Genomic DNA, 72089 nt, shown 5'->3' on the forward strand with positions numbered 1-72089 from the left:
CAAATTGGTTGAAAGAAGCTTATTTGCCATAACTGATGTGTTACAAGGAGCGAAATCTGTCCTTTTCTACATTATATGGCGTGTGGGGGGATGATTTTCATAAAAAATTTCAATTTTTAGAAAAAAGAAATTTCATTTTATTATATTACATTTAATTTTTTAGTGTTATTACTGCTCCATAAAACCTTAAAAGGCAGTCGGAACATTAAGGGCTTCGTCCTGATACGAGCAGTCTTGTTATCGTTTATGTTGTTTAGAAAAATAGCTTTCCTCGGTTTACTTGATGAATTAAAAATGCATCAACTGAGTAAACTTATAACTATTCGAGTGTCAAAGCACATGGTATCAATAAAAAGGTGCAACTAAATATCAAAGGTGCAACAAAATATCAAAATACCTTATTGCCAATTCGATGCAGCAAATTCGCCGCAGCAAAAATTGTTGCTTTCAGTAGCAACAATGATTGCATCTTAGTCGCAACAAAAGTCGCAACAATATTTGCGACTTAAATTGGAAAAAAAAAACAGAAAGTTCGTACTTAACACATTGCTTCGCAAGTGTAATAAAATGTAACTAGCGTGTAACGCACCTCTGGTGCTTCGAAATTTTAACAACTCATTAAAGCCGCATGTATCGAAAAAAAAGATCTGCATCATTTGAGTGTACTCTGACAGCACCAAATTACAGGGTTCAAAACAGCAAATTTTGCAATGTTTTATATTCAAGTTTTCAAATACAAATTTTGAAAAACCATAAAATTTTGTGAAGTTTTATATAAGTTCTTTGAAAAAAACTCAAAATGAACCAAGAAACTCCGCATCATAGAAAGTAAAAGCACTTGAGCAGTCGCATTTGGACGCAAGATTTGCAACTCCTGCGAGTAATCCTATAGTACCCCACTACAACGCTGGGAAATTCAAATTTTGAGAAACTTCAAACTTAGGTTTTCTAAAAAAAGATGTTTTTTGAAAACCAGAAAAAAGTCACACCTCAAAAACTACCACGATTTGAGCAGTCTTATTTGAAGGCAATATACGCAATCCTTGACAGTACTCTGACAGCACACAACTACAGGGTTGGTAATTTGAATTTTGAGAATTGTTTTGCAATTTGAGTTTTCTGAAAATTTCTGAAAAATCACAAAAATCGTCGTATCTCGTAAGCTGAAAAAACTTGGGCATTCGTAAATGGAAGCCAGATTTGCCACCCCTGAGATTACTCTGACAGTCCCCAACTACAGGCTAGGATAGGAATTTCAAAATTTGAATGAAGAGGTTTGATTTAATTTTCGGAATTTTTTTTGAAAAAATCACAAAACGTCATATCTGAAAACTAAGAGGTTTTGAGCTATCATATTTGGAGGCGAAACTCGCAACTCCTGAGAACCTGAAACTACTCTGATAGACCCTACTACAGACTTGGGAACAAAAAAATTTTCAGAGAAAATTAAATTTAAGTTTCCTGAAATTTTTTTGAAAAAATCACAAACCGTCATATCTGGAAAACTAAAAGATTTTGAGCTGTCATATTTGGACGCGAAAATCACAACTCCTGAGATCCTGAGACAGACTATTCTGACAGACCCTACTACAGGCTTACAATTTTCAGAAAAAATTAAATTCAAGTTTTCTGAAATGTTTTTAAAAAATCACAAATTGTCATATCTGGAAAACTATAAGGTTTTTAGCTGTCATAGTTGGAGGTAAAATTCGCAACTCCTTAAAGTACCCTGAGATAACCTCACTGTAGAGATGAGAACTTCAAATTTTGTGAAATTTTCAAATCTAAGTTCTCGAAAAATTTTTCTATTTCTATATCTAAGTTCTCGGAAAAAATCCTAAAAATGTCATATCTCGAAAACTACAAAGATCTGAGCAGTCATAATCATAGGCAAGATTCGCAACCCCTAAGAGTACCTCACAGCTTCCAACAACAGGGTTAAGATTTTAACAAAATTTTTGAATTTTCTAAAATCGAAGTTTTTTTGAAAATTTATGAAAAAATCATAAAAAACGTCATATCTCAAAAACTACAAGGAGAAGTGAGATTTGGAGGCAAGATTCGCAATCCCTCACGGTGCCCTGACAGCACCCAACTACAGGGTGAGAGTTTCAAAAATGTAGTATTTTTTAAATTAAATCTTCTAGAAAATTGCCATATCTCATTAACTAAAAGGATTTATTTATTCATATATGGAGGCCAGAATCGCAAAACCTGGGAAAACCCTGACAATATCCCACTATTGGTTTGCTAACTTCAAACTTGATGAAATAAACACTGAAAATAAACTGGAAAATTGAAAAAACCTTAACCATTGCAATATACGATAAAGCTTAAACGTGCAAAAATTCTTTTGTTAAACATGCAAAAAGAATACGTTGAAAACGCTTAAGCATGGCGAGATAGTGAAGCCCGCATTCAAATATATAATAGATAGATATTCAATTTTATCATGTATCAACTTAAATAACCATTTTGTTATTAGACCTCGATGCACCTTTATAATTGAACCACAGATCTATCTGACCCGTCATGTCATAGCTTATATATATAACGAAGTTATAAGTCTCTACCGTAGTTTCGCTTCCTGGACGAGAAATTGACGATAACTGGGCTGACTTGTTGAGTGCAGTAGCAAGAAATAGTGCTTTTTGGGGGAAGAAGTCGAGAATGTGTTGGAAGAGAGAATGGAGAGAGTTGGTGTCCACGTGGCCTGCAGACATCACTAGTTTGTCCTTCAGATAGGGATGCACAAACTTACTCCTGTATACCTACAACAACAGATATGCATATAACACACCGAAATTCAATGCCCATCAGTATAAACGAGTTGAATAGTCTAGCTTTGGTAGTTTCTTCTGTTTTATACATTCTGCTTGGGTGACTAAAGTGTGCAATATAAATCACTGGAAAAAAATGCATTCAGAGACGAGTATGCTACGTAAAATACAAGTTGGCATTTCATTTGCGTTTGAGTTATGATTTCTATTTAAGCAGCCGAATTCCTTATTCGGTGTTTATTATATCAGCTCAACTACGGGCACTGACTCCTGTAGAACCTATGCCTAGTAAGCATGTCAGTACCTGGTATGCACAGTTCATGCGCTCGATGGTGCAATAGATCTGGAGAAGGGAGAGCAGTGCTTGGTGGTCCTGTGAGGCCACACTCATCTGCAGACAGGATCCCAGCTGGCTGAGCAGGTGCTGCTCCACTTGTCGCACTCTCTCCTCCACAGTCTCGCTCAGAGTCTCAGGGTCACATGCCGCCACCTGGCAACCAAATTATACAGTCAATCACAAGTTCTGATTCTCGTTTTCGTATATCGGTATAGTTGGTTGCTGGCCAGCCTTGACATCAGCTTCGGATACAATTTTACGACGATTTAAAAGAGGCCGAGGGTTGGTTTGAGAAACCGGTATTGAAAAGGTGTCCAAAAAACATTAAAACGTTGTGCGCAAACCTTAAGTTTTCGAGAACTCAATTCAAGCGATGAAAAACTGAAACTTTTCAAGTTGATTGTGAAATTATTCGAAAATGGTTTTTTAGCATGACCGATAAAACTCTAAAACAATTCAGTTTTAGGTCAAATCTTGTACCCATTCGGTAAATATTCATTGGGCAAGCAATTCAAATGATGGAATATTTTAGGCAGATTTTTAGGGCTCGCATTGATTCACAAAAATTAAGCACTCAATTGAAACGATGAAACTTCCAAGGTTTTAGCTTCATTGCTTGAAAAACATGTTTCGAAACTTTAAATTTTCAAGCGAGCAGCTCAGACGATAGACCAAAAACCAAGATTTAGTTGTTTCGTTCCGATCATTGACAATGGTGAGGAACTTTGTATTCGGGTGTTTTAGTTTTTTTCTTTTTTCTTTGCTTTCCACATAAAGTCAGGTACCACAAATAATCATCGGAAAGAGTCGAGTGATATATCATAGTATAGCCCTGCCCTTTCAGGCGTGAATCAAACGACATTTTAATAAATTCAAAAAATGTCCCAGTATCGGGAAAACAGGTTTAGAAGTTTTGATTTTTAAGTCTAAGCTCGACAAAAATTAGGACGAAAACCACAAATCAGAAAAAAAATCAACATTTTTCACTCATTATATTAGAAATATTAATTACAACCCCATATAAACTTAGGGTAATTTTATTAGAATTTTTAAGAAATTGCGGATGTCAGCTTTGAGCATGTAGGCAAAAAGTGTAAGCACAGTTGTTAACGGGAAAAGAAGTTTTGTTCCCGATTTCAAGTCACTTGCTCTCGTAAGTTGAACCATTATTATACACAGAGGCGAGGCTGCGCTTCGCAAACACTAGCGAGAACACGACAAAAAAGCAGCTCTAAACACGAAATAAGAAAAAGTAGAAATAAACTTCAGTTAGTAAAAATTCGCGCAAGTCTCGTATTCGATCCTGCGACCTAGCACTTATGAGTCTCACATCCTTCCCACTCGGCCTGGAAGCTTATCCATCGACAAAACTAACCACACATAACGCAGAAAATAGATGCTATGAAATTTCCAATGCTACAGATCGTGATTATAGCAAACAAGCCACAAATTGAGCACTTTTCTTTGCTCGTTAGATTGAAAAAAAGTAGGTTCATATTAATACACTAAGCTCGCAAGTTTTATAATCAAAAGCTGACAGATATTAATGTAAAACAGAAACAAAATTGAAACGCCTTTGCCTTTGTAAAAATGTTGACTGAACAACCTGTGGGAGTATAAGTGGGAGTATAGTAACTAGAATAAAAATCACTGAATTAAATTTCTGGTAACATTTTTCATTCAATTATAGAGTTTCTGAATGGTTCAAAATTACCTTCGAGTGAAGACTGCTGAGCTGGAGTGACAGCCGCTTTAGGGTTCCCATGTCCTCGAGGGAAAGAGATCGACCCTGACCAGACTCCCGATCGAACAGACTGTGTTCTAGGAATGCGAGGATTGTGTAGACTGCCTTGAGTGCCATCAGTTGTTCCTTGCGACTACTCAAACGCCTCTTCTCTTCTATCACTCTCTCTGCTTTGTCTCCCAACTAAAGTTTTTATAATTGATTAAAAGCTACTCAAGCTTTTTGAGTGAAATTTCGACTTACTGGGATTATAAATTTCTTTCACACAAGCGTTATAAATCATCAGAATTACTAACGTCGGATCTCCTTGGTCAAACCCAAGTATGCGTTATAGATCTTCAGAATTAGAAAATTCGGGTCTTGATCAAAACCCCGTAAGCGATAATATCTTTAGGCAAAGAAGGCAACAAAATTATGCGGACAATGATAACGCTTTGAATCACAACTTCATTTTCCATTTTTGCAAAAATATACAAGCTGCCCTCGATCAGATTATTCAATTATTATTATTCCATCTCAATTCCATTAATATAATAAATAAATCTTTTGAGAAACTTCTTGTTCAACTACAGTAAAAGCTTAAAAAACTGTACGCAAATTTAATCCAACGTTGAGATCCAGTCACTTGGGGAGTAACACAAACCTGGGCAACTTCAGCCCTCACTTTCTGCAGCTTTGAGTGCCACTGACCAATGGAGAATCCACTCTCTCAATCACTGGTTGCAGTCCACTTAATGTCTTGGACAGACCCACAAAGTGTTCATAGTCACAATTGATGACCTCAATCAGACTCTGTTTGATCTTGTTGTGGTAGCTCCTGAGGTCTCCCAGTAGAGAGTCCAGGTCCATCAGTCGGCCATGGTTGGACACGAAGGAGTCGGCATCAAAGCCCTCCCGCTCGAAATCGACTGAATTGAAACAGAGAGAGCTCTCTCGCTCGAACATACGAGTTGACATGCTGGCTCTGAAAGCAATGCCCCTGTCCTATATCATACTATTGTGTTACCTGAAAAAAAACCAAACCATGGAACGTTATGTCCAATTTATTTGCATTATAACATTTAAAACAATCGAAGCGATACAACAAAAGTATAGCATGGCCACCACTGATTGAGAAAATTGAGAAAAGATGTCAACTACACACGTTTCTTCAAGCGATTTTCAAACTTTTGTAGTTCAATTTGAAAAATAGGTCGTGAAACACAATCTAATTACTAGCGTTGAAGGCGCATTGAGACTAAGTTTACCAAGAGGTCACTAAGCCGAAAATACTTGGGTAGACCCCCGATGCGCCGAACAAGTAAAATAACAAATTTTGACCCGTAAAGTTTTAAAAGAGAACTAACATAAGCCCCAACCAATTTGTTCAAAGAAATTTTTTAAGCTTTACAATCATGAATGGATAAAAACTTGCAAGACAGAAAACACCAAATGAAAAAATACCACATAAATTACTTTGTTTAGTCAATTTCATAGAAAACTGAATTCAAAATTTTGTTCAATACTATAAGCCCCTAGCGAAATGAATTTCGACCAACACACAAAAAATATATATTATGTAAGGACAAGAAAAAAAAACGATTAATTTATAACATTTCAATTTGATATTCAAGCTTGAAATGATTCGCAAAAATGCATATTTACCCCTACACTAATGGGGCAAACGCACAAAAATGATTGATCTTCCATAACAAAGCCAGCTCAATTTCTGATAGACTTGCATGAAAAGTTGTTTAATGAAAAAAAAACAGTTTCCGATTAAGACACTTGCTTTCGCAAAAGTAAACAGAAGTTACAGAAACCAGGCTACAATCGAAATCTACAATCAAACGAAAAACAATTAAGAGTAGAATCAGTATGAAAACGCAAAAATGCTCAAAATATGTCGTTTTCAAGTTCTTTGAATTCCAAGATCAATTTATTATTGAAACTTTTTAATAAAATTCACCTAATTTGAGAAAATTGGATCAATAGTTAAAGCTTTTATTCCGCTGGGAAAAATGAAAATTGAAATCAATTGTCGAAATTAGAAGTTAGTCAGGTTTTTAAGACCTTTACACATTTGCAGTTAAATAGTAGAGTTTGATCACGACCTGAACTTTAGAAAATGAATTAAGCTTCAAAAAAATCGAAACTGAAACAGCGAAAAATCAATCTTTGAGCGTGAACAAATTTTAAGACTTTTTCCAGAAAAAAAATCATCATTGACTAATTAAAACTTACATAGAGGCAAAACAACAAAGCCTGTCGATCTCAACCAATCGCTTTACCCCTGCACTTATGAGCTTCTGCAAGAATGTAAAAGAAAATTTATATAATAAAATAGCTCAATGTCTTTCAGATGGTAGAAAAGTTGTTTATGGAAAAAGACTAGTTCCCGTTTACAAGACATGCTAACGGTAAAAAAAAAACAATACAAAACGGAGCAGGCAAATTTACAGCGGATATTCAACAAACCATATCTTAAAGCCGAAATTACGTCAGAATAACAAATTAGATCAGAATTATGTAACAACTAGCATGTACCGCACCTTCGGTGCTTCAAACAGATATAAGAGCATAAAAGTTGCTTCAGCATAAAAAATATCTGCAAACTTTTAGTGTACTCGACTGCACCCAATTACAGGGTTGGTAATTTCAAACTTTTTTCAAATTCCTATTTTGAAAAACCATAAAAGCGGTCTCTCGAAAATGGGCCTCTGGAGAAATTTGCAGGCCAGATTTGCAGCGACTGAGAGTCCCTGAGAGCACCCTATTATAGGGTTAAAAATTTTAAATTTCGTGATTTTTTTAAACCTGTTTCCCGAAAAAATTTTAAAAATCATAAAATCTCTATCTCGGAAACTAAAAGTATTTAAGCATTTATAATTAGAGGCAAGATTTGAGACGCCTGGGTGTACGCTGACAATAAGGTTGTGTCTTCATCAAGTTGGTAGTTTCAAATTTTGTGAATTTCTTTGTAGATAAGTTCTTTGAGAAATTTGAAAAAAACGTCACATCTCGGAAATTATAAGCAATTGAGCAGTCGGATGTAGCAAGATTTGTAACTCTTGAGAATACCCTGACAGCACAAATTTTGAAAAAAAAAAATTATTTCAAGTTTTCTGAAAACTTTTTTGAAAAAATCACAAAAAACGTCAATTCTCGATAACTACAAGGATTTGAGCACTAGTATTTGGAGGCGAGATTCGCAATCCTTGAGAGTACTCTAAAAGGACCCAGCTACTTGGTTGGGAATTTCAGATTTTGAAGAAAAAAATTTAATTTAAGTTTTCTGAAAACATTTTGAAAAATTAACAAAAAACGTCATTTCTCGAAAACTAAAAGGATTTCAGCACTAATATTTGGAGGCAAGATTCGCAATCCTTGAGAGTACTCTGACAGGAACCAATTACAGGAATGGGAATTTCAGATTTTGAAGAAAAAAATTTAATTCAAGTTTTCTGAAAACTTTTTGAAAAAATCACAAAAAGCGTCATTTCTCTAAAACTACAAGGATTTCAGCCCTAATATTTGGAGGCAAGATTCGCAATCCTTGAGAGTACTCTGACATGACCCAATTACAGGAATGGGAATTTCAGATTTTGAAGAAAAACATTAATATAAGTTTTCTGAAATTATTTTTGAAAAAATCAAAAAAAAAAACGTCATATCTCGAAAACTACAAGGATTTGAACAGTCATATTTGGAGGTAAGCTTTGGAGCTCCTTAGAGAACCCTAACAGCACCCAACTACAGAGTTGAGAATTTCAAATTTCGAGAACAATATATTTGATTTTTATAAAAAAAGAATTTATAAAATCACAAAAAACGTCATATCTCGAAAACTACAAGGTTTTGAGCAATCATATTTGAAAGCAAGATTCGTAATCGATGAGAGTACGCTGACAGTACCCAACTACAGGGTTGGTAACTTCAAGTTTTGTTGATTATTTTGTAATTTGAGCTTTCTGAAAACTTTTGAAAAAATCACAAAAATCGTTTTATCTCGTTAACTATAAGGATTTGGGCATTCAAAATAGGAGGCCGAATTCGCAACCCATTGGGAAATCCGGACAACATCCCGTTATTGGGCTGCTTATTTTAAACTCTGTGAAATAACCACTTAAATCAAACTGCAAAATCGAAAAGAAAATTCGTAATCATTGCAATATATGATATAGCTTAAACATGCAAAAATAATACGTTGAAAAAGCTTGAACATGGCAAGACAGTGAAGCCCGCATTTAAATATATAATAGATAGAGAGATCTTAACCATTGCAATATATGATATAGCTTAAACATGCAAAAACAATACGTTGAAAAGCTTGAACATGGCAAGATAGTGAAGCCCGCATTTAAATATATAATAGATAATAGATTTAAATATATAATAGATAGATAGATAGATAATAGTCTAAACTCTGTGAAATAACTACTAAAATCAAACTGCAAAATCGTAAAGAAAATTCTTAATCATTGCAATATATGATATAGCTTAAACATGCAAAAATAATACGTTGAAAAAGCTTAAATATGGCAAGATAGTGAAGCCCGCATTTAAATATATAATAGATTTCACGTCACAGTGACAATCTGTTGTTATGTTGCATAACAATATCCAATTTTCGGCTTGCTGGAATGGTAATCCTATTTTTTGCTTGTTGGCCCTTCGCCAAATTTACAATCCAAATGAAAATACAAACCTGATTAGCAACTCTGAACCACTAACGCGTGGGAGGATATAGCTCAATAGGTGTGCTAGGGATTTAAGCTGACCAGTTTTTAAGCAGACCAATCTTTTAGCAGACCCAGAACAATTGTCAAGTCAGAAAGCTAACTTGAAACGCGGCATGGGGATTAGCGACCGCTTGCTCCGCTGCGCTTCCACTCAAAATGAGTGTTTTTGTGCGCGTAGATCTTTGTTTTGCCGCTACTTTAGACTGTTGTGTTTTTGAAGTTGATACTTTTGTTGACAAACCGTGAGTTAATTGTCTTAATTGGGGAAGTTTGACCTAAGACTGAGCGTCTTTTTGAGCCGGTCAATCAACCATGCATCAGTTGATTGCGTTGGTCTGCTAAAAGACTCATTTTTCACTTTTTATGCTAAAAGATTGGTCTGCTAAACGATCGGTCCTCCTCAAAAGGTACTTGAAGCATGTTTATAGCCCATTGGAATTAATTTTAAATTATAAAATCGTGGACCAAATTGCCCCACGAATGTGACACAACAAAACTCAAACGATCAAAACTCGAAATTTCAGAGTGAAAAAAATGACTGACCAAATTAGTTGGCTATTCTGTCGTCTTTTAAATATCCTGATTGAAAATATGGGCTATTACCTTATTGATTTGCTAACGGGAGAAAATTTGGTAGATACAAGGTTAGAGTACAAACCCTCCTTAGTAGCTTGCTTTCTCTATGCAACGATCACTCAATCGAAAAGTTTTTTAAAATATAACTTTTTTCTCGACACTCATTTTTGCTCATTTGCTTTTTTTTTCATGAAAAACTAATCAGACGTTTTTAAAAATCTTTAAGTATGAAGAGACCGAAAAGCTGTAAGCGGAAACTACTCTGACAAAACTCCATCAAAATACCATAAGATCAAAGATAAAATTGATTAATATTTCACAACGATGAACGCTCGCTTCAAGCTGACTTTACTTGGAACTCACATGATGAAAGACCAATTATAGCTTTAGGATCGTACAAAACTTGAGGTTTGGTCGACCAAGAACAGAAAAACAAGAACAAAAATTCATATTAAAAGGTAGGTCCGACCAAAATGGACTTCATTGCACAGCAACCCCCTTCCACTCGCCACGCTACTGCATCTGAATTGAGCGATCTTCAACTTTGGCCTCTTTTAAAGCACGCCATTCGCGAGCACTAACATTCAGAGAAACCTAACGCTTTAGACGATAGGTAATTAACAATTCGAAATATAGAAAAACCTGATTTTCATTGTATTTTTTGCAGCAGAAGCAAGTAGAAATATGTCTTCAGACCGTGTAAGGAACTTAAACACACGCGAAATACAATTGATCACAGTCCAGGCGCGGACTAGAAAAATTGTCTCTGCTATCAGGGAAGAAAATAAAATTTTAACACAGACGCGAAGCCGAGCTTCGCACCACTTGCAATACAATACAAACATAAAAAACCAAGTCGAAAAAACTAGCTGAATCAAAATTTTTGTATGACTCGATAAGAAACAACTAGAGGACCAGCTAAAACTGGAGGTACGTGTTTGATATTAAATGAATTTGCTATACTGATGCGGCACGAAAAATTTCATTTCGAAAATTGGTCTTTGCCCAAAACCTTAGTTGTTTTTTTTAACTAAAAATAAGTGAAAAGAGTAAGAAAATTTGAAATAAACAATTTTCAGATAACACTTCTCTTACAAAAAAAACAAAGAGTCGCCGCTTCTACAGGAACAATTATCGCAGCCTGTTCTTTCAATTGAACTTTTCATCTCAGATTTGATTGAGTAAATTTAAAGAAAATTCAAAGAAAACTGGGTTTCTCGACTGAACACAACCTGATAATTGGCACGGTAGTTTTCATAAGAAGTCGAAATGTTTCCAAAAAAAACAGTCCGTTTCAAAACTTTGGCTTGCTTGAAAACAGGTCATAGCCAATTATAAAGAACGGCTTTCAAAAACCTAATAGTTCGATCAAATTTATGATATCAGATATGTCAGGATAGTTAGCGAGAAAAGTCCGACAAACATTTCCTTGAATCATAGCTTTTTATGTGAAAAACAGGGTGTGGCCAAAAAAGATTCACGCAACCCTCAATTTCAAATGAACCCAAAATCTCAGATTTGGGAGGGTAGTTACTTAAAAAAAACGATCAAAAATCAAAAGTTTTGATTTTTCCGAGGGCCATAACTTTTGTTGTCAGAAAAATTTGGGCGTAGTGGCACATACTAAAGCGTTTCATACAATCCGCCCTTAGAATTGAACAAAATCTCAGATATGGCACGGAAGCTTACGAGAATATTCAAAAAGTTTAAAAGACTGTCAAAAAATTAAAAATTTGACTATTCCGAGAGCCATAATTTTACGTAAAAAAGGGCTTAGCTGCACATGCAGAGATCTTTTCATTGAAACCGTTCTTTTCATTAAAACTAATAACTCAAATTTGAGAGGTTGTTTTCGCGAAAACTAAAAAAAATAATCAAATATTACCCCACAGACTTTTACGAAGGCTGTAGATAGAGGGGTCAAGTAACAAGATACTCTAGGGGAGTATACAGGCACACATGGGATTAGCCGGTTTTTTTAAGACAGAGGCGAAGTTGCACTTCGCATACACAAGCAAAAATATGACCGATAACGCTACTCGGAAAAACTGAAGGAGTGAAACTTTGAGTGAACAAAATTTCTTAAAAGACCTACTCCAATTATGACGCATTAGCAGTACCAGTCAATTTTTCTTGTGTAATTAATACCCCGTATTTGAAATTTAGTAGAAGTTTCTGAGAAAAGCCTAAATTTTTCCATTAAATCTGGAAACAATTTTCTATAACAAAAAAGAAATTTCAACCAACAGATTGGTAACCATACAATCTAGTTGAAACTTCCGGAGAGGAATGTCAAGGTTGTGTTTCCCTTGGAACGATCCAAAATTAGATTATTAAGCCGATAAAAAAATAGGCCGAGATAATTTCGACCGAGGAATTTTTTTGAACCAAACCGAAAAACAAGGAAATACGAAGTCAAGGTAAATAAATTTACAAAATGTACGAAAAAATCAAACACTTGAAGCAACATTAAAAAGCGCGCTGCAAAAAAATTATGTCAAGATGTGACAGCTAGGACAACAGAATACAGACAAATAATTGGCCAACAAAATTATTTGAAACAGATTATTTCGCGTTTGAAAAAAAAACAGGCCCTGCTTGGTGAGAATCGAACCCACGGCCTTTGCCATCCCAGACTTACTGGTTAGCTCCAGGCTATGTTGGCCGGGAACGCATAGAAAATTGAATTCATTATGAACCAAGACAATTGATGCTGTTAAACAAGTTGTTAACCCGCAAGCGTAAAAAAAATAGGCTTCATATTTTAGATATCAACTTGAAGCTCCATCACTCTCAAAGATTTTTTAAACAAAGCTTACAATTGTTCGAAAAACCAACCCAGTGCCAAAAACTGGAATATTTCATTGGGGAGAGTAAATCACCTTGTATTTCACCGATGAATTTTAAAGGCATGCAATTTCTAATACCAAATTTTTAAGATTTGTTTCAGAAAAACGAACAAAATCATAACAACCTATGAATGAGTCTTTATTTTGCTGTTTGAAAGTTGGCCCGGAAAACACCGAATCCTTGAAAAGCCAAAAAAAATCTGGATCTCCGAAACGCCAGATGAAGATTCAATTGCCTCAACAACTGCGCCATCAGTCCTTATATTAAATTTCAATCAGCATTGAAAGATCTTTAACTATTCAACACAGAGGCGAAGCGGAACTTCGGACGATTTGTGCTACAACTTAAAATTAGCATGACAAAAGAACAGACAGAAACTGAAACGAGAACAGCTGACAAAAAATCAGATTTTCTTCCGAAACTTTCATTTTATTGCGTCCTGATTTTGTCATAGAAGTCCTTCCAAAAAGCATGCCACTTAAGACATTTAAAATATTGAGCACCGAAAAAAAACTTACAAAGCAGGATTATAGCCGACAAAATCTGAGCGAACAAAAACTGAGCCGATTTTTTTTTAATAAAAATTGTTTTTCAAAACTATTTCTATCTGAAAACATTTAGATAACCTTCTTTTGCTCAAAATGAGGCTGCTAAGTCAATATTATGTAAGCTGAAAAATTTTAAGCATTGGTAAAACTAATCGAGTGGGTAAAAATACAACCAACATAAAACTGTTGGAAAAGAGTAATGAATGCACGGAAACAGAAAAAAAAATTACTTGATTTCTTTAAACCATCCCAATTTTCGAAATTGCAAGATGGCCTTAGAGCCCTTTGATTTTCAAGAGCAATTTATGATTGTTGCTTTTTTGATTAAAAAATGCATCAATATGCAAACTTTTAATTCCGCTGAGATATTGATAATTGAATTTCATTTTCGAAATTAGAAGTCAATCACGTTTCTCGTGACATTTACACTTTCGCTGTTCGATAGTGGAGTTGACCTTAAGGAAAAGAACTGACCTTAAAAAGAAATCAAAAGACAAACCGCGAAAAATGAAAACTAAGCGTGAACAAATTTCAAGACTTTTCCTGAAGAAAAACACAAAAAAAAACAATCACGAAGACCTAAATGAGAGTACTCACTACGTTCTTACTCTAATACACAACCTTCGAACGGAATAGACATTTGAAATGCAAACATGCTTAAAATTTGTCTGCTAGTTGACGAAAATTCTTATTTGTCGATGACGACCAAATTGAACTATCCTGCGCCCAAAGTTATTTACGGGAGAAAAGCTAGAACCCGATTGTAACACTCTTGCAGATCACATCGTTAAACACAGATAATCCATTTCCAAATTAAACGGGAACTAATTTGAGCACAAAGTTTGATTGCCGAAATACAACACAAATTATGCGACTGATATTGGAAAAACATAGCCAACAGAAAACTAAAAGTGTACACGAGCTCAAAGATACTGACAAAAATTGACTGAAAATTTTTGTACTTTGGATAAACAAAATATATCAGATTAAAACTCTTCGTTTTTTAAAAACCGTTCATGATTTACACTTTTTTGATCACTTTTACACTTTTTTGAAAACAAAATAACTCAATTTAAGAAAACTGGGTCAATTTTCATTCCGCTCGGAAATCTATAAAATAAAATCCAAACTAAAAAATCGATCATGTTTTTTTGCCCCATCTCCAATTTGGTAATTGGAAAGCGGCATTTTTCTACCTTGTAGCAAATGAACTTGAATTTAACGCAAACAGCCAACAGACGGTTGGAAAAAGGTAAAACATGGAACCCGAAAACTTTCAAAGAATTTCAATACATTTATCACGTTGACGCTTTTTTCGCAAAGAGTCACTTACTATTTTTCATTGGCACATTTAGACAAAACTAAATCAATAGGTTATTTTTTACTATGCTGGGAAATCAGAACATAGCCAACTAACAGTTTAAAATGAGTAATGAACGCAAGAGAACAGAAAAAAAACCGACTTGTCTTAGAAAAATCTTCAACTTTTGAAGTTTAAATGAAAAATAAAAGCGTTAAGACTTTTTGAATTTCCCGAAAAAACTATGATTTGTGCTTGTTATTGTTCAAATTAACCCAATTTTAGAAAACTATATCAATAGTTAAAACTTTTATTTCGCTGGAAATTCTAATTTATAAATTTCATTTTCGAAATTAGAAGTTTTTCGTGACTTTTAATTTTTGTTTGTTGTTTGATAGTGCAGTTTGGTTTTTTAACAAAAAAAATAAATCGAACTTCAAGACTTTTTCCTAAAAAAACAACAAAAACATAGCCAACTAAGTTGGAAAAGAGCAATGAACGCAAGGAAACTGAAAAAAACTGACCCTTTTTTCAAAAGTATTCAACCTTTGAATTTCGATGAAAAAATAGATGTCCTTAAAGCTCTTTGAATTTGTAGAACAAATTATGATGGATACTTTTGAGCGTGAACAAACTTTAAGACTTTCCTGAAAAAAAAATTGAGACTTTTTCCTGATCGACTTTTAAAACTAGGAGTCGATCACGTTTTTGGTGGCCTTTTCACTTTTGCTGTTCAGTAATGGAGTTGCCTTTATGAACAAAGGAAATGAACTCAACTTTAGAAAAAATATCTTAAGTCAAACCGCGAAAAATCAAGAGCGTGAAAAAAGAAATCATCATCAAGACTTAATGTTGTTCTTTTACACTTAGAAAAGCATATATAAATAAATGTTTTCATAAAGGCACACATGAGTATGCCGCACTTCAATCGTGATTAGAGCATTTTCGGATTTTTTCCTCAAAAAAAGCAAGACGATAAACCATCAAGACCTAAAATCAGTTGGTTCGTTTACACTTAAGAAATCGGACTAATGATAGAACAAAAGCAAGCGTTTCTGGTGCTAACAATTTTGAAAAATTCTGTTTTATCTCTTATTTGGCAGACAAATAAAATTCAAGCCGAAAAAATATTCTCAATATATTTGAATTTTTTCTCTAATTTGCCTTAAAAACCGAAGTCATTTGAAAGAACACTTCCCAAATTCGAAAACGAGGTGAACACGATGCTAAAAACAGAATGAGCTGTGGAAATTTGAATTGCTATTCTATGAAATAAATACAAAATTATTTAATAATTAAGTCTATGAAAATGCTTTGCTGCATGCGATTCGTTGAAGAGGATTAAAATGCAAATTCACTCACTGCGCAAACATACCGATACAAAAGAAAATAGGGTTGATTTGCGACGATGGGAATAGAGAGGAGCAGGGTAAGAAAGAAAAAAACTTGTGCCCCTAAAAATTCTCCGCGTCACGCAGACTGTTTCAGGACGAATTACACACAGAGCAGGTAATTTAATTCTAGGACTTGCGACATCATTAGATTCGTCGTCACCAGGCGCTAAAACAAATTCAACCGAGGTCAAATTAAAGGTCATAGAGTGAGGCAATGTGCACGAGAAAAGGTTAAGAAAGAGCGGGATGAGTTAGTTGCTACAAAATAGAGGAAGATAATAGATTAGATTAGAATATAATTGTATAAAGATACCCTGCATTGGTCAATTGAGCAGTCAAACAGACAATGACAGAAAAATTGGGAGAGGTTAATTCATCACTGGCTGGGGACTGAGGGAGTACAGTAACGTCTTAGCAAGAGAAGTTAAATTTACCATAAGTCACTCTTTAGTATTTCATCTGGAGTAGATAAGCACTGCACTGCATGTAAACAATATTAAAAAACATGGCGGAACTATTTTTTAAATAACTATGCATAATGTGCTGTTGATAATCACTTTTTGATCCGAGTATTCAGTCTTTTGGTTTTTTTAGCAGAAGGGGGGGGGGTAGAATAGAAGGGGAGGGGGTGCAACTGAAAGAACAGGAGGGAAGAGGACAGATCACGCTGATGACAGAAGATGGGCACAAATACACACCACACCACACAAAAAGAAGGGAGTTCGGGAGCAACATGGTTCGATTGCACATCAGACCGTTAGGTTCAGGCAGATTAAAATTAACAATTAAATTGCATAAAGTGGCTTTTATATCTTCGAGTTTGGTCTTGTGATGTTCGCAGCTGCTTTTTTGGTAGAGATGGTTTAGTATCTGATAGGAGTTCGATGCTGATGGAAACGGAGGTATAGGTTTTGACTGTGCGATCAGAGTTCTTCGAATAGTATGCAACTATTGTTCCTGGTCAGAAATCACTAAGCGTAAAAGGTAGAAATAACCTTCACTTTCTGCCAATTTAGAGCACAATTTAAAACTAGATGATGATAACTTTGTTCCCATTCGTTCACATGGGGTCCACAAAATATTCTGAACTATTGGAGTGTGTTGGACCCATGCGTTGGGAGGCACTACAGTCCAGGTCACTTAACGAGTCCGAGAGACCCCCTCCTCCACCGCATAGGGGTATTTTGTTGCTGCTGCCTGTGCCGCCTGAAGCTGCTCTGTTTCCGTTGTGCGAGTGAGAGTGATTCTGTCCCACGCCACTTCTGTTGGAAGAGTTACTACTACCTGAAAGAAAAGAGAATCATTAAGCAAAAAAGAAGCAGTTCAATTAGGGTACAACCATTTGGTTAGATGGATTTGGTGAATATTTAAACAGACTGCAGATTTAGCTGACCAGTATCAATTAATATCATATGTTGCGACAGTTAGGGAGTCTTGTTAGAGAGCAGCTGAAATAGGCCATTAGGTCACAGTCTGTTCAAAGCACAGCACCAAACAGGGAATCAATCTTCAGGGGTAACAGCAGTTTCAATTTAAGGATGTTTAGCTTCTACACAAATTACGATCTTTGTAATAATACATTTTGACAGTTTTGATTCAATGATTAAGGCCAGGCATATAGAACACGCATTTTAAGTACGTGGTTATTCTAATGGTCAGTTTAAGTGACGAAAGCGGGTGAGATCAGAAGCCTGGCCAGACCAATGTCGCGAGGGAAAAAGTCAAATTAGTACCAAATAGAAATCCAATTTATATCTGTTTTCTGTTTATGAATGCGACTCATTTTTTCAAGATTATGCAACACTCCAATCCAAACAACTGTAGCCGTCAATAGTCTGCTTTTAGGCCTACCTTCTTCTCTCTCATCTGATGTAAGTTAATATCCATTTAGCATCGCCGGGTCAATTAACGGAGATGACGCTTGCAAATTGTATATTTCTTTAATTGATTTATTTCTGTGGTACTGCGAGGGTATTGGGGTCTTCATATTAGTGTAGTGAGGGACATGTTTAAAGAGATCCCTATAGGAACTCGGGAGCGAGAGGACTAGCTCTGCTGACTGCTGGAGTAGCCCCAGACGAGGCTTCTTTTTCACTGCGATCACTGCTGCTGCCTACACACAGACATACACACTACTCAATCTAACAGTTACTACTATCCATGACAACCTCAACCAATAGTTGATTGATACTATCCCGCACATATCACGTCACTTCACTCAATTTAATAACAAAAACTAATACATCATTTCTGCAACCTCAAAATAACAAAATGGATAAAATCTTAGGACCTATTAAATTATTTTCCATAAAACATTTCCATTTAAACAGATTTTTTGTACATGTTTACAGTTTCATTGTACGTATTTTGGGGTTTTCTGATATTTGTGCTGATGCGTGCAAATGGGAAATCACAGAACAGAAAGAGTGACAGTGAGACAGACATAGGAAAATATAGCAATTAATCGGTTTAATAACTGCACCGTCACGTCAAGAAACTCAGACCGTTTCTGCGTAGAAGCCAATTTCGTTCTTAGCCCCTAATAAATTTCAAAAAAAACTATGGCAAAAAGACAGTAAAAAGTGTAGACACACTATAGGAAAATAAGAATAGTCAACAGACAGATGGAAAAGCGTCAATACACTCAAGGAAATTAAAAAAAAACACTAAGAATGGTTTTCAAATTTCAACATTCGGAGAAAATTGAAAAAGAAACGCAAGGAAACTTCAAATTCAATTTTGAAAGAAAAAAACTCAAGAAGAATTATTGACTACCACTGTTTTCATAAAATTAACCCATTTAGAGAAAAATCGATCAATAAGTAATTTTGTATTCCGCTGGAAATTTTGAAAACTAAAAATATCTTTCGAAACTAAAGTTCTCTTACGTTTTTTGCCCCAGTTCCGTTTTGTGAATGAAGAACGTAATTCACATGAAATTCATCGAATGAATTAAATTGGAATTAAACGTAGCCAAAAGTTGGAAAGGTGTCAGTGAACAAAGAAACTGAAAATATTAATATTACTCACTTACTATAAAACATTTTTCAAATGACAAATTTCGGAGAAAAAAATATCTCTTGAAATTGTTACTTTTTTCATGAGTGGATCAATGGGTATTATTTTCCGCTGAGAAAAAATAAGAAAAACTAAAAAATTTTTGCTCTATTTTTCATTAAATATATTGGAGACCCTTAATTGCCTTCCTGTCAACAAATGAACTTTAATTAAACTTGAAAAAGAAGTCAAAAAAATTCAGCAGATGAATTTCGATTGAACTCAAAAAATGCATATATGCCTAAGTGCATTCATAAAGGCATTATTATGTATGAATGCACATCTGTAGTTATTTGAGCATTTTAGGACTTTTTCCTGAAAAAAAATCAGCGAGTTCTATATTGGAGTACTCCCCACGTTTATTACTCTTAACCAGGGAAATAAACAAGAGAAAACTTAACCACTTTCTAAAAAACCACCTGACCTTAATGAGTAAATTGAAATTTAGAAAGCCAAATGCATCCAAAAATATTTGAAATATACTTTTTTTTCAAAACAAATTTCAGTTTTATTTACCAAAAAAACTCAGCACATACACTAAAGCTCTTGAACCTTTTATGCTGCTTTAACAATAGTTGAACATCATTTTGTACGGCCTCTTCGAAGAAGCATGGAACTACTTTCTTTTCAGTAACATCTCAACTCAAAATCAGTGACTACCAAGACAAGTCGCATTCGGCCGCTGGATATTTTAAAAACTAAAAATCTCTTTCGGAGCTTACGTTTTTTGCACCAGTTCCCTTTTGTAAAGGAAGCATGTAATTGGAATTAAACGTATCCATAAGTTGGAAAGGTGTTAATGAACAAGGAAACTGAAAATATCATTCACTTAGTCTTGAAACACTTTTTAACTGACAAAATTCGGAAAAAATACCTCTTGAAATTGTTAACTGGGCATTATTTTCCTCTAAGAAAAAAATAAGAAAGACTACAATTTTTTGCCTTTCTGAACTTTAATTAAACTTGAAAAAGAAGTCAAAGAAATTGTAAAATAAAAAAACTTGGGCAAGAACAACTTTTAGGTTGTTTTCCTGGAACGAAAAAAGTTAAAGCAATTTCTTCACTGCGCTCAATGACGCTTACAAAGCAATCAAAACTATAGCCATGATTAAAAAATGAGTGATCAAAATTTAGACTTTTTCAAGAAAAAAAAACACGACCATGAACAAGGAAAATAACACGACCATGAAAAAAGTGTTGCAAAAAAAACTTCGGCGAGAACAATTTTTAGGATGTTTTCCTGGAACAAAAAAAATCAAAGGAACGTCTTCACCTCGCTCAATGACGCTTACAAAGCAATCAAAACTATAGCCATGATTAAAAAATGAGAAAGAACTTGAAAAGAAAAAATTGAAAAAGAAAGTCAAAGTAATTGCAAAAAATACAACTTCGGCAAGAACAACTTTTAGGAATAGTTGAACAAAATGAGTTTTTTAAAACACTTTTCCCTGTTAAAAAAAGTGTATGATATCACTTTGTTCATTAGCACTTGATACATTCAGCTCATTGGTTTAAGAGTTTCTTCAGCTTTCATTTTTTAGAACTAACTGCATTGAAACTTTAAAAGTAAGCCCACTTATTCCCTTTCAATTTTAAGTATTTATGTTAATACTTTTTTCGTTAAGTTAAAAAAAAAGAAAAATACCATGATGACCTATATAAAAACTATGTTCGTCGACTCATAAAAATTTGAAACCAATAAAATGACATTTAATTAAACATAGCCAACTGACAGTTGGAAAAGAGTAATGAACGCAAGGAAACTGAAAAAAAACGATGTTTTTTCAAAAATCTTCAACATTTGAATTACGAAAAAAATAGATGGCCTTAAAGCTCTTTGAAATTGCTGAGCAATTTATATGATGAACAATTTTGTGTTAAAATTAACCCGATTTAAGAATACTGGATTAATAGGTAAAACTTTTATTTAGCTGGGAAATCTGATAATTAATTTATAAGAAGTCGACTGGGAAATAAGAATTCGACCACGTTTTTCGTGACCTTTACAATTTTCCAGTTCGATAGTTGAGTCTTCCTTCCTTTTAACAATAGAATTGCACTGAAGTTCAAAAAATCACACTGAATTTCAGAATTGCACTGAAGTTCAAAAAAAATTCAAACCGCGATAAAACGAAATTGAGCATGAACAAACTTTTTTTTCAGGACAAACGACTTAACCCTGAAAAAAAACGATAAAAAATAATTTCCACTTTCGAAACTACAAATTGTTCACGACGTTTGCGCCATTTCCACGTTTGTATTTGGAGAGTGCTAATTACATTACTTTCAGCGGATGAACTTCGATTGAAATCAAAAAGTGCATAATAACCTAAGTGCATTCATAAATGCATTAATATGTATGAATGCACATCTGTAGTTATTTGAGCGTTTTAGGGCTTTTTCTTGACAAAAACATCAGCAAGACCTATATTAGAGCACTCACGTTCATTACTCTTAAGCAAGAACATAAACAAATAGAAAACTCAACCACTTTCTTAAAAACCACATGACCTAAATGAGTAAATTAACATTGACCTAAATGAGTAAAAATGTATCAAAATATTTGAAATATACTTATTTTTTAAAACAAATTTTAGCTTAATCTATCAAAAAACTCAGCACATACTATTAAGCACTTGAACCTTTTCTGCTGCTTTAACAATAGTTGAACATCATTTTGTCCGGCCTCTTCGAAGAAGCATTGAACTAATTTCTTTTCAGTATTATCTCAATTCAAAATCAGTGACCACCAAGACAAGTCGCATTCAGCCGAGAAACCTAACAAATAATAGACTTGTCATACAGGATCTGCAGTTTCCGCATTGTCAGTTTTTTATTCTGGGTAAATACATCGTCAACTTATCTGTTTTGAGAAACTCACAAACTGTCGGCCAAAAAACTACTTGCACACGATTTGTAAAAAAAAACAATTTATTTTTGTAATTTTGACTTAAAAACCTAATATCTATATTGGGTTGATATTCTGTGTGCTTCGTGTACAGCAAATAGCCACTTTTTGTTCAGACCCCTCTCGAAGAGTTGGAGGGAATATGGCGTATGGTCTATTTTTATCCGGCCAACTTTGACTGCCTCAAGGAAAGCTCGTGGGGCTTAAAGAATGGTATCATAAAACCCTATTTGTTTTGACTCGCATTATAAAAAAACTCTCTAGTGTCGAGAAAAACTGTTCTTACTTTTCTCTTCGTTTTTCTCATGAAAAAAATTGTTTGAAAGAATATTGCCTACAGTATATATAATAATTTTAAAACAAGTCTCAAAATTTGACTATCAATTAAGGACAATCAACGGGCCTAAAAATCCTTACATTAAATTCACATTACAGTAATTGTATTCAAAATGTACAATGCACTTAACACTTTGGTTCTGATTTTATTCACAGGCGATTCAAAAAATAACACGGCAGCTAGCCGAAAAAGAATGCACGAAATGCAAATAGACAAAATTTGCAGGTAATAGTTTAGAATATAGCAAACTGAAGGCATCCACACCAATTTTGCATGTAATAAATTGGAAAGCATAGAGCGACATTGTATAAATTATGCATTTCAAAAAATTGCAAGACAAATTGAACTCGAAAACTTTTGAAATCGAATTCTTATTATTGTTATGTTTGAAACAAATAGCTTTTTTCGGTTCACTTGATTAATTTACACAGAGCAAAGATTCATTTGATGAATTTACACAAACAATAGCCAGAACGCGACAAAAAGCACCTCTTAAAATTTTAAAAAGTCCAGTAAGAAAGAGTAAAAATAAGCCTCGAACTAGTAAAAATTAGGCGACGTCTTGTATTCGAACCTACTGCGACCTAGAAATTATCAGTCTCACGCATCAACTACTCAGCTACGAACGCTTACACCATTACAAACACTAGCCACAAATAAAGCAGCTATAAAATTTCTAATACTACAGATCGTGATTATAGCAAAAAGGCACACAAATGAACACTTTTATTTGCGAGTTAGGTTAGAAAAAAAGCAGGTTGGTACTGGAACCCTAGCTGCTGACTAGTGTAATAATGCATCAACTGAGTTAACTGATTTCTATTCGAATGTCGAAGCACATGCTAATAAAGGCCGTGAAGGTGCCAACTGAGCAGTCATAACTTGGGTGAAAAGCAGTCATAACGTTGAGTAAAAAAATTTTGGGCTTTATAAATTTTGTCAGACTCCGCCCAGACCATGAGCACATGAACATTAAAAAAAATTTCGCCCTTCATACGATGCAACATGAATACCTGCTTCATTTAAAATTTTAGATATGGTATTGATATGGTAAAATAGCTGAACCTTCAAAAAAGTGCATGCTGTTGAAATGAAGTCGAAAATTAGTAGACACAAGTGTAATTTTTATTATATAGAAAATCTCAAGTGCACAAATAATTTCATTTGAGTTTTTTACACAGGGTTCAAGCGGAGCTTCGCATCACCTGCGATACATCAAAAATTATAAGACGAAAAAACTAGGTCTACAAAAGTTTAAATTACGTATGCCTCGATAGAAGTTCATCACAGGCAAGCGGGCCAGGCATTTGAATATTAAATTAGCAAGAGAGCAAAACTTATGAAGAGGCAGCAAAGCCGACCACCTTTGAGCAGACACAAGTTGCGCCGAAAAAAATACGAGTTTATAAATAAATCTATAAAGTTTTAAGTCCCTCCTGAAATAACAAAAAAAAACTTGCACTTGCAATTAAATCAAAAGTTGCTTAAATCGCAAGAAAAATCCGCGGTGTTGCAACTAAGTCGACAAAACTTGAGCAGACAAGAAAGTCCGACAATTCTATTTTTACCGGAAACAAATTCAATTGCATACATATTGAAAAAAAAAAGATCTGGTCGGGACTCCATCCCCAGACTTAGGGTACAAAGGCGACGGCGATACCTTTAGGCGAACTGTGAAGGAACCTGGAAGTTGTTAAGTTTCAATCATAAAGCAAGTTGAAGACTTGCTGCGAGAAAAAATCTAGTACCCAATTACATTATACTTGCTCGCGCAAGTGTAATATTAGAGATACAGAAACTCAGAGAACAACAGGGCGACATCTGGTGTGGCTGTTTTGATATGTGCAAGTGCGGAGTGCTTAACTTCACTGCTCTTACCATTAGTGGCCATTGGCTTGCCGGCTAAATAGCGAATTGAATATTAACTTTTAAATGTGGACTAATTAGGCCATGACAAACATATTTGGTCTTCATTCTTAAACTTGTTAAAATTTCTTCTTACACCATAAAGTTGATGCTTACGTGAGGTTGGTGGTGGGAGCCGACTATTTATTCAAGCTATGTAAAACTCAAATAATAAATAGCATCATAAGCGCACTAATTGACACTATAGTCTGTTCTTACCCGGACTAGAGTGACCTCCGTTGCTCATCAATTGTTGCTGCTGTGCCGAGGACACCATAGGCATCTGTTGATGACTCATTCCGCCCATCCCCATTGGGCCAAACGAGTCTAGTTCATTGACGGTGAATGCTCCTTGTGGTCCTGCGCCCGGGTGTCCCATAGGTGGTGGAGGCAAGGGCTGGTTGCCTTGGTAGCCGGCTGTCCTAGGCTGGTAGCCCATGTACTGCGGTGCTCCCCATGGACTTGCATAGGGCAGGGGTGCTAGCACGTCGTTTTCCTCGTCAACCTCCAGGGGATCTCTCTCACGCTGCTTCAGATTTGCGCCTGCATTACTGTTGTCTCCAGGGTAGGACAAATTGTTCATATCTGTACGAAAAAAGACTAAACATAGCCAACAGACAGTTGAAAAAGTGTCAATCAATTCAAGGAGACCTCGAATAAATTGACTTCTTTTGAAAAAACTCAACTTGTCGAATTACACAAAACATATTTCAAGTTACAGCTCATTGAATTTCCAGAATCTTTTATAATTGACAATTTTTGATCAATCCCAATGAAATATAGTTTTAAGGCTCTTTTTCCTTCCCCCCCCCCCCCACCTGCAATTTTTTACAAGTAAGTTTGTTGACCACATTGACGACTGTTATGAAAAGTGACATATAGACTAATTAGGCCATGTCAAACATATTTGATCTTCATAATCAACCTCGTAAAACCACTCGTTACACTCAAAAATTGAAGCTCGTCTGAGGTGGGGGGGGGGGGGGGAAGAGCCAGTTTTATACTCCGCTCGGAATTTTGAAAATTAAAATCCAGTTTTTGAAACTAGAAGTCATTCAAGTTTGCTTGCGTCATTTGACCTTTTTTTTAATTTGAGAAGTTAATGTGACTTCCATTTAGCAAATGAATTTAAATTGAACTTGAAACGAAGTCAAAAGACAAATAGCGAAACCATTTTTTCCATTAACACTTAATAAAGTAATCCCCAAGGAAGGGTGATATCAGAATTTAGAGCTATAAACTGACTGGTGATAGCGTGTTCGCTGTTGAAAATGTAGTAGCACTGTTCGGAGAATGAGGCCTTTCCCGTGGTGTGTTTGATGAAGCCATCTTTGAGTAGTCTGCTTGCATACTTGTGTGCATCTCTCCTCACAGAGAAGCCATCCAGGTGCTCGAACAGCCAGTCCACAAGGCTGTGGCCTACAGAAGCAGAGCACGCGAATTAGACTAACACCAATCACCATCTTTCAATTTCGACGTCACTGAATAGAAAAGCATCAACTTTTAACGAACAACTAAGAGTACATCACAGGTTCTGACCTAGGAAGGCGTTAGGAATGGTGATCTTGAGCCACATCCTGTCCTTGATCTCCAGACCAGAGTTGGGCATTTGGACCGCACGCAATACAGTGAGCACGTCTGTCTTGGTTGATAAATGATGTCCACCTATCATTCCCATCCCCATTGCCCCTCCCATATTTTCCTGCTGCTGCTGTTGCTGGTGGTAATCTGCACTGCTCATCCCAAAAATCGGAGTCCCGTTTGGTCCAACCATCTGACCAGGTCCTCCGCTTCCAGGAGTGCCAACTGATCCTCCCCCACTGCCTCCGCCGGATATCATGTTTCCCATTTGACCTCCGGGACCTCCACCAGAGAACGTGGGGGCTCCTGATGCACTGGGTGGGGGCGCACCTGTGATTGCAGCCAGTAGGTAATTCGTGCTGTCTGCTCGACCGGGATAGATTATGCTGCCTGTTAATAAGCAACGCAAGCTGGTTAGCTCAACACTAGCTCAAACGGTTAGTACAAACAATTGAATCCAAAACCCCAGAGCCAAGTTTTTTATTTAAAGAAACTTGGCAGTTATTATTGGTTGATTTAGTAGCGTTTGGCGGCTATTGAAATACCGTTGACTTTTGTATCAGAATGTTAGGATAGATCGCATTTCAAACCGAAGCGCATATCACATGATTGACGGCTACTTACTTTCAGGGAGAGAAGAGGACAGAGACCCGTCTGAAGTGACTGAGGCAAGCGAGGGACTAATTGGCCCACTGCCACCTCCCCCAGGACCACCGCCCTTGTAGTTCATCATGCGACTGGCCTGTTCAACCCAAGACTGCGGATCTCCAGCTGTAGAGCGCAGCTGCTGGGACATATGGTCATTGGCCTTGGGCAGTGAAAGGTAAGACTGAGGGTTTGGGTTCCAGCATTTTGCTACCACTAGCTTGATGGGTCCAGGGCGTACCACGACATCTCGCAGAATCTTGACAGCGTCGTCATTGCTCATGTTTTCAAAAGAGTACTCGTTAACTTGTAGGATCATGTCTCCCGGCTCTATTCTTCCATCCTGTGCTACTGCGCCGCCGGGCATAATTGTGCCGACGTAGATACCACCGTCACCCTGCTTGTGTGTCTGTCCTACTATGGAGATGCCCAGAAAGCTGGTCGTTTCTTAAACCAAAAAGGCAATGGTAAACTATATTTAAGTACAACTAATTCCAATGCGGGCAATAGTTAAGGATCATTTGTTTGAAGGGTAATCACACTTACTCTCCGAGACCGTAACTTTATAAATCTTGAAAAAAATATCAGGTAATTGGAACGCTTTTCATGTCATAGAGCATTAATTCTGTAGGTCTATTGAGTCAACCTTCGTCTGTCGCAAGAAACTTTCAGTTTCGTATCCGTTTGACAAGTTTTGACCTGTTAGGTACGTACAATAAATCCCATAAGTTATTTGGACTTTTCTTACCCATGGAGAGTGTAACTGTAATGATGTTGAGCGACATTGTTGAATCGGTGATACTGCTGAACGAATTGGCCTGTAACACATCCATGTTTTAAACACACAATATCAACAAGGAGGGCCGGTTGCTGTGCAAATAGCAAATAATGTTCCGACCATATTCTTTAAAAAAATACAAAAAAATTTAATGTTTTTTTTTCAAATTAGTGTTGTTGTTTTAATCGTGGTGAGATGAAAGGATCTGATGAAAACCAGGAAATTAGGCCTATTCGACAGTTACAGTAAAATAGGCAAATAGGTCAACGGTTTTTGTCAAAAAAATAACCAAAAAAAAACAAAATTTTTCTTTGCAGAAATTATTTTTTTGCAGAAAAATGAAAAACTTTAAAAAACATTTTTAATGGAGTTGTGTAAAATTTCAAGTCTTATCCTTCTATAATAAGCCTGCTCGCTTTCTTTACTCGCTGGAAATTAGACTCAAACTCAGACATTTCAAAACAGTTTTTCTCAACACTGGGACAACTTTTTTGAAAACTTTTTTATGGCGTTCGAATCACGAGTAAAAAGGCTTTAATATGATATATCGCTCAACCTATTTCGATGATTATTTGTGGTGCCTGCATTTGCGTGAAAAAAAAACTAAAACACACCTGAATACAGTTCCTCCTCCATTTTCAATGGTCGGAACAACAAGAAAGCGCATCTAGTGCATCGATTAATTCATGACTAGCATCAGTGCTCTCAAAATTATATTTCAAAAAGTATGAAAGAGCAATGGATAACTAACCCTGCCGTTGACGCGTCTCTGGAAGGGTTTCTTCTTTTTCTTGCGTTGGGGTCTTTGTCTTCCACCTGGAAGTCCCATCAATCTAGAAGGGAGATTTCCACCAGTCGAAGAGCTGAATCTAAACAAAGAATGCGGTGGTAACTTAAGAACTTCAAAAAAAAAATCTTGACAATGAAAAAAAATTTCAGTTCAGTATTTAAACAAATCTCTAAATTTTAACCGACAATAAATATTTCAAACTGTTCCTCTTCCACATATTTCAAACGGGTTGAAACTTGACCTTTGTCATATATTAGGAGCAAACAAATTTTTAAACATTCACATCAATTATGCAAGCTCCTGAAATGCAAGAGCTACCCAAAAAACTGCCAGGAGGACGTGTCTCAAAAACACGGTAAATTTGAAGCGGATCGCATATTTCACCCCTTTCTAAATTTACCGTCATTTTATTCAGATAAGAAACACAGCCAACAAAAAATTGAAAATTTGGATCTTGTTAACTTTTTCCCCCCTATGGTACCTTGTAACGAATCTCTCCCCCCCTCCCCCTATAAAGAACGAATTGAACAGTTAAGCAAATACAAATTTAGTACCTTGTAACGAATTTCCCCCAATAGCAATAGGGGGGGATAATTAACCAGATCCGAAAACTTTTCACTGAACTAAAGAAAGCCGAAAAAACGAATGCCTTTTTTATGCCGAATTTTCAACTTTTGAATTTCGAAGAAACAGATCGCGTTGAAACTCTTTGAATTTCGAGAATTTTCGATGAACGACACACTTACTTAAAAAACTAACCGAATTCGAGAAGACTGTGCCAACGGGTAACTTTTTTTTTATTCCGCTGGGAAATTCTTAAACTAAAACCCATGTTCAAAACTCAAAACCATTCACGGTTTTTCACGCCCTTTGCACTTGTTATTGAAGAGCGTAAGTTTATTTCGTTTGGGCAATCAAATTCAAATCTAATTGAAAAGAAATGAAACGTTAAAGCGCGAAAAATCAAATTCGAGTGTGAAAAACTTTCAAGAGATTTCCTTAAAAAAAAACGAGAAACAAAAAACCCGCGACCTAAATGATGCCTTCTCTCAATTCATTGACACCTAAAAAGTGTTGCTTTGAACAATGGTGACCTATATATTTCAAGACTGTGTCGACTCCCAGCTCATTAAATTTCGAATTTATAAGTTCAAACTAACAATGGAAAAAACGGCGGCAGATATGATTTTTTCCGGATTTGCTATGCTAGTGCTACATTAGACAAGAAGACCATATAATAGGGTGCCGGACATCAAGCCGATGGGACTTCAAGCCGAAGTCTAAAATTAGGGACTTCAAGCCGAATAGTTCCTTATAAAGTCGTGAAGTGAAATAAGATTAACTTGAAAACTTTTGAAGAATTTCTGAATTTCATGATCTTTCTTTACTAGTTATCTGCGTTTTCATAAAATTTAAGCCTTCAAAGGATGTTTCGGAAAGTTGAAAAGTAAAACATGGTTGAAGGCATTTTTCATTTTTATAATTTATGCATTTCAAAAACCGGCAGATACACCGACTGATATCATCTATGAATACAGACTGAAAAGCACGTCGCTTCTATCATACAGTTAGACGCATGAGACAACAAATGACAAGAACATTGCCAATTACTGTTTCCGACTAGTAACCGTGCATGTTTCAACTTTGAAACACTTGTGATCCTTACAAAATTGGTATTGGCGTGCTGGAAAATGACCATATATATTTTATACTTCTCAGCAAAAATTTGCACTCGGCAGTTACTTACTGCATATGACAGTATGGACAGAGGTATCGCGTTGCGATACATCCATGTTGTTGCATTTGATTCGCAAATTGCGCCTTTGAGTCGGAAGAGGAGTAACAATTGCATTTATTTTCCACTGGTTTCGACTGTGTCTGCGAACTCATGCGCACGCTACTCGAAGCACTACAATAATTTCCATAGTTTTGATACGCTTGCTCCTGGTGCTTTTGGACTACTGGTTGACAATGAAGTAGATCGTGTGAAGATTTTGTCTGCTGGGGTTGTGAGGGTGCAGGCGTTGAGGTATGGGTTGTTAGCACCGATGATGATGATGGAGTGGATGGTGGTACCGGGAAATTCTCTGAGGAAAGCGACGATAGTAAACTATAGGGTACCGAGAATCGTAACCTCGACTTCTCATGTTCTTGCTGATTGTTGTAAGCATGTAACGAGTAGAGGTCATCGCATGATGTCAGACACGTCGCCATCGAATACATGTCAGCTGTTACTCCTAATCTATTGTTCATTGTGGACACCTCTTCGTCGCTGTCATCTTCATATTCGTCTGCGTCTGGGTAGTACGAAAGCGATCCTCTCTCATACATGCTTTTAGGTCTTTCTCTCTGTTTTTGTCTGTTTTGCTTGTTTAGCTGATGTTGCCTGGTTCTCGTTGCAGGCACAGCTGGGACTCCAGAATTTCTATGGTTGCTCTTCGATTGCTGGGTGGAATTGTGATTGTTGTTGTGCGTAGAATTGGAATGACTCTTACGAGCGACATTTGTACCCTGTGTCTGATTGTTCCTATCAAACTCCGACGTTTTTTGCATCTGTTTGATGTTCGCCCCTTGTTCCGGCGGGCGAGACGATTGCGGTTGTCGTGTTTGTGATATGTTTGCTTGTTGCGCATCGTCCGTTCTCTGTTGATTGTGAGTTCTAACCAGGATCTCCTTGTCTCGGTCCCATTCCACAGAGGAGAGAGATGGACACCTCTCATAACCTGCGCTCTCAGGACCCGTTCTTAGTCGACCAGTCATTGCTGTAGAAAAACCTCGGCCGCCAATAAATCTCACTGAATTATAATTTAGTTTGTAGCACAGAGAAGTCACTAGACAATCTGTAATATATCCTGTATTTTAAGGAGGTTCGACGTTTGCAGCATCAATGATATTAGGCGAAGCATGCTCAACTTAAGAGAGCAGTAGAAAAATAATTGATCAAAATAGGTTTGACATCAATGCGAGTACATATACGTCGACAATAAATTCAGACCCCCACTCGACTGTTTGATTCAGTGTGAGATAAAATTTACTATTTGATGGCTCAATAGAACTTGAAGCAGAGCGGCTGCTAGTCAATCGGCGTCACAGATGTGATGCACAGTAAGCTGTGTTAAACAGGTGTGCGACGTCCGCTGTGGTAAGGCGAATTGATTTCAGTCGATCAAACTACAGTAGTGTGCTTTAGAATCGAACAATGGTAATGCAATGTGAACGTAATACACTTTGCAGTTCAAATGGTAAAATTGAATCGATTCGAGTAGTAATAATTGTAAAAGGTGATTGTGAATCAATTAAAAATGCGTTTCAATAAAATAATTTAGACGAGGCGGGACACATTCAACCAAATTCTTATCTCGATCTCTACAATATTCTTTATCTTGATAGATAAAATCAGAGGCCAAAATTGGTTCATAAAGAAATGTACGCCAGTGATTATGTAATATTGTGTTGATTTGAATGGTATGTTTTGTTGTTGCACCTGGTGCGAACCTGATTGCACTTCCCATGGATGTTGGTATCATTAAGACGAAGAGACGCGAACACAACAGGACATGGTAATACCTAATTGGAACCACGAAACATTTCCACAATTACTACCAGTGCTTCTAGCTTCTCTTCTTTTTGATTTCTCTCTTTGACTCTTAATACGACAAGTATTTGGCAAACAGAAGAGCAAGAACAATTCGCTCACAGCCAGATTCGCAATCGGAGTCAGAACTCAATTAAACTTAACTCTCTCGACACAATTGCACTACTAGAAGCAAGACAGCAATTATTACTGGTGTTAATGTTTCACTACGGAAAAACACATGGAATATTAAGATTCAGAAATAATGAGAAACCGATTTCCAGCAAAAAAAAAAAACAGACGATTAGAGTAAACAACATTACCATTCGCATGTCATGATAACAATATATCTGGAGCGGCCATCGATTCATAAGATCTAAAATCCTTAAATGAACATAATAATATGAAGGAGCGCAGTTCAGTATATTATGTTTCACTCAATCATAAAACAGGGTATTCAATTAAGAATAAAACAGAAAAATGGGCAGGGCTCATTATCAAAGAGTAATTGTCTGCCAGTATCAATGTTATAAACCGTGACTCTTGAGGAGCAGACAGGGTTGGTAATAATGAATCCACGAAAATAATCACAACTCTGAGTGCTCGGTCAGGTCGTAATAGTTCTCTTCGGGATTTCACAGACGGTAGCGAACGTGTATTAAGTTGAATACAATGGCAGACTGGATAAAGATTGCAGTGGAAGAGGGCTTAATGGTCCGTGGGTTGGGTCGACACCCGGGTAATCCAAAGTGGAGAAAGGAAGCGTATTTGTGGTAGTTACTAACAACAACAAAGGACACCAATCATTACACAGCGCGGCATGAACGGGTTGCATGAATTTTATAACTGCTTAACTTACTACTTAGCAGCACAGACAGATACGTCTCTTCGATTGAACGTTTTAAGGAGCGGTAAGCGTTCTTATTGTTGTCGAAAGAAGAACATGGCGTCGAAATCATGACATTCAGCTTCAAAGAAAGCAGCTCATTATCAAAGCAACTGGCGATCATGATCAAATATTTTCGACCATTTGAATTCAACCGAACGATTAAATAGACCGGGATTGTAAGGAGCTCTCGTCAGAGTAGAGAATGACTCGCGAGAATATAAAACTAAACAGTTTATGAGTGGAGGTAAACATAGGTGTCAAACGAAACAGCCCCCAGAAATTACTTCGCAGCGTCATAAGGTTCCAAATCAACTTCGCTCTTCTTTTTAGCAACTTTCCTTTAATCTCAGTCAATTGGTCGGAGAAAATTTTAAAATCGAATTTATTTGCATTATAACCTGTTAAACCAATTTAATGCCGGCTGCAACTTTTGGGAATCAAGTTGAAATAGACATAAAACTTGATCATTAAGGTCACAGTTTGATTTTTGATACGAGTTTATCTTTGTTTTCTGTGTTTGTCATTTGTCCCCAATTTGTCCAAACACCTGACGATCCAAACACAGCTGGTCTATTGATTTTTGCTTTTCTTCTTCTTGCCAATGGCTAGACAGATACTCAACAGCGTTTCATGGCAAGGCCGGGCAGATTCTGGCGTGCAAACCGGTTCCAAACCAACTTCGTGAAAACCCGAGGCGAGGCGAAGCACGGTCCAGTTTAAGCGCGTCAAATTAAGCGGACGACTTGATCAAATAAACAGTGATCGATATAATCATCATGCTGCCGGACATTACAATTCGCTATAGAACCAGATCATAACAGCCCGGATTCCACAATTTTGAACTGCCGAATTTCGGATTTACTGAGTAGCACATGCTGGTTTGTAATTATATTATGAAACTTAATTGCTTTTGTATTTTTACTTATAAATTAATACTTAAGCTCGATGTGGTTTTTTCTGAAATTTTTATTCAGAATCAGGGGGGACAAAGACTTTTTTTAAAAAGGGTGCATTGATTTACAAAACAAATCGACAGATAGGGCGGTTTTTTCAATCGGCGAAAAACGTTATATCGTTTTTCAAAATGTGTCAAAAAGTCAAAAACAGGACATTTAACAAGTCCATAGCTGATTCCCTATCAAACATCAGAGAAAACGCTTTAGCAGGGGAGATCAATTGATCACCTCAACACCTCTTGATTTCCTAACTTCAGAACTTGGGAAATTGAACAAAGACCAAGAAATGGGTCAATAGATATTTCTCAAGTCCATAGCAAAATCCTTACAAACTATGGGAGAACTCGCGTATTCAGGATCTACCCCTTCAGCTTGTTCCTTTGATTGAACTCTGGACCTCAGATTTGGAACCAACATTTTCGAAAACTACAAAAATTTCAATCACGAACAGAATTTCGAATAAAGGACAACCTCGCTTTGTCCAATATGGTTTTTCTACAAAAATTAGGGCGTAGCTGCTATGCTGTGAAAAATCTTAGCGCGAAAATTGTATATTAAGCACGTTATCTCAGATTTGGCCAAGCAATCCACAATCAAATTCCAAAATACTTCACAAATTTCAAAAACTGGACAATTTTTGTGGCCATAAACTTTTTGTCCAAAAATGAGTCCAAAAATGTGTCAGGTCAAAATGTCAATTATATGACATTTCTCAAGTCCAGAACTGATTTTTACATTAATTAATTAGGTAGATTTCCTTTATACAGGGGATACCTCAACACCTTGTTCTTTGGTTGAACCCTCAATCTCATATTTGGCACCGTAGATCTCGAAATACCCAAAAAGTTTCCAAAGCACTGTCAACATTTCAAAACATGGATTTTTGCTAAACCCAATATTGCTTTTCTAAAACATAACAGGCCGTAGATTACAGCAGTTTTCAAAAAAATTTTCTGCAATCTCAAACTTGGCAGGGATTTTCAAAGAGTGGACCTCAAAACTGAACAATTTTAATGGTTAAAATTTTCGTCTACAAAAAATAGGGCGTAAACGTTTATGCAGGGAGGATTCCCAACACTGATTTTAGCGACTGAACAATTGATCTCAAATTTTTAGCAGGGTAGAGAAAAAGGCAGAAACGGGCAAAGTTTAAAATTTGGACATTTTCTAAGGTCATAACTTTTTTCTACAAATATTAGGGCTTCGCAGCTTATGCTGGGGAGATCCACCTAACATGGTCTTTTGATTAAACTAGTTATCTCCGATTTGGCGGGGTAATTTTAGAGAAAATAAAAAACTCATAATGGGTCAAAAACTCCTGAGGGTGATGAATTCCTGAGGAGCGACAAACTAAATCTGCACCTAAGAGTACCTATGATTTTCCTTGTTAACAATTTCTTAGCTTCAACCCATACAAAGCTGTTAGAAAACTTGCTTCTGAGTTTCAGAAGGACCTTGATACAATCAAAGAGAAAGGGGAACCCAGTACGCCAAAACATATAAACTTGTAACAGGTGAGATCTGAGGAGAAATAGATCATTATCCAAACAGTTAAACAAACGCTCAGTGACGCTTAGGAGAGCAACAAAAACACCAGAGAGCAAATTTAAAGTAGGGTTGGGCTGAAATAGGGAGCAGTTAAGTCCGAACAAACTACGACAAAAGATCAAAGAATAAGAGCAATGAAGCGACAACAAATCTATCATTCAATTAATATCATTCGGTTCCAAAAGCATAAATAACTTCAGAGGATATACCGGAACAAGAACACGAGGTTATAAGATTCCATTTCTCAGTGACTACTACCGTTCTATTCGATCGAAATCATAGCAGAAGAGCAAAAATTAATTGAATTCACGTTCGAAGACAGGTTTTATAAAAGAAAGGATAATTAGAGACACTCCTGCACACTCCCTTAAACAGAGTACGACAAATCGCAGTCAAGGAAAAATTAGGAGTCATGGAAAATCAACATTAATAGATCTTTATATTCAACCAGAAAAGAAAACGAAAATAATCATGAATGGTATTACGAAAATTCTTTTCTTTTAGATAAAGCAATGAATGACTTAAATGAGAGATTAATAACCTGCTGACGCTTATCTGAGCTGTGATTTTATGCACCTTCACGAATACGCGGCGAACTTTTAGTTTAGAAAAACTTTCAACTTTCAAAATTCCAAGAAAAAAATGGCCTTAAAGCTCATTGATATTCTAAAATCAGTCATGATTGTTGATCGTTTTTTTGAGAAAACTAATCCAATTTGAGAACACTGGATCAATAGGTAAAATTTTATTCCGCATTGGAATCTGATAACTAAATTCCATTTTCGAAATAAGAAGTCGATAACGTTTTCCGTGAACTATAAACTTTCGCATTTCGATAGTGGAATTTGCCTTCCTTTTAACAATGGAAATGAGCTGAACTTAAGAAAAAATCAAGTCAAACCGCGAAAAAATAAACTTGAGCGTGGAAAAAAATTCCCGGAAAAAAACAAAATAACCCCCACCTATAAAACAGTCTGAACTACGTTCATCGACTCTTAAACAGTATATCACTGACTCGGCAATTTTACACATACACCAAGAAAATAACATCGCAAGCAAGAAGGCATAATCTCAGACAAAAACAAAGTCGAAAAACTATTTGGGAAAAAATTGAACATAGCCAACAGACAGTTGGAAAAGAGTAATGAACGTAAGTTAACAAAAAACACTGACTTTATTGGAAAAATCGAGCGAGGGCGAGAACGAGCTTCAAAGCAAGAAAAAAGCTTCCCTTTAAGATCTTTGAATTTCTAGAGAAATTTATTAATGTCGCTTTTTCGATAACATTAACCCAACTTGAGAAAACTGGATCAATAGGTAAAACTATAATTTCGCTGAATTAAATTCCACTTTCGAAACTAGAAATCGTTCACGTTTTTTTTTGCGCCATTTACACGTTCCTATTTGGAGAGTTCTATTTACGTCACTTTCAGCAGATGAATTTCAACTGAACTGAAAAAGTGCATATATACCTAAAAGCATTCATAAATGCATCAATATGTATGAGTGCACATCTGTAGTTATTAGAGACTTTTAAGACTTTTCCTGACAAAAAAAAACAAAAAAAAAATCAGCAAGACCAATCTAAGAGTATTCACTACGTTCATTACTCTTAAAAATGACTATCAATTTTAATAATAAGGTAAATCTGCAAAGTTCAAGCTGTGGAAACCTAAAATGAAAAAAACTACGCAAACAACCGAAATTATCGAAGAAAAACAGCAAAATCAAGAGTACTAACATAACTACTAAAGAGTTTTGTAAGAGCAGCAAAAAATCCAGAAGTTCAATTTCAACTTTCAAGAAACTGAGCAAGTCAGCCCGAAGAAAACAATAGATGGCCTCAAAACTCTTCAAAGTTCTAGAACAATCTATAATTAAATTTCTGGTGATAAAATTAACTCAAGTTAAGAAAACTGGATAAAAAAGTAAACGTTTTATTTGTTGGATCTCTGATAATTAAAATCCATCTCCGAAATGATAAATCCATCAACTTTTTCGCGACCTGTGTACTTTCGCTTTTGGATAGCGGAGTTTGCCTTCCTTTCAACAAAAGAAATGAATTGAACTAAAAAAAGAAATCAAAAGTCAAACCGGGAAAAAAATTTGAAAAAATCATCACGACCTATATAATAGTCTGAACTACGTTGATCGGCTCTTAAAAATGAGTAAAACGAAAACGATCCAACTGTCAAAAAACATTTTTAAAAAGTCAATGAGCTCAAAAACATAAACAGATAATTTATTTAACATAATAGCTAACATAAGGATGTTAATGAACAAAAGAAGCAGAAAAAAAACATTTCAGAATTTCGAACAAAATCTTTGAAGCTGTTTGAAGCTCTTCATAAGAAATTTTATGCAAACGTTTCTTTATCCAGTTGTCTCAAAATAGATACTTGTGACAAACAGACAAAAAATTGAGTTTATTTGGGAAAAATATTGAGTGCGTTTGGGACAAAAATGAACTGATAACAACTGCGTTTCTTGAGTCAACAACACTTGCTGAGAAATTTTCCGCCCCCATTTTTCAGAGCAATAAGCGAAATTCAATCCCCACTTTGAAAGTATAAAATGAATTTGCCAACAAATACATACCTTGACTAAATGAATGAAGTATAAGAAATTACAGCAAGAAATAATGCAAATGAGTCATTGAAATTCACAAAACTTGATTCCATACTTCATGAGCCTCTGCATCAAATTAGGCGAAAATCACTCGAGCACATGTTTTGTACACAATTTTTTTTGTATACAGAGACAGCGGAGCTTCGCATCAAAAACGGTACAATTGTATATACTAGTGTTCAGGCGTAAAAAAATCAGACTATGAAAAAGCTGCGGCATTCCATATTTTTTTCCAAAAATTTCAAATACCTCATGAGTAGGCCACTCCAGTCACTAATGAACACGCCTATGATTAATTAAATCATAATTACTTATGTGACAAACTCAAACCAGGCAAAAGAAACGGACAAATATTTTTTTTCTCCAAATTTTTGTAATCCGATAAGATCATGATTTGAAACAAACAGCTTGTGATAAAACTTTAAACACAGAAACGAAGCTGCGCTTCTCAAAAAGTAGCAAGAAAACGGCAAAAAAAAACGAAAACCAGCTTTGAAAATTTAGAAAAAATGCTCTATGGCGGATTCGATCTTTCCACCAGGAGATTTAGAGTCCCCTGTCCTCGCATCTGTGCCACAGACCCTTGACAACTTACTAACACTAGCCACAAATAAAACAGCTACATATGCTAATAAATTGCCAATGGGATGCAGCAGAACAGGCACCAAATACAACTAAACACAATCTCGCACAAAGTAATATGTAATATAAGAAAATGAAGGTATCCACGCTAACTATTAATGTAATAAAACGGAAAGCATAAAGCCAAATTAAGCAAGATAATGAGTAGCAAAATATCTGAAATCGAGTTTCTATGATTTCGCTGTTAATTGAAACAAATAGCTTTTTTCGGCTCATTTGATAAAATAAAAATGCATCAACTGTGTTAAATTATTGCTAATCGAATATCAATGCACATGCTATCAAAAAGGCATGAGGATGCCCCAAAAGTGTTTTTCCAAAAGCCACGAGGATGCCCCAAAATTTTTTCCCCAATGTTTGCGACTTACGTTGGAAAAAAACCGCATTATTACGCTACGCTCGCTGATGTAAACAAGACTATTAATTGCATTCTTGTGACTGCAAAGAGCATTAAAATAAAAAAATTAAAAACATCGTCCAATAATCGCAAGCAGGAAAAAAACAGCTAAAATTATTTTGAACTCAATTACTGACACAATTATAGATACTTATCAAAGGATTTTCTCACAGAAGCGAAGCAGAGCTTCGCATCACGTGCGGTACAACACCGGTCGAAAAGTGAAAAAGATCTCGATAGAAGTTTATAATAGGCAAACATGCGAGACAATTGAATATTAAAACAAAGCCAACTGCCAGTTGGAAAGAGCAATGAACGCATGGAAACAAAACAGAAACAGATGGCCTTAAAGCTCTTAGAATTTCTAGAACAATTTATGATTTTTTTCATAGACTTAACCCATTTTGAGAAAACCAAGTCCATCACGTTTTTCGTGACCTTTACACTTTTTGGGTTACATTGTGGAGTTTGCTTTACTTTTAACAACAGAAATGCACTACCTTGAAAAGAAATCACAGGTAAGACCGCGAACAATCAAAATTAAGCGTAAACCAACGATAAGATTTTTTTCCTGAAAACCAACGAAAAAATTTTTACTAAAACTAACAATCGTCTTCACAAACCAGAAGGCCAGAAACCATAGTCTTCACAATCCACTTTCAAAAGCAGAAGTCAATCACTTTTTTCATGAAGTTTGCTGTTCGATAGTGGAGTTTGCTGTTTGATAGTGGAGTTTACCTTCATTCAACAGAAGAAAATAAAACAAATTAACATGTAATTAATAAACATAAAAACCTCAAGGAAAAAAAAAACAAACAAAAAAAATAATCACGAGCTATATAAAAAATATCATTAAGAAAAATCATTACGTACATTTACTCTTAAGAAAAATATTTTCAATTGCTTGCAGATTTTTTGATTTTACATTGAACTTTTTATTGCCAAATGAGGCTTCTAAAAATAGTTTTCGAGGTTTTTCACGGCTTATACGGAAACTCTTAAAATTATAACTGTTCGCTCACTTTACTCGTTTTAAAATGGGCGAAAAAACCAATTTTTCTCAATCGAAGAGTAATGAACGCAAGTAAATATAAAAAAAACACTTTCTTGAAAAAAATAAGTAGTCAAAAAAAATGAAACAGGAAAAAAAATTAGGTCTACCAAAATTTTAAATTTCTCGAACATAGCCAATCGAAGATTGGAAAAGAGTAATGAACGCAAGTAAACAAAAACAACACTGACTTTCTTGAAAAAATCTCAACTTTTGGAATTTCAAAGAAAAAAATAAATGCCCTTTAAGCTCTTTGAATTTCTAGAACAATTGATGATTGGCGCTTTTTTGATAACATAAACCCAACTTGAGAAAACTGGATCAATAGGTAAAGTTTTTATTCAGCTGGGAAATCTTAAAAATAATCTCCACTTTCGAAACTTGATATCGTTCACATTTTTTCGCGCCATTTCCACGTTCGTATTTGGAGAGTGATATTTAGTGCATTAATATTTTAAGACTTTTTCCTGAAAAAAAAATCAGCAAGACCTATATAAGAGTCTTCACTACAATCATTACTCTTAAAAAGAAAAAAAATACAGCACGCCCGAATACAAAGTTCCTCCCCATTTTCAATGGTCGGAACAAAAACTTGGTCTATGAAAAAAAAACATTTCTATATTTGCTTTATTCATCTGTGATAATCAAAATTCAAAATCTTTCAAAATTAAAAGTCGATCACGTTTTTTTATGCGAGTTGAACTTTCATTACTGGACAGCGTAACTTGCTTTTCTTTAAGCAAATTAAATTGAATTCAACTTAAAACGAAACCAAACCTCGAAACGCGAAAAATCATAATAGCGCGTGATCAATATTAACTTAGAGCTATTTTTCAGAAGATAGCAAATGAATTAAGTTGAAAAACCACAATACTTAAGACAATTAATAACTGATATTTGATTGTTAGACTGAATACGATTAATAGTTGTTAGTTGATTGTTGTGAAATTTATATAGTTGATTGTTTGTAAAAGCCATCATTCCTAGACATGTTTTATTAACCAAGAAGCTATATGAAATCAACAAGTTCTGCTGGAAAAAAATGTAATAGCTTTTAAGTGGTAGAATTAAAGGGAGAGGTCAGCTAAATTTTTTCCAATTTAGTCTGAAAATCGAAAATATTTCTACCAGTTTTTCTCGACACTGAGAGAACTGTTGTTTCTCGGAATCTGAATCACGATCAGAAACCTCACCCTACACCATAGTACCCTCACCCTATACCTTTTAGTGGGGTGGGTGGAAAAGTAGATGAAAAACACCTCAATTTCCGTAAGGAAAAATCTGACTTAACGGAAACTAGCACTGCAATTTCCGCGGGGGTACGTACAATTATAGTCTTATGATTTATTCAATAATTATATTTACCTTGTGGTGGCAGCGTCGTCATCTGTCGTGTCAAGCATTGAGTTTGTCTCACACTCTGAAGTGAGGATGGAGCTGTCATAGCCTCCTCTGTTCATCGGAAGTCCACTATTACCCCCTCGCATACCAGCCCCCATCAACTGCCCATTTAGTCTCTGCCCTATATTCAAAACTAAGTTGAAAAACACTAACTTAACAAGTCAAAAAACACTATGAAACAATTCAAAAAACGCTAATTTAGCAAGTCAAAAAACAAGCCTCACCATCCAAAGTGTCCCTAATTGGTACTATTTACGGCATCTATTTTCGGCCGACCGACCCTGAAACTTTTTTTAAAGATGCCAATATATACTAACTTTGAGGGGAAAGCTTAATATACTAACTTTTAAAAAAAAAATTCCAAAAAATGCTTTTTCATATAGCTTTAAGGAGCTCGAAAACTCAATTACATATTTTTGAAAGTCCGTCTATCCACATCCCTCCCCCACCGTCGAAAAAATCCTAGCTCCGCTCTTGGTAACAACCAATTAGATATCCATCATAAATTTAACAATTAGGTTAAGCAAGTAAAACATGCTTACTCTATTATGCTTATGAAAAAATGCTTCTCTTTACGATGTACTACGCTTATATTCAAGCCAAATCTGATGACGATGTTACTTTTGCATTCAAAGGCGCTTTCATCTCTTCTTTGAGCACATTCAATTATCTGTCTTAGATACAGATGTGAAGACTGACCTGGTCTGCGGGAGGGAAGTGCTGCACTCATCACAGACTCGGTCTCTGTCGTCAGGTCTCCATCATTCACCGGGGGCGCCAAGGGTCGACTGAAACAAACACAGTATGAGACATATATGACACAATGGCCACAAAAAATATTAACAAAGCACCAGGACAGGATAGACAATATTATTGCATCATCAGCATAATTTCATGAAATAAAAAAGCTTGCCCGTTGACTTGAACAGGGCATGGTCCCTTTCAATTAAAATTGATGTCCATTTGCTTGTTCCGGGATTCAACGAGTTTTTTTTTGTTCAGTCATAAAATTGAAAGATCAATGTTTATTTCCTCTAAACTGACGCACATGACATATGACTGAGGCAAAGCAGAGCTTGGCACACATGCAGCCAAAAAAAAAACACCTTTTTTTGTTTTTTTTTCCAACCAGATATGGAAGCCATACAAAGCCTTTTTTGTTTTTTCTTCCTAAAGATATGGAAGCCATGCAGCTAAAAAAAACTGACTTCCTCTGTTTCTTCTTCACAAACAGATAGGTTTGATAGATATAACAAAAAAAACCTAAAAGATATTTAGCCTCCTAGATAAAGAAATAACTATTAATAAAGAAAGAACTATTAAGTGTGAAGGAAAAGTATAAACATATAAGAAAACATAGCGAAAGACAACTAAATTGACATTTTAAAACGACAAATTCTCAAAAATATCAACTTGTTCGAACGGGCGGATTTAGGATTTTCTCGAGGGGTGGTGGGCGAATATTAGAAAAAATTTGTCGACCTTTTTTTGGGTGGACCAAATTGAGTTTCCGAGCTCACCCAAAGCAATAAAAAAACCCTGTTCAAAAACCCTGTTCCGAGCTCACCCAAAGCAATAAAAAACCCTGGCAAAAGTTTGAAAACAGGCCAAAAAATGCGTTTTTAGGCACTTTTTGGAAAATGCTGACCAAAAAATCGCGTTTTTTCGGCGCCGCCCCCATCAAAATTAGTATTTATTGGCACGAAGGGCGCCTTTGGAAAAATTTTAGGGTCCATCACCAAAAATTAATATCTCAAAATAGTACAAAGGGGGGTCTGTTCACAAAAAAAATTATGAAATTTCAGTATATTTCAATTCAAAATGTTTTCTTAAATTAATTGAAAAAAAAAATTAGGTAAAAAAAGCCGACAAAATCAAGGCCGACACCCAATGAATAGAAAATAATCCGTAACTTTTTCGCAAAAAAAAACAATCTCAAGCAGGGGCGAATCTAGGATTTTCTCGAGGGTGGGGGGGGGGGGCGGATTTTCAAAAAATTTTCAAAAATTTTGTCGACCTTTTTTTTGGGTCGACCAAATTGATTTTCTGAGCTCTATCAAATCACTATGAAGACCCCATTTTGACCAATTTTCTGCGCCGCAGGCAATATTTCTGAAAAAAAAAACAGGCCGAAAAGGGCGTTTTTAGGCACTTTTGGGTAAATTTTGACCAAAAAAATTGCGTTTTTTCGGCGCGCACTCCCCCCTCAAAGTTAGTATATTTTGGCGCCAAAAGCGCCTTTAAAAAACGATTTAGGGACAGTCAGCCAAAAAGGGATATCTCAAAATAGTACAAATGGGGGACCCTTTGGGTCGGCATGGGGACGAATCCCTGATGGTGGGGGGCTACCCCAAATCCGCCCCTGATCACAAGACTTGCATGGACTACTTATACACCAATTACAAAACCCTAAATAAGCATAGATGTAACATATTGGTGTAACATTTCAAGGAACTTAAAAATGGATAATTACTCAGTTGACCATTCTGTGAAAAACATTAATTGGAAAAAAGTCTAGTACCAGGAACCTTTAAAACGTCGGTTCTACGGAAACCAAGCCGACAAAAATCAGCCGACAAACTATAGCCCAAAATAACCAAAATATCAGTTTGTAAAAAAAAAGATACCGCGACCGGACTCTAACTCCCAGCCTGTATCGTCTCAACCATGAGTCTTACCACTGTGATTCATAGTAAAGCAAGTAAAACACGAGTACCGTTTTCACGAGCGAATTCTGTGAACAAAGTCCATTACGGGAAAAAAAACAAGTACTCGGTGTTGACATGAGTAATTTATCGCATGTCTGAATTGAATAAATTCTTGAACGCAAAGCTCAACAAACTCAGCAAAGCTCAATACTTTGACGGAATTGAACAAACTTGAGACCCAAAGTGTACTTACGAGTAATGTGAGAGGAAGCAGTTATGAGAGGATAAAGACGAAAACATGATACTCCAAAAAAGCTGAACACATACATAAACTGAGGGATTTGAGATAAAAATTTAGAAATTCAAACGCCGATAGGCGCAACAAAGATCATAGTTAATTGGCTTCTCAGGCGAATCAAATTGATCTAACATAAGGGTCCATAGAAATGATAGAATATGAAGCTCATAATAAAAATTTAAATATCATGAACAGCTGTAAACGATACATCCAAGCGGTAAAGTGTCCTATTTAGTAAATGAGGTGAGTAAACGGACATCCAGGTCGACCTACTCGCCCAGTCATTTCAACTCAGAGATCGATACGAGAGGCTGCCGAGAGGCTGTTTCACATCCTCTCTCAATCCATCAGTTGCAAAGACGGAACCTAAATGCTTTTAGAACCTATTCCATGGATGAGAAATGGTTCTCTGATGTCACAAAGAAATTAATTTGTCGACACAGAACACAATAATCATTAGGAAATCAATCAATTGGATTGTTTTGTAGGCTTTTATTAGACAGTGACATTGAAAATGAAACAGCACATATCAGATATCTTCATATATAGGGCAGCGCTGTAGCTATATAATTTAACACATTGCCAACAAATGCATGTGTGAATCGACAAGATAGGTATTCGGAGTGCGGTAGGGTTCATAGGAGCGTGAGCAAATAGACAAGGGAAGCAAGCCAAACATCCGATCAATCTGTCCATATAAACAGTAACAGACACCCCACTAGAGCATTTTCTGTGGTTACGCCGAGGCAACTACAACGCAACAACAAGAAACAAATGCCATAAAAATTATTGCCAAAAAAATTTTGAGACACAAATTCAAAATTCAAAGACGCTCCACCCTTTTTACATCCCTCTTGAAACCTATGATAACATTACAATCTGTGTTTGCATTTCAAATGACAAAATATATGACAACTAAACCGACATCAATGAGGGAAAAAAACAAAAAAGGAACTTATGCTAGAAAGGTAGTAAAATTAAAGATTATTTTCAAGATTATTTTTTTATAAATTAGAAGATAATTCGACAATTTGAAAGTTAAGCTGACACAGTATAAGCAATCAATTGATAGTCGACAATTCAACCTTTTCTTTAAAAAAACCATTTCAAACAATTCAAAACAAAAGTCAGGCCGTGATTCAACTGTAGGCCAGGGGCGAATTTGGGGGGGGGGGGGGTTGCGGACGCTTTTTCCTCAGGGATTCGACCCCCTGCCGACCCTAAGGGTCCCCCCTTTGTTACCTTTTAAGAAATCCATTTTGGCCGACCGACCCTAAAATTTTTCTAAAGGTGCCTTGGGCGCCAAAATATACTAATTGTGAGGGGGGAGCGCGCGCCGAAAAAACGCGATTTTTTTGTCAACATTTTCCGAAAAGTGCCTTTTTAGGACTATTTTTTCAAAATTTTGCCTGCGGCGCAGAAAATTTGCCCCCCCCGCCCCAATTTCGAATTTTTTTTTTGGAAAATCCACCCCCTCCTCGAGAAAATTCTAGATCCGCCCCCCTGCTGTAAGCCTTAAAATCCAAAAGACGATCACGAAATCAAAAAACAAACCGGAAAATTGAAATTGAGTCTGAAAAATTTTAAGACTTTCTTTAAAAAAAAACGTTCACTACGTTCATTACTCTTCTCTTAAAAATTGTTCACACCGCAATTTGGTAAAAACAGTAAAAAACTATTCACTTGCTCACAGAAAATTTGAGAAAGTCATTGTTAACGAACATTGAACACGGGGTGAAACTTTGCCTTTGGGTGTGTATTAGTTTCTCTTCAACGCAAAATCAGGTACCAAACAAAAAATAGCCAGCAGACAATAGGAAGAGACAAAGCCAAGAAAATTTTTTTGGTTCATTCCGACCATAGATTTAGTAAACAAGCAAAATTGGACAACAATTTTGACACAAAGGCGAAGCGGAGCTTCGCAGATTGCGATACAACAGAAACAAAATAAAAAGATAAATAGAAAATGTTGAAAAAAGCTTATATAATCAAAACCTTCGTATGTCTACAAAAAATATAAACATATCCAACAGACAGTTGGAAAACCGTCAATGAACACAAGTTAACAGAAAAAAAAACTGATTTTTTTTGGAAAAATCTCAATTTTCGAATTTCAAAAAATGGACGCCCTTAAAACTCTTTAATTTTCAATAACAATTTATCATTGACACTTATTTGATAAACCTAACTAATTTTTGAAAACTGGATCAATAGATTAAAATTTTATTTCGCTGTGAAACCTGATAATTAAAATCCATTTTCGAAGTTAGTAGTCGATCACGTTTTTCGTGACTTACACAGTTTTGCTGTTCGATAGCGGAGTTTGCTGTCTTTTTAAGAAAACAAAAAACTGAATTGAAAAAATCAAAAGTCAAAGCTCAAAAAAAGTAATTTTGAGCCTGAACAAATTTCGTTTAAGACTTTTCCAGGAAAAAAATACGAAAAAAAAACATCGCGACCTATATAAGAGTCTGAACTACGTTCATCGACTCTTAACTAGGGGCCAACCAAAGAAGAGGGCACCTGTTTAATATTTTTGAGATTTCTATTCTGATGCGATATGGAATAGGTAGTTGTTTCTCTTCATAGTTTCTTTACTCTTAAAACTGTTGTTTCTACTAAAATAATTGAAAAAAGTGAAAAATTTGGAAATATTGAATTTTTCCAAAGAACGTAACCTTTCTCTTACAGAAGTTTGAAAAGCTGTTTCTGTATAAAAAGTCTCGCAGCCGGTTGTTTCGATTGACTTCTTCATTTCAGATTTGATCAAGTAGTTTTTAAGAGAAGTTCAATTTTCTACAAAACGGTGAAACCTTCAAAAAAAATTCGCTTTTCGAAATCCAGAACATTTTTTCTGCCAAAAAAAAGGTTTAGGTAGCTTCAGCAAAAAAAAAATGCCCAAACTTGTTTCATCGATTGACCATTTAAACAGAATTGGCAGAGTGGTTTTCGAGAAAAAATTAGAAAAATTTGACTCTTTTGAAGGCAATTACTTTTTTCTAAAAAAAATTGAAAAACTTATGGCTAGGCCATATATAAAGGTAGGATTTCAACAACAAGTTGTTTCAATTGAACTCTTGATACCAGATTTTGCAAGATAGTTTCCTCACGAAGTTTCACAAAAAAAAAAACAGTTCACAAATCAAAAGTTTCACTTTTCCGACAACCATAGCTTTTTGTGTAAAAATATTTGGGCGCTGCTGATTATGTGGAAGATATTCACGCAGCCTGTAATTTCCATTGAGCCCAAAACTCAAATTTTTGAGCATAATCTTTTCAAAAAACAGATGATTTTTCAGAGAATGTTAAAATTTGTGAGGCTTATGCAGAATAGACAAATGCAGCCTGTAATTTTGATTGAACCCAAAAACCCAATTTTGGGAGGATAGTTCGAGAAAAGTCAAAAAGTTTTTAAAAAAATCAAAAAATTGACTTTTCCGAGGGCAATAATTTATGCAGAAAAACTTCTGAAAGGGCCGCTAATGCAGGGGCGCTTCCCAAATCGAACGCAAACTTAGGAGTCCAAATCGTCTTTAGTTGCAAAATTTCATCTCAGCCATGCTCAAATTGAAAAAGACAGCTGAGAGAAAAGACAAGATGGTAGCTAAAAGTCCAGTAAAATCTTGCGCAAAAAACAATATCAACTTTCTACAGGAAAAAGCTAAGTTTGCTGCTAGTAGAGACAGAGAAAATAAAGGTCTCAGAGACTAAAGAGTATAATAGTCGTTTATACAAAAAGGTTTGATTGAAATCAATTTGGCACTTCTTTTCACTTCCGAAAAAAAGCGGAAATCTTTAATATTTGCGATCGAATAAAAACCGCATTTGTTGCTTTCTGATGTTCTCACTATGAGATTTCGGAGATGTCACCCCACTCAGAGCAGGAGATGAGTCTATCATAGTCATCCTCTTCCTCTTCATCTTCGTCGTCCTCCCCTTCCTCTTCAGGGTCCCACTGTTCTCCATGTGCTCTTAAGTCCTCTTCCATCATGTAATTCGAGTACATATCCGGATTGCTCCGCAGAGAGTGAAACATCTGGAATGCTACTCTGGCATTGGGTACTACAGACACACTGCCATTCGCTCCCCCTCCCCCTGTAGTCATGTAAGCAAACACTCCCAATTGGGGCTGATTTGCGGGACTATTCTGTTGCACCGGAACGAGGTGAGGAGTCATTTTTGTAGATGGCGCGAAATTGTAACCTGCCGCTGCATATGCATTATTTGGAGCGGGCGCTTGTCGACCTTGACCTCTAGCATTGGGGTTCATATGCTGTTCATGTTGCTGCTTTTGCTGAGGTTGCTTCTTCATGTTCATGTTCTTCGCATTATTATTACATCTAGCGCACTTCATTAAGGTACTGGCACCACATGGACACCTGGAGTTTTGTCTGTTAGCGTGTGGCGATTTGTTGGACATAATTGGACTATTGTTGCTACCGCTTTTCACACTCAGGATGTTCTGCTGTATCGCTGTGTTTTCCTGTGATGTGCTCTTGAAATGTACGTTACGTCTGGTGTTTTTTGGCGAAGAATTACCAGTGCCACTTGGCATAATGCTCAGCCAGCTCGAAAATATGAGCAATTCAGAGCTCCAACATATCACTACGGTTCAAGATTCATTAACTTAACCGATTCCTGATAATATCCAGTCCAGGCTTGGCGATGAAGACGACAGGTAAGTAGAACTAATAACTATCCATCGCACAGGGTCTTCCGTAAAATTACAATGCAAAGACTCGAAGAGCACAAATTAAAACAAGGGCTATCAACACGAATGACAATTAGTCGCAATTTCTGACGATATAATCCTACAATGTAATCTATCTTGAAAGGTTTCGCTGGAAATGGCAATGAATTTGGATATGAGCCGGAAGCTGCTTGTCCTTCTGTCTCCCTCTTGTTAGTCTGGATCTGGTGTCTGTTCTGGGTCTTGAGGATTTCGTTTAGCGCGTGTGCTAATATATACTAAACTGCACTAGTGTGCCCTAGTTAGTAATATTATTAATTCTCAGCTGCAGCTGCTGCTGTTGCTTCTCCGGTGCAGTTTCAAAGCACAGTCGAGTCTGTGTGCCATTTGTCGAAACAACTGCGAGGTTTCGTGCTGTTTGCTATTATAATGTATTAATGTGTTATGATATACTGTTCTACGAGTTGGTTTTTAAGCTTACTTTCCTTCTCTCTCTCTCTTTCTTTTCTTCCGCTGTTTCGTATCGCTGCTCGCTTCTGCTGGGTTGCTTTTGGCCGTGAGTGGGGGCCGTTTGATGTTTAATGGGACTGGGAAGTTTGTTTTGCTTTGTGTTTTAACTACTTTTCTAGAGCAACAACATACCAGCGCCACACAGCATACCAGAGTAATTCGGAAGAGTGAATTAGTGAATTAAGCGAGCGGATTAAGCCAGTTAAGACCACTTAGCCAGTTAGCTTAGGTTGTCTTGTCTATAGGTCCTGTCGTCTGCTCCTATTCTCTTATTATTATTATACATTCTTCTCCCAACAAGACCTAGTTGCGTTTAACAGTCTAGTCTAATTGCCAAAACCCGTCCCTCTTTCTTTCTATTCTATGGTCCTACATTTATTCCGCACACTTGTTTTGTTTAATGTTGTTTCTCTTTCTTTGATTGCAATTTTCCCAAATAAATCCCAAACTACACAGACAAAACGTCCCACAAACCAGTACTATATGGTACTGCACAGTTTCAGACATGGTAGAAATACTATGCTAGTTTCACAGTGTAGCCTGGAGAAATGCCTTCTCGATCTGTATCTCTTCGTTAATTGTATTCTGTCCCTCCCTACGTATCACAGCTGTTGTTGCAATTACTAGTGGTTCTGGTTTACCCCTCATAAATTTTCTTCTCGGAGAGCTACGAGCCTGAAATGTTATGAAGCCGATATGATTCTCGCTAGATATCAAAGTATATAACCTGATGACGTAGCCTTTTGAATGCAGCAGTCTACCGTATATTTCTCTTTCTTTGCAGCTTATGAACTTTCGGCTGCCTAATTTTTCGGCTCGTTAGTTCTCGCAGTCTATTTCAAATTGGCACTACTGGTGGTACATAAAACTGGACTGTATTTGTCGTGTTGTGTAAACAGTGGCGCTCAATGTGCTCGTTAATGGTATGTTTAACCTTGTCTCACTCCTCATTAAGCACACACTTGTGAGTTTCCATAATAGGCACTTGGCAATGAATGCACTCATAAGATTGAGTTGCCAATTGCAACCTCAGCTTTCAACAATAACGAGAAAGAGGAAAAGGTAAGACACACTGGAGAGTGCTAATTGGTTTGCAGTGCGTCCCAATGAACGTCTAGCAACCCAAAACAAACCCCACAGCTCCACGCAACGACAACAACAGCCCCAGCAGCAGATCACTACACATGGCGCCACCAACACTAACCGTGCTACCATCAAAGCCACAACCTGGAGTAGGAATGGCACTATGGCCATAAACTAACTCCGCAACATAAAACAATGCTCAAATGCAAAACAATGTTGAGGCTGTTGTATACCCGCACGTTTAAATATAGAAGAACTAGAACATGATCCCGGAAAAATGTTCTAGTTCTACAAGGAAAATGCGTGCAATAGAACATCCAGCATTTCAATTCAAAATGGCCCTAATTTTGACCTGTCGCAATCAATTTGTTTCCGCTGCTCTTACTATCATCACTAAATTTAACATTATTTAATGCACGAAAGCTTGAACAACCAGCCAAATCCTAAAATCAAATTATTTCAATAATTATAGAAATTCAAAAAGACAAACATTCTATTATAATCCTCACAATATTGGTGTTTAATCCATTGCAATTTAGTTCCAGGATCTGTACTCACTTGTAGGCAGTGGGGTGTCCTGGGGAGGGGAGGTGGTGGTCGATCATGCTCTCCGTGCACATGGATCCCCCGTCTGAGGCACTCCCGTCACTGCCCTTGGCCGGCTCCAGCCATGAAACCACTCTCCCATTGTACTCGGGCAACACCGTGCTCTCGTCATTAATCTCCTCCTTCACAAACCTAAAAGAAATAATAGCCTCAACATAAATTCTGACAAATGATTACGTCATCTTATACAAAATCAGCTTTTACCATACTCTCACCAGATAAAAACATTTTTGTTCCGGCCATTGAAAAGTTTTTTTTCCACGCAAAATCAGATACCACACATAATCATCGGAACTTCGAGCGAATAAAGTTAGCGCGAGTGAACTTATTTTGTTTTTATCCAAAAAAAAACGTTTCCCTGAAGATAATCGGAATGGTTGGACTGATATACCATATTAAAGCCATATCAGCCCCGATTCAAACGAAATTTTGAAAAAAATCAAAAAGTTTGCCCAGTTTCGAGAGAAATTGCTTCAAAATTTTTCAGTTTTAGTACAATTTCGAGCGAGTAAAGTAAGCGAGCAAAATTATTTATCGAAGATTTTTAACGTCGTTTAAGGAAAAAACTCCAAAAAAAAGAATTCTGAAAAAAGTCTAAAAAACATCTTCCAATTCAGAATAACCTTTACTTCTCATATATGTTTTTAGAACGATTAAATGAAGCAACTTAGGCCCAATTACAAAACAACCAACAGACAGTTGTTGGAACAAAGTCAAGGAACGCAAAAAAACTGAACTGTTTTCTTGTATGAAGAACACATGCGTTACAATCAATAAAAGGGCGAATGAGAAAGAGTTTTTGAAAAAACTCCATTGCTGAGGGTATCTACATGCTGTGCACAGATATTACAGAAAAAAAAAACCACTATACCAACATTAGGTCTCAAAATTTTTCGTTTCTATATATCACCACAAAAACTCAAAGCATTTGGTTTCCAATTCACCTGATTTTATTACTACCTGCAGCACCTTAGCTACACAAACACTTTGGCATGAAAAGTGGCAAAAATGACTGTACTTTTATCTTTAATTGGGCGGATATCTCATAAGATTGATCCTGTTTGTTTTAAAACCACCAATATCCCCAATGAAAAATGCGAACTGCAACGGAAAAAATGGTTCGCAATATAACGCTATCATTGCTTGTGTATTTAAGTAAAGGGAACCCAAGAGTTGAGCCAAATTTTTTAAGAAAGGAATTCCATTTCTACGTTGATATTTGAAATTTCAAAATCATCAAAACGTTTACCACCATATCAATAGATCTAGAAATTAGAGAGAATAGACAAAAGGTATTTTATCTATACACTTAGTGCCTTCCCTGGCAAATAGTTTATTTTCTCACTTTTTGTTATGAAAGCGTGGTAGATCGAGCCAATATTTACTAAATACAGCCCAATCATCAATGCTTTGCTTGATCAAACATAGCCGTAAGACAGTAAAAAAGCATTGAAGAATTCAATGATGCCATAAAAAAGCTCTTACAATTACTACCTTTTATTATTGAAACTTTTTTTAAACAAATTTGAGAGTTTAAACAACTCAAAAAAAAAGAATTCGGAAAAAATGAAGTCGGACAAAAACAGCTTCCATTTCAGGATAACTTTCACTTGTGATATACCGTTTTAAAAGGATGAAGTGACGCAACTTGCGCCTAAAATTAAAAAAACAGCCAACAGACAGTTGGAAAAGAGTCAAGGAACGCAAGTAACCAGATAAAAAAATATATCAACTTTTGAAGTTTCAAGAAAGAAATAGATAGACTTAAGGCTCTTTGAACTTCTAGAACAATTTTGTATTGACACTTTTTTGATACAATTAACCCAATTTGAGTAAACTGTGTGGAAAGAAAAAAAATTTTGCTGGCATATCTGAAAATTCATAGAAAAATTTTCACGTTTTTGGTGACCATTACAATTTTGCTGTAGGATAGTGGAGTTTGCATTTTTTTAACAAAAGAAATGAACTGAATAAAAAATCAAAAGACAAAATGCGAAAAGTAAATTTGAGCCTAAAAAAGACTTTTCCTGAGAAAAAAAAAGAAAATCATCACGGCCTTTATCAGAGTCTGAACTACGCTCATCGGCTCTCAAAAAAGCTGAGCCGAATGATATCAAAACAGAAATTATCTGACAAAATTTGTTTCGATGCAGGAATTATTATTATCTGGTGTGCATGTAATATCTAAAACTCATGCGTGTAGTATCTTTAAAACAGGACTCGAACTTCAAAATGTATTCTTTACTAAAATCAAACTTTGAAGCAAAACCAAGAGGTCAGCTAACTGGACATTGATTAACCAAAAATTGAAATAAAGACGACAATACTTGGTGATGTGTTGAAATAAGTGGCAGATTCACCGGATAGCTCTTTGTTACATTTCGACCAGTATTTATAAATTATTTCAAAAGCCAAATTTTTTGGCAAAAGAAGTGTATAACTTGAATTTTAAATAAAATTTGATCAGGCAGAAAAAAAATTATTTTAAAAAACTATCTCAGTAGCGTGTACAATTGATTGCAAATGACATGACTATATTATTCATTATGCTTTTCAAACTTAATACGTGCACTATACTCAAAATTACGTAGTAACACATCACCGAATACTTTTTCAAATTCTTTGGGTTTTTTTTTATACAGATATATTTTGACATCGCAAAGTTTACAACGGAAATTGTTTATATCCCAGTATATATATGGACCACTAAATTCGAATTTAAGACTTTTTTACCTGCAATCAATTTTGGTTATTTTAGGGGCTTTCAAAAATGGCAAGTTGGCAATGGTCTGGACTAATAATTGCTCACTTTCGAGAAAAAAGGTAAAATGCTGAAAATCTAAACGCGAATTATTTATCGTGGAGAGCTATTCCACTCTCAAAATCCCTTCAAATTGGTTTGAAACAAGCTAATAGGTTATATTATTTTCCTATATGACTCAATTGACACACTGTCTATTTCATATTGGCCGTTTGGGGAGGAAAATGAACGAATTTCAAAACTTAAACAGTTATAGTATCAAAAACTGTTCGAGACTAGGTAAAGCGTAATTGGAACCTCTCGGTTTTGCCCTGATGAGTAGAATTTCATTACTACTGTGAGTGCACTTATAATGTTCAACCGACTAATGAAAACATGAACCTAAATTTTTCACAACACATGAGCTTTTTGTATCACTTAAAATAGGCGAAAACTACTTTATCCTTAAAAATGCCTGCAAGTTGCTTTGTAAGTAGCACAGAATGTTCCGATCGCAATTATTTACACAGATTCGAAGCTGCTCTTTGCAAACATGGTTGCGCCTCAAAATCTGTGCCATAGTCACTTGACAATATGCTAACACTAGCCACCAAGAAAGCAGACAGAACAGATGCTATTAAACTGCGAAAGCTATGCAGCAAAAGCGCCACCAGCTATGCAGCAGTTAGATTTTGGTGTATTGCATACTTTGTCATTTTGAAGACTTCCCATAAAACAGATTCTGTTCGGAAACTAAAAAGCATGTGCGTTACCTCTATTCCACATGTTGGTATTGACGCCTTGGTTTTGAAAATCTAGACGGAAAAAACATGGGCTAAAAATGCTTGAAATTGAAAAAAAATGAGAAAACTGGATTTCAAAAAAAACAATGTAGAAACACAATACCAGCATTAAATAAGCTTTTATTCTAAATGAGAGGCCATTAAGCCAAAAAAAAACCGTGGGTAGCCTCCCAGTGATCCGAAAAAAAATGCCATAAGCAAACATTGTCATAAAAAACTAAGTTTTAAGCTTTGAACTTTTGTACCACAATCGACCTGATTTTTAAGAAAACCAATTTTGTCCTTCACACGAGACAAAAAGTTGAATAAGCCAATAAAACATTCGCTCACACTATCTAGGTCTATTAGGCTTTTAAGCAAAAAAAACATAGCCAACAGACAGTTGGAAAAGAGTCGTTGAACGCAAGGAAACAGAAAAAAACTGAATCATTTTTTGAAAAAGCTTTAACTTCCAAACTAAAATTTGTATGACCTTAAACCTCTTTGAAGAACAAAAAAATATGATTGACACTTTTTGATTAAAAAAACCAATTATAGAAAACTGAATCAATAGGTAAATTTTTTATTCCGCTGGGAAATCTGAAAAACAAAATCCAATTTCGAAACTGGAAGTCGATCGCGTTTGTTCGTGACCTTCAAACTTTTGCTGTTCAATATTGGAATTAGCTTACATTTTAACAAAGGAACTGAACTTATCTTATAAGAAAGCAAAAGTCAAACCGCGAAAACTAATTTGAGCGTGAACTAATTTTTTTCATTGAACTAACATTGAAAAAAAATCATCGCGAAATATATTACAGTCGCCATTAGGCTCAGCTCCTCGACTCTTAAAAAACAATAGGAGAAAACAAAATAATCACGAACTACAATGAAAATTTCATCCAACACAAGATGTGGAAACTAAGTAGACAGATAATAGGCAGACAAACGTCGAAAGTCTCCGACGAGTCATACTGAAAACACAAGTTCCACCGAATCTCGAAATCCTGCCCTAGAGCTCCTGTAAAGTCAATCGCATTACATCTTTTTAAAAACCGAGCATAGATTTGTTTAATAAAAACATAGTCTACAGACGGTTGGAAAAAAGTCAATGTTCGCAAGTAAACAAAAAAATTATTGACTTTCGAACTTCCCAGAAAAAAATAGATGGATTTAAAGCTCTTTGAATTTATAGAAAACTTTATGATTGACTTTTTGTTAATGAAATTAACCCAATTTGAGAAAACTGGATCAACAGGTAAAATTTTTATTTCGCTGGGAAATTGGATAATTAAACTCCATTTTCAAAATTAACAAAGGAAAGGAACTGAACTTAAAAAGAAATCAAAAATGAACCCGAGAAAAAGTAAATATGAAATTGAACAACAATATTTAAGACTTTCCCTCTTAAAAATCAGCACGACCTTTATAAGGGTCTGAACAAAGTTCATCGACTCTTAAAAATTTGTTAAGGGAAAAACCTACTTCCTGATTATAAGACACGTTGAATGAGAAGCATACTGCTCTGATCTAGACAACGAACCTAATTATCAATTAAGTGGGAAAGTAATGCAAACAAACAACGAGTGAAACGAAAACAAATTGAATGCAATTTGGCGGAAAAAAATCAATTTAAACAGTAAACAAATTGCTTAAACATTAATAAGCTTGAAATAGTTTGTTTTACTTTTTCACTTACTTGAGGATCAAATGTTATGTCTAGATCAGACACGTCTGCTTGACATTAACCCAAGACAGTTGCTCTCGCAAGTTTAAAAATGAGGAAAAACAATTCTGAAGCTTATATATGGACGAGCTGAAAATCTGAAAAAGCTTCTGCCGTGTCAGACAAAAAGCAATGTTAACTCTGGTAACTCCTGGAGTAAAATTACAGTGCCCAATCGGTTTGACAACTTGACGTAAAAAAAGTATGTTTGAGAGGTGAAAGTTATTCATCTTTAATTTGGGGGCAACCATGTTTTACAAACTCACCCGAAGTCGGCATCCATTTGCTTGAAAAAGTATTTGAAGTTCGGTTTATTTACTGCAGCCTTGAAATCCGCTAGTGTAACCCGTTCTGATGGCAACGGTATTTTGACGAGATAAGGGGTCTCCTCTCCATCGATGTGGTATATGATTTTTGTTTCCTCCGCCGCCTTAAAAAGAAATCACAAAATTGTATCTTATGCTGTTTATGTCTGAAGTAATTACAGTTATATAACCTCATTTGACATAAAAAGGTCAATTAAAATGGGCCCTTCCGTCATGGAACGGTACGTGCACAGGTTGGATAGGGCCGTACCAACGCTATATAACCTCATTTGAAAGTGAGCCACAAATAAACACGATAAACAAAAACTTGATCATCAATTTTTTGTAGGTATATTCTCGTGGCAGCTATAGCTTTTAACAGATTTATGGGACGTCTTCATCAGACAGTTTTTAAAACAATTCTGACCTTAAGACAATGAAATGGCGTTAAAACTGCAATTAAAATTTCAAAAATGCATTTGAACTGACATAAGAGCAAAACAAAATGATTGCGCTTTTGCGGAGAAGTTTATTTTTTTACCTTATTTCAAGAGTACAGTGCTGATTTAAATTAACCGGACAAAACCCGTTAAACTTGAAATTTAAAATCCGTTTTTCTCAAATTGGGTTGAGTTTAGCTGAAAACTTATGAAGACAAAACTTGCTTGAAATTTTAGCAGAATTATTATGGTGTAATTTGTTTTGCGAATTTCGGGCCCAAAATTTTACCCCAAAAGTGGGTCATTTTGGCTTTTCTTGTTAATCAAAAATTTCGCCAAAAATACCCAGTCGATCAAAGACATAATCATATCAAAGTGACCCCTTATGTAGCCCAACAAACTTTAAGAAGGGTATATTCTCCAAAACATTGTATAAGTTAATTTATTTTTGTTTGATAGACAAAAAAGGTAGTTTTTACTATATAAAATAACAACTTTTTTAAACGGTTTGAAATTTTTTTTGGAGAATATACCCTTTTTAAAGTTTGTTGGGCTACGTAAGGGGCTCACTTTGATATAATTAAGTGCGTAAAAATTTTAAGCAAGTTTTGTCTTCAAAAGTTTTCAGCTAAACTCAACCCAATTTGAGAACAACGCGTTTTAAATTTCAAGTTTAGCTCGTTTTGTCCGATTAATTTAAATCAGCACTGTACACGTGAAAAAAACTTTTCCATTCAACAACGATTAGCCGAGCAATTTTTTCAGAGCAAGAAACCACATAAAATGGCGAAAAAAAGGCAAATGCGAAACTTCGAAGAAGTATTTTGATTAAATTTGAAGGCCAGAATCATTTCAGAAAATTTATTATGCTGTCCGATAAATTTTCTAAAAGCTATTCATTAAAAGGGCTAGCGATAAACAAACCATTTTGTTGCTTTTGCTGTCGCCTGCTTTTTCCGCTCAGTCCAACGCGCTCAAACACATGATTAAAAATGATTCGGCTTGCTTTCAGTAATCAATTTGGAGGTCGCATGTTGCATCCTGAAAAAATTGAAAATGAGGAAAACAATTTGTGGAATTACTATTTTATTTACAAGTTATTTCATTTCTGTTTCTGAAATCCATTTTTGTAGCTTTCGGGCTAACTTATTTTCAAAATTTTTGATGAATTTTGTTATGAAAAAAGATTTTTAGAATAACTTCATCAAGGTTTTTAGTGTGACAACCTATGGTAGGCTGACACGGAAAGATCTACAATTTATTCAAGTTTTTCTTTGATTTCCTGGTGGTTCCGACCATTTAAAAAACGTGAACGAACTTTTTATTCGGGTGTGTTTTGATTTTTTTTTCAAAGGTATCACAAATAATTATCGGAATGGATCGAGTGATATACCAAAATGAAGACCTTTCAGTCGTGATTTGAACGTTAATAAAAATTTTCAAGATGTTTTTTCAGTATCGAGAAAAACTGATTTAAAAATTTGTTTTTTATTTCAATTTTGAGCAAATGAAGCGAGCGAGCAGGCTTACAACAGCCTTATTATACTTAATTTAAGCCCTGAAAACTTTGCTTTTGTTCAAATTGCATCTGTCGAAAATGCTTAATTTGTTTAATGTCAATCCTTCTATCACACCTCGCAGAAAAACACCTACTTGCACAGTAACCGGCTATCCTGGGTAATAATTGAGTATTGCTATGATTAGCTATCACAAATGCTAATTTATGCCTAATATTAAAAAGTGAAAATGATTTACACCGGTCTTTTTGAATACATTTCAATAAGCTAAAAAAAAAGTGGTCTTGTTGAACATAGCACATCGAGCAATCAGTTATAATCAGAAAAGATTCGCCTATGTCATCAGAAAGCATTAAGTACCTTCGGCTCGTAGTAGTACCTAAATGTTGTGATAAACTTATTAAATAGTTTCATGTGATATGGTACGCTTGTAAGAAGCCCTGGACGTGACTTTAGAGACAATCTCGTCAAGCCGCGATACTCCCCTTCTACACGGACAACCCCGCCTGAACCTCCACTTGTGAAAAACCAGGTTGTAATCGCTTTCATTAATTTTACTTGATTTAAAATCCATTTTAAAACAATCCGTTTTACAACCTATTCTCTCTTGTTATGACTCTTTTGTACCCTGTTAAGTGAATCTCCGTGGCGAAGTACAGGCCGTTTCTCACAACCTGCTGCCCCCCATAACTAAATCAGCAACAAACGAATCCAATTCCAAAACTCTAGCTGCCGCATAATTTTACGGAAGCAAGGCCTTCTAGACGAGCTTTTCACTGAAGCAAAAGCACTCCCCATCAGACATTCGAAACAGAAGAAGTGCGAAGTGAACGAGGAAGTTAAACAGTTCTTTAAGCTAATGAGTACAGGTGAAATATCTGCCGCCATTGTATGCCTTTAAAAAAACGCCGAGACGGCTCGAAACTCAACCCTGGAAATGCACGAAAGCGACGATCCCTTGGGTCTCAATGCGTTCGAATGGAGGAGGATATTAATTCATTTCAACAAGTGATCAATTCAGCTTAGCAAAACGTTTACAAAGCTATCCTGTACAATAGCAAGTAAAGTTCTCCCCCATAAAAACCTAACGGCGTGCAACTCGTGTCGTCTGATACGTCAGGACAAAAAATCAGGGGTACGGCCCATTGGTATCGGCGAGGTTCTGAGACAAACAATTGTCAAAACAATCACCCAATCACCCTTTTTAAAGTTTGTTGGGCTACGTAAGGGGCTCACTTTGATATAATTAAGTGCGTAAAAATTTTAAGCAAGTTTTGTCTTCAAAAGTTTTCAGCTAAACTCAACCCAATTTGAGAACAACGCGTTTTAAATTTCAAGTTTAGCTCGTTTTGTCCGATTAATTTAAATCAGCACTGTACACGTGAAAAAAACTTTTCCATTCAACAACGATTAGCCGAGCAATTTTTTCAGAGCAAGAAACCACATAAAATGGCGAAAAAAAGGCAAATGCGAAACTTCGAAGAAGTATTTTGATTAAATTTGAAGGCCAGAATCATTTCAGAAAATTTATTATGCTGTCCGATAAATTTTCTAAAAGCTATTCATTAAAAGGGCTAGCGATAAACAAACCATTTTGTTGCTTTTGCTGTCGCCTGCTTTTTCCGCTCAGTCCAACGCGCTCAAACACATGATTAAAAATGATTCGGCTTGCTTTCAGTAATCAATTTGGAGGTCGCATGTTGCATCCTGAAAAAATTGAAAATGAGGAAAACAATTTGTGGAATTACTATTTTATTTACAAGTTATTTCATTTCTGTTTCTGAAATCCATTTTTGTAGCTTTCGGGCTAACTTATTTTCAAAATTTTTGATGAATTTTGTTATGAAAAAAGATTTTTAGAATAACTTCATCAAGGTTTTTAGTGTGACAACCTATGGTAGGCTGACACGGAAAGATCTACAATTTATTCAAGTTTTTCTTTGATTTCCTGGTGGTTCCGACCATTTAAAAAACGTGAACGAACTTTTTATTCGGGTGTGTTTTGATTTTTTTTTCAAAGGTATCACAAATAATTATCGGAATGGATCGAGTGATATACCAAAATGAAGACCTTTCAGTCGTGATTTGAACGTTAATAAAAATTTTCAAGATGTTTTTTCAGTATCGAGAAAAACTGATTTAAAAATTTGTTTTTTATTTCAATTTTGAGCAAATGAAGCGAGCGAGCAGGCTTACAACAGCCTTATTATACTTAATTTAAGCCCTGAAAACTTTGCTTTTGTTCAAATTGCATCTGTCGAAAATGCTTAATTTGTTTAATGTCAATCCTTCTATCACACCTCGCAGAAAAACACCTACTTGCACAGTAACCGGCTATCCTGGGTAATAATTGAGTATTGCTATGATTAGCTATCACAAATGCTAATTTATGCCTAATATTAAAAAGTGAAAATGATTTACACCGGTCTTTTTGAATACATTTCAATAAGCTAAAAAAAAAGTGGTCTTGTTGAACATAGCACATCGAGCAATCAGTTATAATCAGAAAAGATTCGCCTATGTCATCAGAAAGCATTAAGTACCTTCGGCTCGTAGTAGTACCTAAATGTTGTGATAAACTTATTAAATAGTTTCATGTGATATGGTACGCTTGTAAGAAGCCCTGGACGTGACTTTAGAGACAATCTCGTCAAGCCGCGATACTCCCCTTCTACACGGACAACCCCGCCTGAACCTCCACTTGTGAAAAACCAGGTTGTAATCGCTTTCATTAATTTTACTTGATTTAAAATCCATTTTAAAACAATCCGTTTTACAACCTATTCTCTCTTGTTATGACTCTTTTGTACCCTGTTAAGTGAATCTCCGTGGCGAAGTACAGGCCGTTTCTCACAACCTGCTGCCCCCCATAACTAAATCAGCAACAAACGAATCCTTCTAGACGAACTTTTCACTGAAGCAAAAGCACTCCCCATCAGACATTCGAAACAGAAGAAGTGCGAAGTGAACGAGGAAGTTAAACAGTTCTTTAAGCTAATGAGTACAGGTGAAATATCTGCCGCCATTGTATGCCTTTAAAAAAACGCCGAGACGGCTCGAAACTCAACCCTGGAAATGCACGAAAGCGACGATCCCTTGGGTCTCAATGCGTTCGAATGGAGGAGGATATTAATTCATTTCAACAAGTGATCAATTCAGCTTAGCAAAACGTTTACAAAGCTATCCTGTACAATAGCAAGTAAAGTTCTCCCCCATAAAAACCTAACGGCGTGCAACTCGTGTCGTCTGATACGTCAGGACAAAAAATCAGGGGTACGGCCCATTGGTATCGGCGAGGTTCTGAGACAAACAATTGTCAAAACAATCACCCATTGTAAAATCACGACCTTAAAAATTCGGAAAAACTCCCCAACTCTGCTCAGGTCAGAAAAGAGGAATCGAATATGTTATCCACAGCTTGAGGAACGAGTTCGATAAACCGGAAACGGACGCCATACTACTTATTGCTGCTTAAAATGCTTTCAAATTGCTCAGCAGAAAACTTGTATAACATTCGCCAAAAATTACATAGTAACGGAGCGTAGAAAAAGCACCTATGGACGACTGGAAAGCGTCAATTACCTTAATTCTACTCGTTTTTAACCGTCTAGAAATAGCCAGTTATCTTTCTGGTCGGTTTAGGGCTAAGTAAAAAGTTACCATTCTTAGGCCATCAGTCAAACAAATTTTTGATCAGCTTTCGTTTACATGCAAAAAGAACCACATAGCTGGGTCTCTGATCCCCAGACTACGTGATTACTTTTAAAATCTTGGCTCGAAATCCATTGTTTACGATGTTTTTAGTGACAGTTATAAACTAAATCTATGGGGGATGGATTGAGTTTTTTTATGTCTAGCAGCTCATGCTCCGAAAAAAAAATTGAAATTGGAATTAATTCAGCCATTCAGGGCATCACAGCAGCTAAAAAGTGTATATCACAGTCTGCTGAGTCTCTAGGCACCGGGCCTCCAATTCCGTTCTCCTCCTGAGATAACACCCTAACACTCCTCATTTCGGGTGATCCAGTTTTGGATAATCAACTTACAAATCGCATTAGAAAATGAAATTTATCTACGTCACCTCAACTCACTGCGTGTCATATTTATTTCATTTCTGTTTCTGAAATCCATTTTTGTAGCTTTCGGGCTAAATTATTTTCAAAATTTTTGATGAATTTTGTTATGAAAAATTTTTTTAGAATAACTTCGTCAAGGTTTTTAGTGTGACAATCTATGATAGGCTGACATGGAAAGATCTACAATTTATTCAAGTATTTCTTTGATTTACTGGTGGTTCCGACCATTTAAAAAATGTGAACGAACTTTGTATTCGGGTGTGTTTTGATTTTTTTCAAAGGTATCACAAATAATTATCGGAATGGATCGAGTGATATACCAAAAAGAAGACCTTTCAGTCGTGATTTGAACGTTAATAAAAATTTTCAAGATGTCTTTACAGTATCGAGAAAAACAGATTTGAAAATTTGTTTCTTATTTCAATTTTGATCAAATGAAGCGAGCGAGCAGGCTTGCAACAGCCTAATTATTTTTAATTTAAGCCCTGAAAACTTTGTTTTTGTTCAAATTGCATCTGTCGAAAATGCTTAAACTGTTTAATGTCAATGCTTCTATCACACCTCGCAGAAAACCACCTACTTGCACAGTAACCGGCTATCCTTGGTAATACTTGAGTATTGCTATGATTAGCTAACACAAATGCTAATTTATGCCTAATATTAAAAAGTGAAAATGATTTACACCGGTCTTTTGGAATTTATTTCAATAAGCTAAAAAAAAGTGTTCTTGTTGAACATGGCACATCGAGCAATCAGTTTTAATCAGAAAAGATTCGCCCATGTCATCAGAAAGCATTAAGTACTTTCGGCTCGTAGTAATACCTAAATGTTGTGATAAACTTATTAAATAGTTTCATGTGATATGGTACGCTTGTAAGAAGCCCTGGACGTGACTTTAGAGTTAATCTCGTCAAGCCGCGATGCTCCCCTTCTACACGGACAACCCCGCCTGAACCTCCATTTGTGAAAAACCAGGTTGTAATCGCTTTGATTTCTTTTTATTTGATTTAAAATCCATTTTGAAACAATCAGTTTTACAACCTATTCTTTCTCTTGTTTTGACTCTTTTGTACCCTGTTAAGTGAATGTCCGTGCCGAAGTACAGGCCGTTTCTCACAATCCGCTGCCCCCCATAACTAAATCAGCAACAAACGAATCCAATTCCAAAACTCTAGCTGCCGCATAATTTTACGGAAGCAAGGCCTACTAGACGAACTTTTCACTGAAGCAAAAGCACTCCCCATCAGACATTCGAAACAGAAGAAGTGCCAAGTGAACGAGGAAGTTAAACAGTTCTTTAAGCTAATGAGTACAGGTGAAATATCTGCCGCCATTGTATGCGTTTAAAAAAACGCCGAGACGGCTCGAAACTCAACCCTGGAAATGCACGAAAGCGACGATCCCTTGGGTCTCAATGCGTTCGAATGGAGCTTAGCAAAACGTTTACAAAGCTATCCTATACAATAGCAAGTAAAGTTCTCCTCCATAAAAACCTAACGGCGTGCAACTCGTGTCGTCTGATACCTCAGGCCAAAAATCCAGGGGTACGGCCCATTAGTATCGGCGAGGTTCTGAGACAGACAATTGTCAAAACAATCACCCATTGTAAAAAAACTAGACCTTAAAAATTCGGAAAAATTCCCCAACTCTGCTCAGGTCAGAAAAGAGGAATCGAATATGTTATCCACAGCTTGAGGAACGAGTTTGATAAACCGGAAACGGACGCCATACTACTTATTGATGCTTAAAATGACTTCAAATTGCTGAACAGAAAACTTGTGTAACATTCGCCCAAAATTTACATAGTGACGGAGCGTAGAAAAAGCACCTATTGACGACTGGAAAGCGTCAGTTACCTTAATTCTACTCGTTTTTCACCGTCTAGAAGTAGCCAGTTAGTTTTTTGGTCGGTTTAGGGCTAAATAAAAAGTTACCATGCTTAGGCCAACAGTCAAACGATTTTTGATCAGCTTTCGTTTACATGCAAAAAGAACCACATAGCTGGCTCTCGGATCCCTAGACTACGTGATTACTATTAAAATCCTGGCTCGAAATCCATTATTTACGATGTTTTTAGTGACAGTTATAAACTAAATCTATAGGGGATGGATTGACTTTTTTTCTTTCTAGCTCCTCATGCTCCAAAAAAATAATGAAATTAGAGTTAATTCAGCCATTCAGGGCATCACAGCAGCTAAAAAGTGTATATCACAGTCTACTGATTCTCTAGGCACCGGGCCTCCAATTCCGTTCTCCTCCTGAGATAACACCCTTATCTCCTCAATCTCGTGGCCCGAGAGGGTACGGATACGCTCCGGCTGTCCCACTGAAGCCTTTTTTCTTCCTATCTGCTTCATTTAAGAATCTTATCATGCGTGATCGTCACGATAAAAGACTCCGTTTTTTCTTTTGTTTTTCTTAATTTGTTCGTTTGACGTTCTCGCTCGTTGTCTTTTTTTTCTCTTTTTTGGGTCAAAATGGCCGTTTTCTACGTTTCCGGAAAAAAATTGTTTAAAAACGAAAATTTAAAATTTTAAGTTTCCAGAACATATTGACCCTCCCTTTCACCACGAATTCTTATCTAACGTCATTAATGTCCGTTTTGTTCTCGTCTGAGGTTTCGATTATGCCAATTCGGGGGAATGGCACATACTCACTGGATAGTCCCCTTCAATGTCCCGATTGAACGCATAATTTCGGTTGATCCAGTTTTGGATAATCAACTTACAAATCGCATTAGAAAAAGAATTTTATCTACGTCACCTCAACTCACTGCGTGTCATAATTGGCATCGTACTATATTTCTACGCCTTCTAATTTTTTCACAAAATTTGCACTATTAGGTGTGTCCTAGATAAATTTTATTTTCTGACTACTTACGTCGTTTCACCGCAAAACTTCTCTACTCTCTCGCTGATTTAAAAGGATTTGGGATGTGGCACGACCACGCAAACTTTAAAATTAACTTAATGTAACTCACAAATTATAATCGTTCATTTATGCTGTTGCCGTCAATATTAAAATTAAAAAAAACTCTTCGAGCGAGCGTACCCAAACCCTACCAGGTCGCCACAAAGTGAAGATGTGTCCGACACAGGTTAAAAACTTCAGTCAGGTTTAAATAGGTAAATATACTCACCTATGGCCTATATCAATAAGAAATCATCAACTAAAATTTTTCATTGTAATTCAACAATTGCAACAATTCCTAACAATTTCAAAGTCTGGTTTGGCACAACAACATCAAAACAAAAAATTTAAAAGTTTCAATAATCAATCTTGGTTTTCACTTGGTTTTCACACACTACAACAATTAAATTTTTTCTATCTCTCTCCACTTCTACCTCATGTCTCGTCTTCAATCTTCACTCCATTGTTTCTTGTTCCTGTTCACCCATCTCGCTGACTTCCAGGACCTTCTGCAGCATGTCAAAAGAGTTGCTGGCCGTGCCCCAACTTTCTTGTTCCAGCAACCTCCGTTTGCAGATGGCAGGAGATCTACGATTACTTTCTGCTCCCTATTCCTGCAGAAGCTGTTGTACAGACACAGATTCACATTCCGCTCTAGGTCAGCTTGTAAGATCTCTTTTTTCTCTTGTTCTGTGGTGCAAGACATTCCAGCTACTCTCTTTATCGCTGCAGTCACAGCGTTCATATGTGACAGGAATGCCCTCTTATAGGCTCCCGGTCCTACATATAGCTGGTGCCGCACAGAACCATGGCATCAATCCTTGACTTGCCCATATTCACTCGATTGCTTCAGGTATTCTCAGAAGTTTACAGGTAGTCCTGAACAAATCCAGTTTCTTTCAGAGGCTCACTCCGCTCGTTTGCTCTGGAGTTGGTACGGTCATCTCCTGTTCAGTTGTTCCTGCTTTGCTTTCAGCCACCTCACCGCTAGCATGGTGCTGACCACCAGTATCTTTCGGTTCTGGGCTTGATCATGGAGAATAACTCCTCTGCAACCCAAACCAGAACTAGGTTTGCTCTCTTGGGGTAGCAAAACGTCTGCGCTAGGCAGTGACACGGATACTCCCCATGAGTCAGCAGGATTTTCCTCCAAGTTCGATAACCCGATGCTATCAGCAGGGGCTCGATTTCCATCATCGTCTGATGCGTTTCTTCTTTCTCATCTATCGTGGGGAAATCGCTTGACATCATCCCTCTCGCCTTCTTTTTCTGCATTTCACTGATGTTTCCCTCGCCCCACTTCACGAAATCTTCTCCCACCAACTCTTCTATCTCATCCCTAGACCTCTCCGGGACTGCCCGAATAATCTTCGTCAGTAGCTCATGGGACTTTTCAGACATTCTCGACAATCTCACGCACTTGGGCACCAAAAAAAGCAGGTCAATCATTCTATGTTGCCTTCTGACATCTGCAACCACCAGGTACGTCTGGTATTTGCTGTTGTAGTATGCCGCGCTAGATCCCACCAGGTACTTCGAGCCGACTGTCTTATGATACCCCTCGCTATGCTTCAGATTCATTTCGTTCCCATGAGCTTTTCGCTAGCTTCCAATTTTCTGTTCCATCTGTAACGCTCCAGGGAATACTTCCACACTCAAGGATGTGACCAGACCATGGGCATATTCCAGGCGTTCCAATGACTCAATCGACCTGACCATCCCCAATTCCCGCACTCTCTCCATCCAGAAATCGAGGACCCTCTTGCTCGAAGTCAAAGTACGAGTCCCTCGCTTCTTCATTGACGAATGGATTATAAGCCACTCCCGGAATTCCTGACACATACTGGAAGGTCTTCTGCTTCCCTAACGTCACGTATTCTTTCAGACTTCTAACTCTTTCCAGCAATTCTTTAGCGAATGTCAGTTCTTTGTAAGAGCATCTCCTGACTTCCTCCAATCTCCGGTAGCTGTAAAGGTCGTTTACTTCTTTTGTCGGGATCCGTGGTGGCATTTCCTGGTAGAGTTCCAACGAGGCTCTCAACAAGACTTCTTCACGCTTCATCGATCCCTGTCTGATTGCCTTCACGCATTCTTCTAGCACCGGATTGGGGATACAATCCACCATAAATCCACAAAGCAAAGCGCATCTTTTACATTTTGCCCATGCTATCGCGCAATCATCCCTGGCAATCAACACCCTCAAGGCTCTCATTAGTTCTAACTGCTGCTCTCTCGCCTTCGTCTCAATGGTGGCTTTATACTCCTGTCTTCTTATCCCAACAAGACACACACAAGTTTTACTTGTAGATCTGTCCTGACACAGGGGTTGGCTATGTACTCCATCACTGATGAGGGAGTACCCATGGTTTCATCGAAATACTTCTGTAGGGCCACCTTCCAGGAGATTTTGTTCAGAAGTTCCAAACCGTTCTCATTTGCCTCCGATGACATCACAGTGCCATATTCTTCCCTCGTCAGATTTGATCCCGTCACCAGCTCCTTCAGGTGCTTGATTTCCTCCTCCTTGGAAGCGATCTGTAACTCGTCAAACTTTCTCTTCCATTGGTCACGATCCTTCGCTTTCTCCTTGTATTCATCAAACTTGGCGCACAATTCTTCCCAGGCTTTGTCCTTTTTTTTCAAGAGTTTCACTGGTTTCTGCCGTCTGTATTTCGATGTCGTTCATTCTCACCTTCTTTGGTGGTGGAGCTGCGGTTGGTGAGTCCACAGAATGCAATGGGGCCGGCTCATCACGTGATCTTTTCGATCCGAAGAGAGGCTGCGCTGAGTAACTGGGGCGTACTGGCTTTAGCATTTCTCCCAGCCTACAAACCCTTTGTTCGCCTAACCCTGGCACAAGAGCCAGGTCATGCTCAGACATCTCTCTGCGTCTCCAGAATCATTTCAGAAAATTTATTATGCTGTCCGATAAATTTTCTAAAAGCTATTCATTAAAAGGGCTAGCGATAAACAAACCATTTTGTTGCTTTTGCTGTCGCCTGCTTTTTCCGCTCAGTCCAACGCGCTCAAACACATGATTAAAAATGATTCGGCTTGCTTTCAGTAATCAATTTGGAGGTCGCATGTTGCATCCTGAAAAAATTGAAAATGAGGAAAACAATTTGTGGAATTACTATTTTATTTACAAGTTATTTCATTTCTGTTTCTGAAATCCATTTTTGTAGCTTTCGGGCTAACTTATTTTCAAAATTTTTGATGAATTTTGTTATGAAAAAAGATTTTTAGAATAACTTCATCAAGGTTTTTAGTGTGACAACCTATGGTAGGCTGACACGGAAAGATCTACAATTTATTCAAGTTTTTCTTTGATTTCCTGGTGGTTCCGACCATTTAAAAAACGTGAACGAACTTTTTATTCGGGTGTGTTTTGATTTTTTTTTCAAAGGTATCACAAATAATTATCGGAATGGATCGAGTGATATACCAAAATGAAGACCTTTCAGTCGTGATTTGAACGTTAATAAAAATTTTCAAGATGTTTTTTCAGTATCGAGAAAAACTGATTTAAAAATTTGTTTTTTATTTCAATTTTGAGCAAATGAAGCGAGCGAGCAGGCTTACAACAGCCTTATTATACTTAATTTAAGCCCTGAAAACTTTGCTTTTGTTCAAATTGCATCTGTCGAAAATGCTTAATTTGTTTAATGTCAATCCTTCTATCACACCTCGCAGAAAAACACCTACTTGCACAGTAACCGGCTATCCTGGGTAATAATTGAGTATTGCTATGATTAGCTATCACAAATGCTAATTTATGCCTAATATTAAAAAGTGAAAATGATTTACACCGGTCTTTTTGAATACATTTCAATAAGCTAAAAAAAAAGTGGTCTTGTTGAACATAGCACATCGAGCAATCAGTTATAATCAGAAAAGATTCGCCTATGTCATCAGAAAGCATTAAGTACCTTCGGCTCGTAGTAGTACCTAAATGTTGTGATAAACTTATTAAATAGTTTCATGTGATATGGTACGCTTGTAAGAAGCCCTGGACGTGACTTTAGAGACAATCTCGTCAAGCCGCGATACTCCCCTTCTACACGGACAACCCCGCCTGAACCTCCACTTGTGAAAAACCAGGTTGTAATCGCTTTCATTAATTTTACTTGATTTAAAATCCATTTTAAAACAATCCGTTTTACAACCTATTCTCTCTTGTTATGACTCTTTTGTACCCTGTTAAGTGAATCTCCGTGGCGAAGTACAGGCCGTTTCTCACAACCTGCTGCCCCCCATAACTAAATCAGCAACAAACGAATCCAATTCCAAAACTCTAGCTGCCGCATAATTTTACGGAAGCAAGGCCTACTAGACGAACTTTTCACTGAAGCAAAAGCACTCCCCATCAGACATTCGAAACAGAAGAAGTGCGAAGTGAACGAGGAAGTTAAACAGTTCTTTAAGCTAATGAGTACAGGTGAAATATCTGCCGCCATTGTATGCCTTTAAAAAAACGCCGAGACGGCTCGAAACTCAACCCTGGAAATGCACGAAAGCGACGATCCCTTGGGTCTCAATGCGTTCGAATGGAGGAGGATATTAATTCATTTCAACAAGTGATCAATTCAGCTTAGCAAAACGTTTACAAAGCTATCCTGTACAATAGCAAGTAAAGTTCTCCCCCATAAAAACCTAACGGCGTGCAACTCGTGTCGTCTGATACGTCAGGACAAAAAATCAGGGGTACGGCCCATTGGTATCGGCGAGGTTCTGAGACAAACAATTGTCAAAACAATCACCCATTGTAAAATCACGACCTTAAAAATTCGGAAAAACTCCCCAACTCTGCTCAGGTCAGAAAAGAGGAATCGAATATGTTATCCACAGCTTGAGGAACGAGTTCGATAAACCGGAAACGGACGCCATACTACTTATTGCTGCTTAAAATGCTTTCAAATTGCTCAGCAGAAAACTTGTATAACATTCGCCAAAAATTACATAGTAACGGAGCGTAGAAAAAGCACCTATGGACGACTGGAAAGCGTCAATTACCTTAATTCTACTCGTTTTTAACCGTCTAGAAATAGCCAGTTATCTTTCTGGTCGGTTTAGGGCTAAGTAAAAAGTTACCATTCTTAGGCCATCAGTCAAACAAATTTTTGATCAGCTTTCGTTTACATGCAAAAAGAACCACATAGCTGGGTCTCTGATCCCCAGACTACGTGATTACTTTTAAAATCTTGGCTCGAAATCCATTGTTTACGATGTTTTTAGTGACAGTTATAAACTAAATCTATGGGGGATGGATTGAGTTTTTTTATGTCTAGCAGCTCATGCTCCGAAAAAAAAATTGAAATTGGAATTAATTCAGCCATTCAGGGCATCACAGCAGCTAAAAAGTGTATATCACAGTCTGCTGAGTCTCTAGGCACCGGGCCTCCAATTCCGTTCTCCTCCTGAGATAACACCCTAACACTCCTCATTTCGGGTGATCCAGTTTTGGATAATCAACTTACAAATCGCATTAGAAAATGAAATTTATCTACGTCACCTCAACTCACTGCGTGTCATATTTATTTCATTTCTGTTTCTGAAATCCATTTTTGTAGCTTTCGGGCTAAATTATTTTCAAAATTTTTGATGAATTTTGTTATGAAAAATTTTTTTAGAATAACTTCGTCAAGGTTTTTAGTGTGACAATCTATGATAGGCTGACATGGAAAGATCTACAATTTATTCAAGTATTTCTTTGATTTACTGGTGGTTCCGACCATTTAAAAAATGTGAACGAACTTTGTATTCGGGTGTGTTTTGATTTTTTTCAAAGGTATCACAAATAATTATCGGAATGGATCGAGTGATATACCAAAAAGAAGACCTTTCAGTCGTGATTTGAACGTTAATAAAAATTTTCAAGATGTCTTTACAGTATCGAGAAAAACAGATTTGAAAATTTGTTTCTTATTTCAATTTTGATCAAATGAAGCGAGCGAGCAGGCTTGCAACAGCCTAATTATTTTTAATTTAAGCCCTGAAAACTTTGTTTTTGTTCAAATTGCATCTGTCGAAAATGCTTAAACTGTTTAATGTCAATGCTTCTATCACACCTCGCAGAAAACCACCTACTTGCACAGTAACCGGCTATCCTTGGTAATACTTGAGTATTGCTATGATTAGCTAACACAAATGCTAATTTATGCCTAATATTAAAAAGTGAAAATGATTTACACCGGTCTTTTGGAATTTATTTCAATAAGCTAAAAAAAAGTGTTCTTGTTGAACATGGCACATCGAGCAATCAGTTTTAATCAGAAAAGATTCGCCCATGTCATCAGAAAGCATTAAGTACTTTCGGCTCGTAGTAATACCTAAATGTTGTGATAAACTTATTAAATAGTTTCATGTGATATGGTACGCTTGTAAGAAGCCCTGGACGTGACTTTAGAGTTAATCTCGTCAA

The 72089-nt window shown here is 36.4% G+C and overlaps 3 protein-coding genes across 9 annotated transcripts in view; 1 reads left to right on the plus strand and 2 right to left on the minus strand.

Moving 5' to 3' along the window:
* Positions 1 to 5863, minus strand: part of LOC134839068 (conserved oligomeric Golgi complex subunit 2-like) — a 9765-nt gene extending 3902 nt beyond the window's left edge. Inside the window, exons 1-5 of the mRNA XM_063854483.1 lie at positions 5526 to 5863; positions 5158 to 5167; positions 4832 to 5044; positions 3085 to 3270; positions 2574 to 2771 (exon numbers count right to left, since the gene is read on the minus strand). Of these exons, the coding sequence (XP_063710553.1) occupies positions 2574 to 2771; positions 3085 to 3270; positions 4832 to 5044; positions 5158 to 5167; positions 5526 to 5818 (900 nt within the window). The 5' untranslated portion in view covers positions 5819 to 5863. The remainder of the gene's footprint in view (positions 1 to 2573; positions 2772 to 3084; positions 3271 to 4831; positions 5045 to 5157; positions 5168 to 5525) is intronic.
* Positions 5864 to 16094: 10231 nt separating this feature from the next.
* LOC134846855 (segment polarity protein dishevelled homolog DVL-3-like) lies at positions 16095 to 58203 on the minus strand. Of its 7 annotated transcripts, XM_063864295.1 has the most exons (13): positions 58090 to 58203; positions 56687 to 56850; positions 51125 to 51304; positions 42037 to 42125; positions 41302 to 41458; positions 28213 to 28330; positions 27432 to 27501; positions 26663 to 27130; positions 25997 to 26428; positions 25703 to 25876; positions 24677 to 25042; positions 24431 to 24454; positions 16095 to 17534 (listed from the first exon to the last, which is right to left on the minus strand). In XM_063864295.1, the coding sequence occupies exons 1-13, from the start codon at positions 58090 to 58092 to the stop codon at positions 17311 to 17313; spliced, it is 2469 nt and encodes an 822-aa protein (XP_063720365.1). In that variant the 5' UTR covers positions 58093 to 58203; the 3' UTR covers positions 16095 to 17310. The 7 variants fall into 7 exon arrangements, 5 of the variants coding, with proteins under 5 accessions (XP_063720365.1, XP_063720342.1, XP_063720350.1 ...); XM_063864272.1 differs by lacking the exons at positions 51125 to 51304; positions 56687 to 56850; positions 58090 to 58203 and adding an exon at positions 48132 to 49567; XR_010162831.1 differs by lacking the exons at positions 41302 to 41458; positions 42037 to 42125; positions 51125 to 51304; positions 56687 to 56850; positions 58090 to 58203 and adding exons at positions 18102 to 18363; positions 29999 to 33250 and having other exon boundaries at positions 17419 to 17534.
* Positions 58204 to 72002: 13799 nt separating this feature from the next.
* The window catches only part of LOC134846964 (elongation factor Tu, mitochondrial-like), a 448088-nt gene continuing 448001 nt past the window's right edge, over positions 72003 to 72089 (plus strand). Inside the window, exon 1 of the mRNA XM_063864453.1 lies at positions 72003 to 72024. The gene's annotated coding sequence lies outside the window, so the exon portion shown is untranslated. The remainder of the gene's footprint in view (positions 72025 to 72089) is intronic.

The sequence above is a fragment of the Symsagittifera roscoffensis genome, chromosome 1 (genome assembly GCF_963678635.1).
Source record: "Symsagittifera roscoffensis chromosome 1, txSymRosc1.1, whole genome shotgun sequence".
Taxonomy (NCBI): Eukaryota; Metazoa; Xenacoelomorpha; order Acoela; family Convolutidae; genus Symsagittifera; species Symsagittifera roscoffensis.

Excerpts from the sequence above, each read along its gene's own strand:
- LOC134846855 (XM_063864255.1), bottom strand. The coding sequence starts at position 31,011 with ATGACTGGTCGACTAAGAACGGGTCCTGAGAGCGCAGGTTATGAGAGG. Across the intron at positions 27,131-27,431 it reads TACAGTTACACTCTCCATGG|AAACGACCAGCTTTCTGGGC; the intron begins GTAAGAAAAGTC and ends TTTTGGTTTAAG. Across the intron at positions 24,455-24,676 it reads CGGAGGTCACTCTAGTCCGG|CCGGCAAGCCAATGGCCACT; the intron begins GTAAGAACAGAC and ends TTCGCTATTTAG.